At 37.3% G+C, this 72,089-nt stretch overlaps 4 protein-coding genes across 4 annotated transcripts in view; 3 read left to right on the top strand and 1 right to left on the bottom strand.

Annotated features, from left to right (window-relative positions):
• Positions 1-1,107, top strand: part of LOC114458796 (tubulin alpha chain-like) — a 2,514-nt gene extending 1,407 nt beyond the window's left edge. The window contains exons 3-4 of the mRNA XM_028441179.1: positions 1-27; positions 111-1,107. The exon at positions 1-27 is cut by the window's left edge and continues 122 nt beyond it. Of these exons, the coding sequence (XP_028296980.1) occupies positions 1-27; positions 111-1,088 (1,005 nt within the window). The 3' untranslated portion in view covers positions 1,089-1,107. The remainder of the gene's footprint in view (positions 28-110) is intronic.
• Positions 1,108-6,003: 4,896 nt separating this feature from the next.
• LOC114458810 (DNA repair and recombination protein RAD54-like) lies at positions 6,004-52,297 on the top strand. The gene is made up of 19 exons (XM_028441194.1): positions 6,004-6,139; positions 26,357-26,431; positions 27,031-27,141; positions 27,238-27,298; positions 28,815-28,950; positions 29,048-29,117; positions 32,792-33,171; positions 37,054-37,157; positions 40,028-40,152; positions 40,230-40,380; positions 40,454-40,580; positions 42,064-42,138; positions 42,228-42,352; positions 42,421-42,531; positions 44,150-44,273; positions 44,355-44,433; positions 45,109-45,288; positions 50,383-50,546; positions 52,015-52,297. Exons 1-19 carry the CDS (start codon positions 6,110-6,112, stop codon positions 52,214-52,216), a joined length of 2,430 nt encoding a protein of 809 aa, XP_028296995.1. The 5' UTR covers positions 6,004-6,109; the 3' UTR covers positions 52,217-52,297.
• A 5,059-nt stretch (positions 52,298-57,356) lies between these two features.
• Positions 57,357-59,971, top strand: LOC114458811 (homeodomain-interacting protein kinase 3-like). Its single transcript, XM_028441195.1, has 6 exons — positions 57,357-57,851; positions 58,307-58,498; positions 58,639-58,820; positions 58,934-59,171; positions 59,267-59,356; positions 59,507-59,971. Exons 1-6 carry the CDS (start codon positions 57,768-57,770, stop codon positions 59,969-59,971), a joined length of 1,251 nt encoding a protein of 416 aa, XP_028296996.1. The 5' UTR covers positions 57,357-57,767.
• Positions 59,972-71,513: 11,542 nt separating this feature from the next.
• The window catches only part of LOC114458812 (tubulin alpha chain-like), a 4,466-nt gene continuing 3,890 nt past the window's right edge, over positions 71,514-72,089 (bottom strand). The window contains exon 5 of the mRNA XM_028441196.1: positions 71,514-71,936. Within this exon, the coding sequence (XP_028296997.1) occupies positions 71,533-71,936 (404 nt within the window). The 3' untranslated portion in view covers positions 71,514-71,532. The remainder of the gene's footprint in view (positions 71,937-72,089) is intronic.

The raw sequence follows: 72,089 nt of genomic DNA on the forward strand, positions 1-72,089 counted from the left end.
CTTGTTATGGATAGGACTCGTAAAATGGTACATCTAAAAGAAATGAAAGTTGCAGGAAATAAAACCTAATCTTAAAACTAATAAGGATTTTATTGCTTTTTTTTTTACAGGCGGATCAGTGCACTGGCCTGCAGGGATTTCTCATCTACCACTCCTTTGGTGGAGGCACTGGCTCTGGTTTCACCTCCTTGCTGATGGAGAGGCTCTCTGTTGACTATGGTAAAAAGGCCAAGCTTGAGTTTTCTGTCTACCCATCACCCCAGATTTCCACTGCTGTAGTTGAGCCTTACAACTCCATCCTGACCACCCACACCACCTTGGAGCACTCAGACTGTGCCTTCATGGTGGACAACGAGGCCATCTACGACATCTGCCAGAGGAACCTTGATATTGTGCACCCTTCATACCCTAATCTTAACCGTCTCATGAGCCAGACCATCTCATCAATCACATCTTCTCTTCGTTTTGATGGAGCTCTGAATGTTGATCTGACAGAGTTTCAGACCAACTTGGTGCCTTACCCTCGTATCCACTTCCCAATGGCCACCTATGCCCCGGTCATCTCTGCTGAGAAAGCCTACCATGAGCAGCTGTCTGTGTCTGAAATCACAAACGCCTGCTTCGAGCCAGCCAATCAGATGGTGAAGTGTGATCCTCGCCATGGTAAATACATGGCCTGCTGTCTGCTGTATCGAGGTGATGTGGCGCCAAAAGACGTCAACGCTGCCATTGCAGCCATTAAGACCAAACGCTCCATCCAGTTTGTGGACTGGTGCCCCACTGGCTTCAAGGTGGGCATCAACTACCAGCCTCCCTCTGTGGTTCCTGGAGGAGACCTGGCCAAAGTGCAGAGGGCCGTTTGCATGCTGAGCAACACCACTGCCATCTCTGAGGCCTGGGCCAGACTAAACCACAAGTTTGACCTCATGTACGCCAAGAGAGCCTTTGTCCACTGGTATGTTGGAGAGGGAATGGAGGAGGGAGAATTCTCAGAGGCCAGAGAGGACATGGCTGCCCTGGAGAAAGATTATGAAGAAGTTGGCGCTGATAGTGTGGAAGATGAGGGAGAGGAAGGAGAAGAATATTAAAGGGCTTGATGTAACTGCACACCCCAAAAGTTTGTCATCAGTCATTGTTCCACCAACTGTTTGCTCTGAAGTGATAAACTAATAAAATGAAAAATAAAAAAAGTAAAAAAAAGACATTTACAACACGGCCATAGTGTACATCCGGGCATTTTTTTGCTCATTATTGGAACGCAATGACGTACTTTGGTACAAAGTAATTTGGTACAATTACAAGTTACCTGTTAAAAAAATAGAATCAGTAACTTACTCTAAGTATCACTATATTAAAGTAATGTAACTGATTACTTTTGGATTACTTCAACACCAAACATGCAAATAAAGACAGAAAATGATAGAATACGTGTAACCTGCTCACTGTATTATTTTAGACAGACATAAAATCACCTTCTATAGTCACACTGTATTAAAGGGAATGTTTTAGTTTAACATAGACTGGGAGAAACCACAATAGTTTAAATAAATAAGGTTATCAATCAATTTACTCATTAATTATGAAAAACTCAGTTTATTCATTGACCTAGACCACAGTCCATACAATAACATGATTATTGTATTGTATAAAATAAATGTTATTGTTACAGCTTTGTAATATATGTAAAACAAAAAAGCACCACCTGAAAGTGGTGTCAGATAGTTCTATATTTATAGTTACAAAGATTATATACACAACATAGCAACAATTATTATTAACATGCTCCAATGTTAACTATAACTTATTTTGTCTACACTGGTGTCAGCATGTACAACAACTGTGTTTGTGTTTATTATTCAAATGGTAAATGTACTTGATTTATATAGAGCTTTATCCCTACAATGAAATTCTCAAAGCACTTTACATATCAGCTCATTCACCCATTCACACTCACATTCACACAAAAAAGGGACAAAACCGACTAAACCTCATCAAACCAACCAAGTCCCCATTATTCACAGAATGAACAAAGAGCTGTGCAAAAGGCTCAATATTTAACATTTAATAACTCAGCTTCATTTATTAATATAAGTGTTTTATATAACAAAAACAAATCTACAACAACACCTTTATTATTAACAAAAACACATGTCTGTTAATTGTAACATTTGAGCATCATGAGGTACATTTAACAAACACTAAAGAACTAATCAAATGTAATGGTAAGTGCTTCTTTTGTTTAGCTAAGCAGACATTAAATTGCTGTTTTCATGGTACAAATCCCTTTTTGTTCGTTCAAGTTCAAGTTCAAGTTCAAGGTTCTTTATTGTCAAATATGCACCATGTTAAACATACAGCACAGATGAAATTGCAATCCCCCCCCAACCCCCAGTGCAAACCTGCAGTGCATAAAAAGAGCACTTAAAACACAAAAACACACAACAAACACACAAAAAAACAACTAGCAATACTATACAACAAATAACAACTAAAGACATTCGGACAACAAATAACGAACAACAGACAATCGACAGACAAGGCACTTGTGAGTGTTCCACTATGAGGTAGAATGTTAGAGTTAGTAACAAGTATTTCAAATTGATTCAGTGAAAGGTATCAGGAGTTAAATGAAAACATTTTACAAACAACAAAAACATTTGGTGTTTCTGTATGTGAGACCATATAACAGTTTAAATGTACGTCTAAAGGAAGGTACAAACATGTTTCAGTTAAAAAAGAGCTTTAAAAACTAGTGTTGTGGTGGTCAAGACCGGTCTTGGTCTCGAGACCAAATTTTAAAGGTCTTGGTCTTGTCTCGGACTCTCAAGCATCTTGACTCAGTCCTGTCTCGGACTCGGGCTGCCCGGACTCGGGATTTTCCGTCAAGACCGTTTGAGACCAGCTCTAATTCCTGCTATTTTTCAACTTTTTTATAATGTGATAATAACACGGAGAAGAACGGAATAAAACAATCCTTTATTCATTATTTAATCCACACCGTATAATGACCACAACCTTCCTTAATGTGACTGAGTGACGTGTGTGACACACTCATACGTGTGTGTGGCTACGGTGTCAGTTTGGACCGCGGAGCGCAAGGGAGATATGAACTAATCACCGGTAAAAATCCCAGTAAAACTCCAGAAAACAATCACCATGAATAAATATTATCTCCCTGGTAAAGACAGTAGCTTTAATAACTGGTAAAATGATAAACTGATGATATTACAGCCTGTGAAGGCTGGATAGGGGACGCACTTACTCTGCTTCTGGGTCCTAGTGCCAGCCGACGGTGAAGCCTGTTTCGTTTACCGTGTGTACTGAGGTCCGTGTGTGTTTAATAAGTCCGTGTGTGTCTGTGTGAAAGTCTGCATGTTTATGCCTCTGTCCATCCACTCTTTTCATTATATCCATGTCTTTTAAGGCTTTATTACATAATGTCGGCTGTCGTCCGGGCCGCCGCCATCTTGGTTTATGTCGTCACCAGCGCGTCATCGTCGCAGAGTTGCACTAGCACAGAATGAGCCAAATAACTGTAAAGAGGTCTTATATTAGTCTATTTTCTTTTTAAAGTGGTGTTTTTTTGTGTCTTTAGACTCCAATTACATTTATGTATATAATATGTTCCCCACAATATAAACAGGTTCACAATATAATTATTTTTTCTAGTTTCTGTTTCCACTGTATCCAGAATAATAATAATTCTCAACAAGAACTATTGATTGATTTGTCACATGACTGTTCCAGGGTTTGAGTTTGTTTTATTTAGTTTCACATCTACCTGTAGCTCTTTGTTTTTTAGACTGATGACAACTTGTTTGTAGTTTTATTTCAGAAAGTTTCACTTTTACAGTTACAGTTGGAAACCTTTGTTAATTGAATATCCTAGTTACATTACAGCAACCAAATTAAACTATATCAACTAAGTGAATTAATAAAAATGGCCTGTGTAAAGGCTTTTTCAAACTAAAAAAATATCTTGTGAAATCTGTGACCTGTTGACCTGCACAACTCAAAGAATCAGAATCAAGAATCATTATTTCTTGGCAGAAATACTTTAAAACACTTGCTGTACATTCAGCTGACATAAAAATATTGTTTTCAAATATGTAGAATAATTGTGAATTTATCAGTAGCAGTAGTAGTTTTAATATTTTAGTTAATTTTTTGCAGGCACCTTTTTTGTCCGTCAAATGTATTTAAAATAAACTAAAATTAAAGAGAGAATGTTATTTAACTGTTGAACCTTGCCATCATTTTATTTATTTATAGATTTTTTTAAATTGCAGAAAAAAAATGTTTATGGTCTTGGTCTTGGTCTCGGTCTCGGCTCCCGAAAGTCTTGGTCTTGTCTTGGTCTCGGTGCATTCTGGTCTCGGGCAAGTCTTGGTCTTGGATAGTGTGGTCTTGAACACAACACTGGTCACATGATATGAATTTCAATAGAAATACGGTAACAGGTTAAGGCTATTTTTATTACGATGCACTACTGGATCTATTTCACAAATAAAAAAATATCTATACAAAAACCCAAAATGTATTCACTATTTTTGGAAAATGTTGGTTTTTATTTTATTGTCTGAAACCACAGCACATATCGGTTTTTCAATATCGGTGAGAAAAAAAAAAGATACTAATGTCAAACGTGATTATATTTTGTTGCTAATATCAGCCGATAATATCGGTGGGCTAATTATATTGGCCATCTATAGTTGACATGGATTGCTGACCATTTGGCACATGTGGATGAAAAACAGAGAGAGAGAATAAAGTATGGAAAACAGAGGCTACATTTACACACCAGAAATAAGAAAACTGAACTAGGATCATTTTGCATTTAAATTAAAGCTAAATTTGTTCAATGCAAAGTGTTCCTAAGACGTCCATATGCTCCTATCTGCAGGCCTCAACATCAAAACAGCTGTATCACCATGGATACGATGCATTAATTACCTGTGACTGATGTGAGGAGCAATGATTAGAGTTATCAACAATGAGCATCGTGACTGAGGATAAGCAGGTTGGAGAAGTGAAGCTAACCCTGAATCTCTGCTGCCATCTACAGGTCAGAACACAGCAGTGCTCATTCAATATGTACATTTAGGAGACCATCAACAAGTACAATATATACATATAAATGTTCACTACTTTAAACTACAACTTAGTCTTAGTTTCCTCCTTCTGACAACAGTAAAGTGCAAATAAATAAAGTGGATTAAAAGTATATTCTAGTCAACACATTTTTGTTGTTGTTTTAGTAGACTTATCCATCCATTATTTAGTTAAGTAATTTTTACTTTTTTCACAGGTTTTTTTTTTTTTTCCCGTCAAAATAATTTACATTTACAAAGTCATGGATTATGCAAGAGACTCATCGTGAAAACTTGATTTTGGATTTAAAGAAAAAGGAGAGTTTTTGTTTAGTGTCATTTAAAACATAACTACGCTATGATTTGTTTGTGGACTCAAATAGAGCAGATTGGTCTCGGAATCTGGTTTTTCTGTATTTCTGTTTTGGTTTTAAATCAGAAAAACAAAATAACCACACTGTTTATTTGTCATTTTGATTTGGTTTTAAAACAAAATAACCAAAGAATGAAGGGTGCACGGATTCTTCGGATAGAAAAAAGCGGTCGTAGATGGTGAACGGCTTAGGACAACTGTATTAGATATTAGATAATAAAGTGAAGCTAGTTTAGTGACTGTGTATTTTCATGACACACCATTTCACCATGTCATTTCAAACATTGAAAGTATTTAGTTATGAAGATTCATCAGCAGCCTGGATGTGATGGGTGTGTATGTGATGCCTTTCAAAACTGCTCAGCAATAATATGTTCATGATGTCACCGTGTCGCAGTTTGTTTGGGTTTACAAAAAAAAAAAAAGGGTCAATATTAAAAACGTTTTTGTACCGCTAAAAGTCATTTAAGTTAATATTGCATGGTTATTTAATATTATTCCCGTGATTCCAAACTTCCTTTAAATCTCGGGTCACAAACTCACTTCCTCCTTCGTCTCCACGACTGTGGACGGAGGCTGTGCTGAGAAAACATTCAGAGGAATGTAACGTTTTTGTGAGCGGAAGGGTCCACAACACGGCTCCACTATGATTATTGTTGCTGGACGTACTATTCTGGTAAGTAAACATCCATGTTTATCCGTGAACACAGCATTATAAATGCTCATATTTTCACCACATAAGCAAAACAAAAGCACGTGAGGCTTTTACTCCGGAGCAGAGCATCTCACTCTGGAGAAGTCAAGTCATTTATAGCAGAAAAACCTCCAAAGTCCGTGTTAACATGCACATAGTTCTAATGTCGGCAGTTAAGAAAGCTAAGCTAAGCTAAAACTTATCACATGGTGCTCGAGGTAATAAACCTAGACGCTGCATCCAAAGAAGGAGAGATGAATGATGTGACTACATATTAGTCTTTCTTATTATTGTTTTATATTATAGTTACTGGTATTCTCATTGTATTATTGCTATTACCTCATTTTCTTATATTGGTTTTATTATTATTGTATTATAGTTACTGGATTCTCATTATAGTATTTTGTTATTGCTATAATTATTTTATAATTGTACTACTACTGTATTATTGTTATTGCTAGTTTTATATTCTTAATTAATATTTTATCTTATAGTTACTATAATATTATCATTGCTATTACCTTATCTAATATTTCTTATTGTATTATAGTTACTGGATTCTCTCTATATTTTATTGCTATTATTATTATTATAACTATTACTATTATATCTCTATCTAATTGTACTACTACTTTATTATTGTTATTGCTATTCTTGTATTCTTATTTATAATTTTTTATAACCATTACTACTTTCACTATTAATATTATAGCTCTATCTAATTGTACTACTACTGTATTGTAGTATTGTTATTCTTATATTATTCTTTTTTTTGTATCCTTTTATCTTATAGTTACTGGTATTCTCATTGTATTATTAATATTGCTATTACCTTATTATTTTATGTTTATTATTCTTTTTATTATTGTATTACAGTTACTGGATTATCTTTGTTATTTTGTTATTGCCATTATTAGTGAGGATGCAGGAGGCATCTTCACTATTGTATTCGTTAAACTTTATTATTATAGTAGTTATTCTTCCGCCATCGCAAGTAACTCCAACAGTTTTCAACCGATTTTAACAAGTTTGGTGTCAAAACGTTCAGCTAATATTTCCCTCTTCTGCTATGTTTCAACTTTTTAGTAATTTTTTAAACTATTTAACTTTTTCCACTTTTCACTTTCCCATTCATTTTCCCATCCACTTTTGAGAAAATTCAACTTTCAACCCTCCAACTTTCCAAAGTTCCACTGTTCAGCCATTTTTTAACCGATTTAAACCATTCAACTTCTAAAATGTTCACAAATCTGTTGTCTTTTAACTTCTATCTTCACATTTTCTCCGTCTTTAACTGTTTTTGACCTATGAAGCTTCAAGCACACCCACCAACTCTTCACATTCCTGAAATGTAGCAGCCCTTATTTTAATCCTAAAAAATCTGCAAACAAATTGTCACAACTTCCAAAATATTGAACACAAAGACCTAATTTTCTCAAAAGTAGTAGAAATGTGTGTTGAGCCACTCACAATACCACATTTTTTGCCATAAGTTCAGCAGTTTTCGATTTATTAAGCCTGAAGTGGACATAATCCTACAAATCTACAGGCTTGTTTGCAGTGGAGAACAGTCAGGTCACTGCTTAAAATCCATGGTCTTTCTCTCGTCCTCCTGGCCTAATTTTTTGTCCTAAAAACATACAATTGAACTCATTTGTAGCCTAAAGCCTTGTGATTCTCACAAACTGCTCAGTTTTTCTGTAAATTATACAGTTTTTCAGTTGTGATGTGTTTTACACAGGTTCCCCCTGGCTGTAACAGGCCAGTTTCTGCCTCGTCATCCTGCACACACATTCTCCCCACAGGTGCATGTGATTAGTGCTGTTACCATGGTAACTAGGTAACTGACAGCCCTGATGATGAATCCACCTTTCTGTGTGATTTACATGTTCTCCCAGTGCCTTTTTATCAAACTTGTATCTTCCAGCCCATTATTTAACCTTTCACCTATGACTTAATCTTTTAAATCCACCTTTCTGTGTGATTTACATGTTCTCCCAGTGCCTTTTTATCAAACTTGTATCTTCCAGCCCATTATTTAACCTTTCACCTATGACTTAATCTTTTAAATCCACCTTTCTGTGTGATTTACATGTTCTCCCAGTGCTTTTCTCCCCTTATTGGAACTTTTAACCCCTTCAGCCATTTTGTAACTGATTTAAATGAACCTTTAACATGTTCAGCTACTACCTCCAACCCATTACAACTTTTTTCAACCTTTCCAACACATTTTAACACATTTCAACAATTTCAACTTTTTTCAACTTTTTCAACCTTTTTCAACTTTTTACTACTTAATACTGTATAAACTGGACTTCTAACTGGTTTGACTGGTTTTTCCTTTCCTACTGGGATTTTAACACATAATACTGTATAAACTGGACTTCTAACTGGTTTTCCTTTCATACTGGGATTTTTAAACTTCTTTCAACCTTTTTCCAACTTTTTTCTACTTTTTCAACCCCTTTTTTTTAACTTTTTCAGTCCATTTTCACTTTTTGCAACCCATTTCAACTTTATTAACCCATTTCAACTTTTTTTTTTCTTCTACTTTTCCAACCCATCTCTATTTTTTTCAAACAAATTGCTAATTCTTGGTTAGTGCAAATGTTAGAGGAATGCTAACACTAGACTAATGCAATCGCAAAGGCTGCAATTTTTTTTAATTATTATTATTTTCATGTCCTGTTAATTTCAGACAGTGTTTAAGAAGTACAGTCCAAATGTTTCCATGTTTCATGAAACGTGAAGTTAGTTCGATATGTTTAAGAGGTAAAGCCACAGATTTGTTTGCTTTACTGTTGTAATCTGTGCTTTAAAAATTACATTTTATATATATTTAAAGTTTAAATAAATCTGAAATTGTTTATTATGAAACAGATTGATTTATTGCTTGTGTTCATTAAAAAACACATGACAAGAGGCCCTTGAACAAATAACGGCATATTAAATCGCAATCGCAATATTGAGGAAAAAAATTAGATTATTTTCCAAAATCAATCATTGAGTTTGTAGTGTATAGTGCAAAGTTTGCCATTTTGAAGACAGCCCATGACCTATATGAATACAGACACCCTCCATTCAACCTATTTCTAGGTCACATGTAGTGTTGTGGTGGTCAAGACCGGTCTTGGTCTCGAGACCAAATTTTAAAGGTCTTGGTCTTGTCTCGGACTCTCAAGCATCTTGACTCAGTCCTGTCTCGGACTCGGGCTGCCCGCACTCGGGATTTTCCATCAAGACCGTTCGAGACCAGCACTAATTCCTGCTATTTTTAAACTTTCTTATAATGTGATAATAACACGGAGAAGAACGGAATAAAACAATCCTTTATTCATTATTTAATCCACCCCGTATAATGACCACAACCTTCCTTAATGTGACTGAGTGACGTGTGTGACACACTCATACGTGTGTGTGGCTACGGTGTCAGTTTGGACCGCGGAGCGCAAGGAAGACATGAACTAATCACCGGTAAAAATCCCAGTTAAAAATCACCAGCAATAAATATTATCTCCCTGGTAAAGACAGTAGCTCTAACAACTGGTAAAATGATAAACTGATGATATTACAGCCTGTGAAGGCTGGATAGGGGACGCACTTACTCTACTTCTGGGTCCTAGTGCCAGCCGAGCGGTGAAGCCTGTTCCGTTTACCGTGTGTACTGAGGTCCGTGTGTGTTTAATAAGTCCGTGTGTGTCTGTGTGAAAGTCTGCATGTTTATGCCTCTGTCCATCCACTCTTTTCATTATATCCATGTCTTTTAAGGCTTTATTACATAATGTCGGCTGTAGTCCGGGCCGCCGCCATCTTGGTTTATGTCGTCACCAGCGCGTCATCGCCGCAGAGTTGCACTAGCACAGAATGAGCCAAATAACTGTAAAGAGGTCTTATATTAGTCTATTTTCTTTTTAAAGTGGTGTTTTTTGTGTCTTTAGACTCCAATTACATTTATGTATATAATATGTTCCCCACAATATAAACAGGTTCACAATATAATTATTTTTTCTAGTTTCTGTTTCCACTGTATCCAGAATAATAATAATTCTCAACAAGAACTATTGATTGATTTGTCACATGACTGTTCCAGGGTTTGAGTTTGTTTTATTTAGTTTCACATCTACCTGTAGCTCTTTGTTTTTTAGACTGATGACAACTTGTTTGTAGTTTTATTTCAGAAAGTTTCACTTTTACAGTTACAGTTGGAAACCTTTGTTAATTTAATATCCTAGTTACATTACAGCAACCAAATTAAACTATATCAACTAAGTGAATTAATAAAAATGGCCTGTGTAAAGGCTTTTTCAAACTAAAAAAATATCTTGTGAAATCTGTGACCTGTTGACCTGCACAGCTCAAAGAATCAGAATCAAGAATCATTATTTCTTGGCAGAAATACTTTAAAACACTTGCTGTACATTCAGCTGACATAAAAATATTGTTTTCAAATATGTAGAATAATTGTGAATTTATCAGTAGCAGTAGTAGTTTTAATATTTTAGTTAATTTTTTGCAGGCACCTTTTTTGTCCGTCAAATGTATTTAAAATAAACTAAAATTAAAGAGAGAATGTTATTTAACTGTTGAACCTTGCCATAATTTTATTTATTTATAGATTTTTTTAAATTGGAAAAAAAAAATGTTCATGGTCTTGGTCTTGACTCGGTCTCGGCTCCCGAAAGTCTTGGTCTTGTCTTGGTCTCGGTGCATTCTGGTCTCGGGCAAGTCTTGGTCTCGGATAGTGTGGTCTTGAACACAACACTAGTTGACAATGGCGTCAGGCGGGATATAGACAGCCGTGATGATGACAACAGTTAGCTCTCTTGGTAATGTTAATGTTAATCTTCTGCTCATATTTCTATTTATTTTATTCTAATTCTTGTTCTATTCTATATACAGTAATTATATTATGTTGTTTGCACATTGTGTTCTTTGATTTGATTAGTCAGTAACACAAAACCTAAAATCAAACAGGAAAGTAGAAATGTCCTTGTACTGAAACTGTATATACTGTATTTTAACTTTTGATTGCACTGTTTTACATTGTTTTTGGATTTTTGCACCATTGTTGTTATTGTTTCTTGAGACATTTGCACTATACCTGTAAGTGTTATGTTGTATTATAGTGTATTATTGTAATTTTAAATTTTAAAATAGGTTGTATATTTTTTCAATGGGTTTGTTGTATCACAGAATTGCATTGTTTTGTCTTGATATTTAAAAGAAATGATAATGTGTTCACAGTGATTCCAGTATAAAGAAGTATTCTGTGTATAGTTATAAGTTTGTTAGTCATAGTTCTGATATAATCATATAATAATGAGTAATGATATGATTACAAACCGATGACAGTAGGCTCCAGGTCTACATAAAGCGCTCTGGGGACACGTTTCCCTGTCCCAGTTTCACTGAAGAAGGTGTTGAAGGAGTCGTCTCCTCCTCCAGATTCCTGGTTAGAAAGCACCTGTCCGTTTGGCTGAATCCCATGCTCCAGACAGAAAAGTTCCCAGCAGGAATTACCGATCTGGACTCCAGCTTGGCCCACATGAATAGAAATAATCTCACGCTACAGAGAGAAAACAATATATCAGGATCCTGGCATCACTTAATCATGACATCAGTTGGTCATATGCTAATTTGTTTATTGCAAAATCTAATCATTTGTTCAATTATGAATATAAAGCAGATGAAGACAATGAAATCCTGTCTTACCATTGTTTATCTTTCTTTTTAAATGCTCAGGCTTTGGAGAGAAGTTGTAGTGTCAGAGAGAACTTTCACTCTGCGTTTCGACACCGTGTAGAACCAGTCTCTCAAAGCATTTCATCACTATAGGTGTTAGGGCCACTGGACGTAATCATTGTGGCTGACAGGAGGCGACTTCTTTGGCACGGGAATGATTGTGGCAGATTTTAGGCAGGGGGGGATGACTGCTTGGTTCAGGGAGAGATTGAAAATGCTATTGAAGATGGGCGTGAGCTGGTGGGCACATGCTCTGAGCACCTTGCCAGGTACTCCATCTGGACCAGCAGCCTTCCTGGGGTTCACTGCCAGGAGCACCCTTCTGACGTCACGCTCCTCAATAGTGAGTGAAGAGGTGCTGGAACCTGGTGGGGGCAGGGCTGAGGCTGGTGAGTGCTGTGGGGTCTCAAAACGAGCAAAGAAGTAGTTGAGCTCCTCTGCCAGTGAAGCACTTCCATCCACTGTTGGTACATCACAGCCCATGTAGTTTGTGATGTTCTGTAGCCCCTGCCCCACCTGCCGTGGGTTGTTGCTGGACAGATGGGACTCAATCCTCCTCTTGTAGTCCGCTTTGGCTTCCTTGATTCCCCTTCTCAGGTTGGCTCGGGCAATGCTGTATAGGGCCCTGTCACCAGACCTGAAAGCAGCATCGCGGACTCTGATGAGTTTGCGGACCTGGCTGGTCATCCAGGGTTTCTGGTTAGGGAAAACCCGAATGATTTTGTCCACAGTCACGTTCTCGATGCAGAACTTGATGTAATCTAGTACAGTCACTGTGAATATTTCCAGATCCTGATGTTCAAATATGTCCCAGTCTGTGTGATCAAAGCAGTCCTGTAATTCTAGAAGTGCATTATCAGGCCAAGATGTAACAGTCTTAATGACAGGCCTGGTTCTCCGTCTGATGGGGGTGTATGCTGGAGTGAGCAGCAGGGAGAGATGGTCTGACTGGCCAAGGTGGGGGAGAGGTATAGCTCTGTAAGCACGCTTGATGTTAGAGTACACATGGTCCAGAGTGTTCTCCCCTCTCGTAGGACACTTGACATGCTGATGGAATTTTGGAAGTACAGTCTTTAGATTAGCCTTATTAAAATCTCCTGCAATAATGTGGACACCATCAGGGTGGACTCGCTGTTGTTCGTTTATGTGTTTAGCAGGAGAGAGAGCGCTGTGTTGACATTGGCGTCAGGCGGGATATAGACAGCCGTGATGATGACTACAGTTAGCTCTCTTGGTAGTGTTAATGTTAATCTTCTGCTCATATTTTTATTTATTTTATTCTAATTCTTGTTCTATTCTATATACAGTAATTATATTATGTTGTTTGCACATTGTGTTCTTTGATTTGATTAGTCAGTAACACAAAACCTAAAATCAAACAGGAAAGTAGAAATGTCCTTGTACTGAAACTGTATATACTGTATTTTAACTTTTGATTGCACTGTTTTACATTGTTTTTGGATTTTTGCACCATTGTTGTTATTGTTTCTTGAGACATTTGCACTATACCTGTAAGTGTTATGTTGTATTATAGTGTATTATTGTAATTTTAAATTTTAAAATAGGTTGTATATTTTTTCAATGGGTTTGTTGTATCACAGAAATACATTGTTTTGTCTTGATATTTAAAAGAAATGATAATGTGTTCACAGTGATTCCAGTATAAAGAAGTATTCTGTGTATAGTTATAAGTTTGTTAGTCATAGTTCTGATATAATCATATAATAATGAGTAATGATATGATTACAAACCGATGACAGTAGGCTCCAGGTCTACATAAAGCACTCTGGGGACACGTTTCCCTGTCCCAGTTTCACTGAAGAAGGTATTGAAGGAGTCGCCTCCGCCTCCAGATTCCTGGTTAGAAAGCACCTGTCCGTTTGGCTGAATCCCATGCTCCAGACAGAAAAGTTCCCAGCAGGAGTTACCGATCTGGACTCCAGCTTGGCCCACATGAATAGAAATAATCTCACGCTGCAGAGAGAAAACAATATATCAGGATCCTGGCACCACTTAATCATGACATCAGTTGGTCATATGCTAATTTGTTTATTGCAAAATCTAATCATTTGTTCAATTATGAATATAAAGCAGATGAAGACAATGAAATCCTGTCTTACCATTGTTTATCTTTCTTTTTAAATGCTCAGGCTTTGGAGAGAAGTTGTAGTGTCAGAGAGAACTTTCACTCTGCGTTTCGACACCGTGTACTGTGAACTACACGCACTAAGTCTGACGTCATAACCAGTACGTCATTGCGTTCCAATAATGTACACATTACACGCAATTACGTACTGGTTATTACGTCAGATTTAGTGCGTGTGTACACACACGCACACACACACACAGTACATACAAATAAAATTTAGAGAAGAGAGGAAAACAAAAAAAAGAATTAAATGAAAATAATAACAAGTTAAAAAAAGTTAAGTCTGTAGAGCATTCATCATCATACCTTTAAAGATGTATGCTCTACAGACTTAACTGTATAACAATATAAAACAACAATCAAGCCTTAAAAGTTGATTTATATAAATGATCATCTCCTCCTTTATATTATCCACAGGTTTTTATCCAGAGAACTTTGCTGATGAACTTTATCCAGAGAACTTTACTGATGTCAGTAAATGTTTTAATGCAGATCAACCTCTCAGTGACTTTCACTTAATGATCTACATCTACAATGTTAGAAAGAAAACTACCATTTGCACACAAAAAAAAGTCGTAAAGCAACACAACATTAGTAATTATGTGAACACGTCTGTGGTGTGTGATGTTACTCATGTGTTTCAGAGAAAAGTGTTAAGGTTCATTAAAGTGTTAAGAAACGGTGTTCAGGTGGGCGGAGCCAGGTAGAAACCCAGGGTTTCTTTGATAAAACCTGCCAGCGACCAGGTTTAGTTCACGGACAATGTTGCCATGGTAACATACTCAGAGAAGAACATACCTCGCTTTTTGGAATGGGATACTCTAGGGCTGGGCGATATGGCCTTTTATAAATACCGCGATATTTTTAGGCCATGTCACGATACACGATATATATCTCGATATTTTGCATTACCCTTGAATTAACACTTTGATGCACAAAATCACACCAGTATGATGATTCTATATGTCTACATTAAAACATTCTTGATCATACTGCATTAATATATGCCAATTTTAAACTTTCATGCAAAAAAGGGGATATCACAACTAAGTCAAAGTTGACATAACTGTATTTATTAAACAGTGAGTGGCTCAAACATAAAATTGTCAACAGAAAGTGCACGTTCTGTGCAAAATTGTCACAGAGACATTTCAAAACAAGACATTAGTGCAGGATGCAACTCACATGGCATTTCAAAACACAAAATTAAAGTGCACTTTTTGTACATAATGCCACTACAATATTTTAAAACAAATAGTGCCCTTTTGTGCATGTTGTCATTAAAATGACATTTCAAAAAAAATCAAAAAAAAAAAAAAAAAAAGTCAGCGAGTTTAACGGTATGGTCATTTTCAACACCGCACAGACTACAAGCTGCGATATATCGAGTATATTCGATATATCGCCCAGCCCTAGGATACTCAGAGTTTCCCTCATTTGAGCCTGAACATAGTCAGAGTTTGAACATAACCCGCTTTATGGAATACCCCTCAGCTCTCCTTGTCTGCAACAGAAAGGAAGTCATTAAAAAGCAAATCATGTAAAAAAAAAAAACCCATTAAAACATCAAGTGATTTTTGATTGAATGAATGTCTTAGCAGCAGATTCAAGGTCCATAGAAAAACACTATTACATACAAAAGTAATCATAAAAACAGTTCAAATGAACATTAGATTAGACAAGGCATTTGTTTCATTTACTATGTATTTATGCTGACATAACCTACAAGTGCAATTCAGCTACTACCAGTGTTCATAACACTGGTAGTAGCTGAATAAGAGTTTTAAATAATGTAAGTTAATGTCTAGCACAAACACACACACAAACACTTACTTAAAATCATCGACCCTAATGAAAAAAAGAATAAAAGATCATTTAAGACAAGGTAATTTTCAAATATTTTTTTTAAATTGTATGTAAGCAATTTATCAAACTGGTTCCAAGTACAACTAACATCAAACAAAAGGGCTGACATGTTCTTATAGTCACACACAGTCTTTTTTCTTTGTTTAACTTAAGTAGTGTAGCATTAGCAACACTTGCTACATAACAAGGCAGCATATCTGTCTAGTGATTTCTATTTGTTATTGAGGTAACACTCATATTAATAAAATCCTAATTTAAACAGTATTTGAACGCCTCATTTCACACAGTTCAGACAATCATATCCTTTACAAAATAAAACGTTACTGCTTTGGTTGCATTAGGCCTGGGTGATATGGACCAATATTCATATCTCTATATTTTTCTTCAAAATGGAAATAGGCAACATAAACCATTTATTTTTTTCAATAGTTTTACATGAAAAACAATAATGGGTCAAAGTCAGTGGAGCCACAAAGACCCTTTTATTAATCACTAGCAGCACAATAACAACATTTTGTGTCACTTTTGACTTTTTCCTTCATTAAGGCTGAAATGTGATTAAATTATGTAGTGTTGCTTCATTCAGGGCAGCTCTGAGTTGCAGAAAGTCGTTTTTAAAGTAAATCACATTCAGGACACTGTCTCTTTAAGAATGTGTAAACAGCAACAGAGAGTTAGAGAAGAAAAACACATGCAGTGTTTCCTCAAACATCTCTCAGTGTTTAACACTCAGAACTGAGGACAGACAGACATCTGCACTGAGCTTCTGACAGACAGTCGCTAACACAGCTGACTGTGTGTTCGTGCACTGGGGGGGAGGGGGGTCAGTTTTTTAGACAAGTAAACTAACACTGTAACACACACACACACACACACAGCAATATACAGTGAACAAAATTGGGTAGTTAAATTCCATCTCAAACGGCGTCTGACTTCTAGAAACTCTTTCTGAAAGCATGCCGACGAGTCGGTACGCTCTGTGTCGAGAGAGGGCTCGTCAAGACCCGCCTTACATTGCTTCTGATTGGTTGATTATTGTGTGATGCATGCCATGGTTGGTTAGATTTAGGCACAAGGAGACATGGATTAGCTATCTCGGTCAGTCAATCAGAATTACTCGAGCTACGGCATGCCACGAAGATCAAAGTTTATTATCATAAAAAAATGGGGAATGGGGAAATATAAGCGTGAGAAATGTCAAGTGTGGCGTGAGAATGCGTCAAATTGCGTGACTGTCACGCTCAAAGCATGAGGCTTGGCAGCTCTGCAAATGTAAATGTCTAACTTAAATACAAGCAACATGAAATTAACAGCAAATATGCAATGTGTTGACTTGTATATGAACTGTAAGTATAATAGATAAACACATGTGCTTCATATACCCATTTATGTTTTAATTTAGGCTGTATTATAATTTAGGAATTAGGACTGGGCGATATATCGAGATTCAAGATGTATTGAGTTTTCTATTTTGGCAATATAGAAAACTACAAAGTCGCATATACAGATATATCTCGTATTTTGTATAAAAATACTTGTTTGACCTAACCCATAACAAGCCACACTATAGAACTCACTCACACATACTGTCCCTTACAGGAGATGTTGTATTGTGCAGCTGTTTGTTAATAAATGAGCCTGTGTGGCATTTTGCATCAGCAATTTTTTTTTTTTTTTTACCAAGAATTGTCTTTCTGGTCAGACTTGATATGAAATAAAAATTATTGAGATTCACCATTTTGAGAAAATGTATTGAGATATGAGTTTTGGTGCATATCGGCCAGCCCTAGTAGGAATGTTCACAGCATTTTAATGTCAACAAATGTCGGCCTACCAGATTCTAATCACATTTGTATTTAAGTTTTAAGTTGTTGACATTGACAAGTGGCTATTTTAGATTTCCTGTACACTTGTATTAAAATATAAGGGATACTGGAGCTTGGTTGGGTTGGTGGGTTAGTCATATGTTAATGACCTGTTTGCCTTAAAATCACTACATGCTGTAAAATCATTATACTGCTGTAATTATTTTACTGTTGCAACTTAAGGGTTCAAGTTAAAGATTACTATATGATTATGGTCCAAAGCAACATCAAATGCAGTTTTTTTTAATCAAGGGACATGAAACTTATGTTGCCGACTGGCTGGCTGGCTCCTCACACCTCGTATGAAGTGAGTCGGTCTGTCAATGACTCTCGGGACACGTTCGTCCCCCAGTCTGCCCCTGGTCTAATGACAGAAACAAGGAGGAAATATATCATTGATCCAAGACGAGGGAGCCGACTTGTATGGATCTGCATCAGGTTGTCACCTTTCAGAAAAGAAAATAAAGGACACCCACGTCACCGTGAACACAATCCTCATAAATAGAAACATTTTGACATAGAACAGTGTTTACCAAATGTTATTGCCCCATGTACCTTGACTCTGAGCTCATGGTATATATTATTTATTGTGTCTGCAGGCGCGTCTAAACTCTTTCCTTTGTCTCGTCCATTATTAGCCTTGAATTTAGGCCTTTTTATTGATTTATTTCTGATTTTCTTGTTCATTGTCTGTGTGCATGTAAAAAAAATCTATAATGTTGAAAAATAACCTGAAATGTTTTTGTGAACCTCCTGAAAGGTGTTCATGTGCCCCTATGGCAGCGGTCTATAACCATTATTCTCAAAGGAGCCATTTTGCTTCCTCTCACCTGGATTAAAATGTTTCTGGAGCCAAAAAAATACCATCTCAACCATCTAAACTTCTGTTTAGCCTTTATATGCTTCCTTTAGGACAAATTTTACAGAACTGTAAGGTTGATTATCAGAGCTATGCAGATGGCACACAACTATATCTATCACTGAACCCAGATGACTATGGTCCCATTGAGGTGTTGTATGACTGCTTAGAAAAAGTAAACTGCTGGATGAGTGAAAACTTCCTTCAACTAAACCATGACAAGATGGAGGTGATTGTCTTTGGTAACAAGGAAAAGAGGACTGCTATCAGCGAGCATCTTGAGTCTCGAGCGTTAAAAGCTAAAGACTAGGGATGTAACGATTCACTCAACTCCCGATACGATTCGATTCACGATACTGGGTTCACGATACGATTCTCTCACGATTTTTTCATTTACAAAATGGGACTGTAGACAAATTTGTTTTTTGGGAAAAAAACTAGAAAATACTGTATTATTTTCCTTATATTTTTCATTGTCAAAAGAATTCCTTGATAAACTATTCAAAACAATGCAATTTAACTAAAAATAAATCTTGAATGAAATAAATAAAGGAATAATACAAATGAAAATGAAGCCTATTAATTTAAAATCTGGTTCTATAATAAACAATGCAAAACTGCATAATAGTTATTTTTCTTTTAAAAGTGCAACTGAAAATGTATTTTTTGCCTTAACAATTGGACTTTAAAAAAAAAAAAACCGATTGCACTGATTTACGTCATATTTGTTTGGACCAGCAGAGGGCGCTGGTAACACAGTGGTCGGTTGGCATGCAGATATCTTGCAGTGAAGAAGAGAAGCAATGCTAGCAGACAGAGCTAATAAAAAAACGTGACTTTTACAGATATTCAAGTAATAATACAGATATTCTTTCAATGCTAAAGGGGTAATGAATCATTTATTAACATATTTAAGAGTAGAAGGCAGCCAGAAAGAATGTATTAGCAGACTCCGCCCGCCGCCAACACTTCCGGATACCGTGATACCTATGAATCGATTTTTAACTGCCTTACGATTAATCGTTACATCCCTACTAAAGACCAAGTCAAAAACCTTGGTGTTCTGATTGACTCAGATCTTACATTGAGCAGTCAGATCAAATCTATCACAAAAACAGCTTCTACCACCTTAAGAACATCTCCAGAGTGAAAGGTTTAATGACTCAGAAAGATCAGGAGAAAGTTCCATGCTTTTATCTCCATCAGACTGGACTATGTAATGGTCTTCTGACAGGAATCCCCCAAAAGAGCATCAAACATCTACAGCTGGTTCAGAACGCTGCAGCTCGGGTCGTAACCAGAACAAAGAGATCAGAACACATTACTCCAGTTTTAAAGTCTTTACACTGGCTACCAGTCAGCCTCAGAATAGACTTTAAAGTTCTGCTGCTGGTGTATAAATCTGTGAATGAGTTTGGTCCAGAATACATCAGTGAGATTTTAGTCAGGTATGAACCCAGCAGGTCTCCCAGGTCTATGAACACAGGTCAGATAGTGGAGCCCAGAGCTCACAGTAAACATGGTGACAAGCATCACATGTGAACATTTTTAAATCAAAGTTAAAGGCACTTTTTTTCTCTACTGCATATGATTGAGAGAAAGATTTTTGGTCATGTTGTTGATGTAATGTGTTTGTTGATGATTTTAAATGATTTTACTGATGATTTTAAATGTTCTTATTGATTTTAAACAGATGAATGTTTTATCATGTAAAGCACATTGAGTTGCATTGTGTATGAAATGCGCTATACAAATACATTTGCCTTGCCCTCAATGAAGTCAATATAGTGCATAAAATTCTAGTTACAATTATATCGAACAATGTTATTAATAATAATTTTTAAAAAATGTTGATGTATTTGTAGTGCTACAAAAAATAACCTGAATTTGATAACACATGATCATGTCGGTCAACACACACACACACACACACACACACACATAAATGTATATATATATAATACTAATTGATAGATGCAACATATCAAGTATGCTTATTAATCTGGTATGTTGGCAGTTAATTAAATATTTCCCAACACAAATAAAATCTTTATTTTCTTCCAGAATAGTCTTATTGTTGGTTGTTATCTTACCAGGGATATAAAACTTAAAGTTAGCCACAGGTGTAAGGAAAGTTTATGGTTGATGACAGTTATTACACAATACAATTAATTTTTAGGTTGACAAATTGTTTTATCATGATTTTATTTGGTGTCAATGTCATTTATCATTAATACCCTCTGTAAGAAATAACAATTCATTATTTTCTTATAGCTATAGAAAGCCATTGCAAAAGAGTCAAAGAGCCACAGGTTACAGACCCCTGTCCTCGGGGTACACATACCCCAGTTTGGGAACCACTAGAATATACAGAAATCTCTACAAACATTTTTAACCAAGGGAATATATATAATGTAAAATCAAAAATTAATGTATTTATTTAATGTTAACCTATTTTTTTAAAAGGTCATACATAACATGCCTGTTTATATTACCTAATGCTACTGTGATAATAAATAAATATTTCATTCGACTTTAAAACCTCCACATCCTAAACATTAAATCAAATCACAGTAGTCTTTCAAATTAATCAAGCTTACAATCCAATCATGATGTGTCTACTGTATCAGCCTCAGGAGATGATGGATGTATGAAGAACTTCTCAGATTGTTCATATCTACAGTGTTTTTCTCCTGAGGCTGTTTGATGTCAGACAGATCACCATGAGTCACTGAAAACTCTCTAGAGTTGGACATTTTTTCACACACACACACAGAGAGAGAGAGAACACAATCACTGCTACGCACACACACACACACACACACACTTGTGCAAATACAGAACAGCTTTCCATTTTTCCTCAGTACGTAACGCCCCATTTAAGGGCCAAATAAGGTACAATTCCATTATTTTTTTTATCAGTCATTAGCATCAGATGGATAATGATTTACAAGAGGTCTCCAAATAATTTCAAATTACTTTAGTGAGCCATTAAGGGAACATCTTAGCTTCTCCAGTCTAACTGACATTAAGAGCTCTTTAATCCACCTCTGGTGGGATGGAGGGTGAGGGAGCAAAATGAGACGCCTGGCCAGCAGGATGGAGAAGGCAAGGACGGTCTGCACGGTTTTGGAGGTTGTATGCTGGGGGGTACCAAACAGGGCTAAGAGAGGATCAGGCGTAATGACTGTATTATATGCTGCGCTGAGACGTAAAAATATCAGACCAAAATGTGTCAAGCCTGGGACAGAAAAAATCATGTGGGAGTGGTCAGCTGGAGATTGCTTGCACCTATTACAAGAGTCGGTTACATTGGGGTAGATCCGAGACAGTTTCAGGTTAGTGTAATGGACTCTATGTACAACTTTACATTGTAAGAAGCCATGCCTCACGCAGATTGAGGAGGAGTGCACCAACTTCAAGACCCATTGCTAATAATCCTCAGATAATGGGGTCCCTAGATCCTTATCCCAAGACTCCCTGGGGCCCAAAACTAAACTGTCACCGATAGAGCTGTTCAGACTGCAAATGTTGGAGATCAGACGTTTCTTTTCAGGGTCAAGAGCCAGTAGTGAATATACAATGGTTTCAGGGGGGCGACTGTGGGGAGGTCTTTTATGTCTTGTAACCTTGTCTATAATCTGTATTCATGTGAATACGTGCCTTTTTATTTGTATCTACACTTGTTAAAAAAAAAAAAAAAAAGGTATACCAATAAGGCGGCGAATGCGCGGTCTTGTGTGTTTTAGCCTCTGGTGTTTGCCGTAGTGTTGTGAAAGTATGCGTGTATCTGATTATGTATCTGTGTTCACGACTGAGTTGTTAGCCATTAGGTGGGCTTTAGATTGGATTGAACGAAATAAACCTGAGATGTCGTACATATATTCGGATTCCATGGCTGCCTTACAGGCAATTTCTGACCATCCCTCTGGGGCTAGGATAGATACTGTGGTAGAGATTTTGTGTTGCCTTCACCGGATAGAGTTGATGGGGTCTAGTATTGTTTTTTCCTGGATCCCATCTCATTCAGGTATTGTGGGGAATGAAGCTGCTGATAGGCTAGCAAAGAAGGCTCTTCTCGAGACGGAAATTGAATATGTGGTCCGATTGGGGAAGGCTGAGTGTGTCAGTGTTTTCAAAGCTACTGTGTATCAGCATTGGCAAAGGGAGTGGGAGAATGAGTCTAGAGGGAGGCATTATTTTAAGTGTCAATCTTGTGTGCAGGGCACTAGACTCCTGTGGGCAATTTGCCGATCAAATCAAGTTAAGATAACCAGATTAAGACTGGGGCATTGTGGACTAGCTGCATATTTAAATCGAATAGGCAAACATCTGGATGGATTATGTCAGTGTGGTTAACTTGAGACTATTTCCCATGTTCTATTGGCCTGTGGATGTTATTCTGTTGAAAGGGGAATGTTATATAAAGAACTTTCAACTCTTGGGCTGACAGTGTTTTCAATAAAGTCAATATTTGTACCAAGAACAGAGTGGATTTTAATAGTTAAGGCAGTCGTGAGGTATCTCCAATCTTCCAACCTCTATTTGAGAATCTAAAATGGAGTGAATCTAAGTGAACAGAAGAGGGCAGCATTACGCTTCTTTTAGTGTACAGCCTGCCGGAAACCATTAGAAGAAGAAGAAGAAGAAGAAGTAGTGTTGTGAAAGTTTTAGCGCGAACATGCTTGTGTGTGCACTGAGCTTTTCTACATGGAGACAGAGTCTCCAGTGTTTTACTGAGGACAGTGTGAGACATGAGGCGGACTGATAGTCATGGTAAGGTCATTTATGAACTCCTTCATACTGTGTTCACTGCTAACAGGACCCGGGCCCTGTTCCAAGAAGCTGGATCAACATATCTTGAATTATCCAGCTTCACCGAGCCTGTAGTACATGGAGCTGGACTTAACTTTCCAACCAAGCTCATAATTATTAATCAGTCAGTCAAAGCTACGTTGCTTCTCACAGCAAGTTCTTAGTCGTTATAGTCAACTAAATGTCTACTAAAAGAGTTTATGCATTTTTTTTAAAGTGTCAATTAGCATTGATCAACCAGAGGGGTATTCCATAAAGCGTGTTATGTTCAAACTCTGAGTATGTTCAGGCTCAAATGAGGGAAACTCTGAGTATCCCAGTCCTAAACGCGAGGTATGTTCTTCTGAGTATGTTACCATGGAAACATTGTCCGTGAACTAAACCTGGTCGCTGGCAGGTTTTATCTACCTGGCTCCGCCCACCTGAACACTTTAATGAACTTTAACACTTTTCTCTGAAACACATTAGTAACATCACACACACATCACATCATTACTAATGTGTTGCTTTACGTTTTTTTTTTTTTGTGCAAACGGTAGTTTTCTTTATAACATTGTGGATGTAGATCATTAAGTGAAAGTCACTGAGGTTGATCTGCATTAAAACATCTACTGACGTCTGTAGTAAAGTTCCCTGAATACAAACCTGTGGATAATATAAAGGAGGAGATGATAATTTAAATGAATCCACTTTTAAGGCTCGATTGTTGTTTTATATTGTTATACAGTTAAATCTGTAGATCACGGCTCTTTGAAGGTATGATGGCACAGTGAATTGTGACGCTGCTCTTGGAAGTGATGGTTCGCGTCCCGCTTCAGTGTTTTTTTGTGACATTTTTTAGGACGTCTAGAGGACTCTGGCGACAATATTACATTAAAAATCAATATAAATGATGCGATATCAAGCGGCATTTACTGTCTTTATATCCAGTGTAACAGGAGGACTCTCTATGCAGTCATCCTATGCTGCTGACACGTCTCCTCAGACACACTTTATTCATATTATTCACCGCTCGTCACGTCACTGAAGCAATAAAGTGATGAAGCGACCAAAAAGTGTGACTAATTACAGGTGATTTAAGCCACTATAGTTACTAAAGACTGAACGCACCTTTAGAACAGGCTCATAGTCCTCAAACACCGGCTTATTTCACCCATTACGGTGAATAAATCACTATTTTCCTGGTGGTTGCCATGGCAGCTCGAGTCATCTTCGATCCATTGATGATGGCTTTTTATGGCGCGCGTGCACGTAAGTAACCCAAGGTTTACATACTCAGGGTTGATTGACCCACTTCATACCAGCTGTAATGGAATCAGATACCCAGAGTTTCCCATCGCGGGGTATGTTGACCCAGAGTTTATGGATAGACTCAGAGTTTGTTAACCCTCCTTTATGGAACACCCCTCTGATATTGGATGGAATTAATGTTTATAAACACACAGAGAAATATTTGATGCGAATAATGAGTAAGACCACTGGAGCTGGGCAATATATCGATATTCAAGCTGTATCGAGTTTTCTATTTTGACGATACAGAAAATTACAATATCACCAACATTGGATTTTGTATTAAATAATTATTTTCAGGAGTCGCTGCTTTCTCTACTTCTCAGAACAGCATGAAAAGCGCAGTTAGATGGATTACTAAAGAACTCACTCACACGTGCTGTCCCTTATAGTCGAAAAATACAAATTTGTCACATCTTGTGCCGATGTTTATTAATAAATGTGCCTGTGTGGCATTTTACATCAGCAAATTTAACCCAGAATTGTTTTTCTGGTAAGAATTCATTTGAATTAAAATTATCTAGATTTATATTGTATTAGAGCTGCACAATTAATTGAATTTTAATTGTGATCACAATTTTGTATGGAGGTAGATTTGAGTCTTTATTATTGAATTAAAAAAAAAAAAAACTTCAATTAAAAAACCTTTTTTTTATTTAATTTACTTCAATCAAACATAAATATTGTCAATCAACGTAAAAAAGTGTTCAAATGCAAAAAAAATATTTTAAAATTAAATTTTTTTTCTTTGATTGAAGTCATCTTTTTTGTATTTGGGCCATATTACAGGTTGTACACTTGTGTTTATTATTCAACCAAACACTAAAACATTTCAATCAATGAAAAAAAAGTGTCAAATGTAATTATTTGTGTCTCACATATTTTTTTTCTTGATTTGAAATATTTATTTTGATTGAAAATATTTAAATTTTATGAATGATAATGATAAAAACACAAATCTACCTCCATCACTTTTACTGCCACGTTAGATTAACCTGATTGTTGGCAATATTTACATTTAAACAGGCTCTGCACTCTGTAATAGTGTATTTATTCAGTTAGCCTTTGGTACATTTTAAATTCTTGGGGTAATTGTTTTTTAATTATTATTTTTTAATTATAATTCATTTTTAAAGCTTACTTTTGCACTGTAAACTCCACACATATTATTTGTTTAAAAGTAGTGCTATAATAACTAAACTAAAAAATATTTTTACCAAATATGATAAATAATTGTGATTCTAATCATGATTACAGTATGAACAAAGTCATGTTGATTTTTATTGTGGCCATAATCGTGCAGCTCTATATCATATATATGACCATTTTTAAGAAAAAAATATTGAGATATCAGTTTTGGTCTATATCGCACAGCCCTAAAGACCACATGATCGTATGAGTTCTGAATGAATTATTGAAAGTTATACCGTAGTTTGATTTTTATTTGTTGATGACAATATCAATATATTTTGATACACTTTTCATTCACGTGTATTTTTTTAAATTACTCATAGTCTTGTTATCGTCACTCGAAAAAATGTAGTTGATGAAAACTGTGACGTATAAATCAAGACCTGATAAAGATTGTGATGTCATCACTTGTCCACACACAGAGGAGGAGCCAAGCACCGAGTCAGCGGGCCAAACGCAGCCAGGACGAGGTGGACCAGGACTGGACACTCAGAAAAGTAGGAGTGTTACTCATGATGGTGACTGAGAAACTCTTTAATAAAACATGAACAACTTTTCCATCTGTGTTCTACGGTTTGAACACATTGAGCTCAGATTGATAGGCCATGTTGTAAATGTCATCCTAACGTACTACTCGTACGAATTCTGATGTCAAAATCAGTATGTAGTGTGTTTACATGAGTACAACAGTTTCTTCAGTGTTGTTGGGGCAACGTTTTGGGGAAATCTGTAGCAAATATGGTTGATTTATTGGGAATTTCCAAAGTTTAAAATTTTAGAGGCGTACTGTAGCGCCACCTTTAGGACGATTGGCCTGTTTTTGCAGCTGGGACAATCTGGAATGAGACTGGACCTTTGTGCAAAATTTGGGGATTTTTTGTGCAAGAATAAGTAGAATATCGTGATGTGATATTTTTGTCCATGTTGCCCAGCCCTAGTTGCAGTTATTGCTTTATCCAAATAATGATTATAAAGATAATGTTTGTAATGTGTGTGTATGTGGAAGATTGTACAGATGTGGTAGTTTGTACTCAGATCTGTGTTTAATGCACTACTTTCCTGTTCAATCGTGATCTAACACTGCTTGGTTTCTCAGGAGAAAAGAAGAAAAAGTGAGAATGAGCTGCAAGAAAGCCACATTTCTCAGTTCAGAAAGCCTCTGACTCCCACTAACAACCGACCGGCCTGTAGTGATGGAGATAAACACGTAAGCATTGGAAACAAGCAACGAACCACGTTTCATTGGCATTCTTTACTAAATGCAGATGTTGATCACGTAACATCTGTTCAAATCTGTCTACAGGAGGCATTTATCCGAGCTATCCTCTCCAAGCCTTTCAAAATCCCCATTCCAAACTACTCAGGTAACACTTTTCCTCTTATGTTGTTGTTTTTTCCTTCTGTCATCACCAGAGGGGTATTCCAGAAAGCGGGTTGTGTTAAAACTTTGAGTATGTTTGTGCTCAAATAAAGGAAACTCTGAATTTCCGGTTGTATAAAGCAAGGTAAGTTATACTCTGAGGGCCGGATTCACAAAGATCTGAAATAAAGGGTAGTAAATTAGTTGCCTACTTAAATGAGCGTTTTGCTCGTTTATTGTGGAGACGTCAGTGCGCACAAGCACTGACATTTGAGGCAGATGGAGTTCTCTGTCTGCTGTTCAAACATTTATTAACGTAGAAAAATAAATACACAATAAAAATCTTTTTTTTTTTTTTTTTTTTAAACAACAACTTTAAAACCTAGTAATATTGATATTGATCTGAGTTAATACAACTACACAGTCTGTCAACCAGTCTGCATTCTTTGAAGATGATCTACTGACCATCATCCAGCGCAGGTCTGAGCAGCGCTGTGTCACACACACTCTCATATGTAACCATTGTGCCATCAGTGATCATGCGTAAATTACACATCTGATCTGTTGATTCTGGCCTGACATCAACACGACACAATACTTTGACGGTCAAAACATGGAGAGAAAGGAGATCAGTGGAGCAGTTAGCCCAAAGCGATATTGATCCATGCTCATTTTTGTATATCCATCTCTGCGCACAGCAACCCTCTTTTTCTTTCTCTCTCTCTCTCTCACACACACACACACACACACACACACACACACACACACACACACACACACACACACACACACACACAACTGGAGCCTTTTTTCTATCTCCACTGTGTTTTCTGTCAACTGTGTGTGTCTGCACTTGCTCCTCACTTGTACTATTCTTCCGTACTAAAACAATCACCGCAAACAGTTCAAGATTTCATGAATGGCATTTCATCCCCTGCATCAATTTACTTGCATTTCTTCCTCCCATATTTTTGCTCCCCCTGGGAGATCCGCCTACAATGCATATTCATTAGAGGAAAATGCGCTAAATGGAATGAAAAACACCCCTGCCACCAATTCCGGAGACCACCACAATAATTTTCATACTTCTTATATATCACACTTAAAAAAAAAAATACAGTTGTGTTTTGTTTTACCATGGGGAGGGACGTGTCCCCAAATAAGGTCCTTTTTGAGATTTGGCCGTTAACCTATTTAGAACAGGCTGATATTCCTCTATAAACACCTGCAGGAGAACTTCTAGCTCCATCAGGGAGAAATAAGTTGTTCTCTTCCGTCTCGTTGCCATGGTAGCTCGTTGTATTTTGGCTCCATTGATGATGGCTTTTTATCGTGCTCATGCACGTAAGTAAGAGTTGATTGACCCACTTCATACCAGCTGTAATGAAACCGGATACCCAGAGTTTCCCATGGTGGGGTATGTTAACTCAGAGTTTATGGATGGACTCAGAGTTTATTGAACCTCCTGTCTGAAATACCCCCTGCAGCTTTCAGTTGTTGTCTTATTGATTGACCTGCAGGTTCACTGGGAATCAGGGCACTGGGTCTGAAACGTGCTGGAGTGAGGAAATCACTTCATGACCCTTTTGCAGAAGATGCTTTAGTTCTTTATGAGCCTCCAGCTCTGAGTGCTCACGAGCAGATAAAGGCTGAAAAGTAAGTTTAAAACATCCTCACATCAACACTAAAGCTGTGCACATTGTAGATGTTTGCAGTCAGTGAAATGTAACACAACTTCTCATCCTCCGTCCAGAGAAAAACTACCAGTACATGTTGTTGTGGATCCAGTTTTAGGAAAAGTCCTCAGACCTCATCAGAGAGAGGTAAACCTGCAACTCTTTTTCTTACACTTCAGATCAAATCCAAATATCGAACATTATGACAACTTTCATCACAGCAGGGCCACAAAACTGTGTTTGTCTGATGTGAGGGTCACATTATCAACATACATGTCTGCGTTAGAATAATGACCAATCAGAATCATGTGTTTTTGGAGCCATCATTGTTGTTGTTTTATATGTTTTTTCTTCTGTATTTTAGGACTCCTTTGGCATATTTCTGTTCTCCCTTATTGTATTTTATTTAATTTTTTTTTTGCAGTCGTTTTGTGAACTTATTTTTTTGATTGTCATTTCTTATATTGTTCTGTATTTTTTTTAGCCTCCTTATGTGTTTTTAGAGTCATTTTGTGTATTTTTGTTGCCCTGTTCTGTAATTTTGTTGTGTTGTGTTTTCAGTCATTCTGTGTATTTCTTTTGTCATTTTGTGTTTTGGTATTCATTTTTTTTTGGCATTTTTTATTGTCATTTTCTGTATTTAATTTCTTTTGTGTTTTTTAAGTCATTTGGTGTAGTTTTGTGGTCCTGTTTTTTTTCTGTATTTTTTTTTGTGTGTTATGCCACATTTTATGTTTTTGGAGTCTGTTTTGTGTATATATGTTGTCATTTTGAATTATTTTGTCATCGTATTCTGTGTTTTTGGAGTATTTTTGTGTATTTTTTGATTTGTTTTGTGTGTTTACTTTTATGTTTGTGATGCCTGAGACTGCCTGTGTTTTTTAGACACCATTCTTATATATACTGCAGCAGTAAGTCAGATTAGCTCATAAAAAAACTACAACAAAATAATTCTCAATGTACATCTTTAAAGCAATAAATAGGATTATAATAAGAGCAAGAAAAAGTCATTGCCATGTGACGAAGAATACAGTGACGAGTGTGAGGTTTACACTCGTGAATACTTTAATGAGGGTACGTGATGGCACTACAGGGGTACTTGAGCGAGAGAGAAAAAAAATTTAACAAATGAAAGCATAAAAAACATGGGGCTTTATAATGTTTATTTTTAATTAAAAATGATAATCATAATCATAAATATTACCAGCAACTCACAAAACGACACCAAAAACATGCACTAAGAGAGAAAAATACTTATTATATCCAGCAACACACAAAACGACAACAAAGACACTAAATGAGAGAAAAATACACAATATCACTACAAAAAAACACAAAAATAACAGAGAAACATACAAAATCAAATAAGAAACAACCAATCGACACCAAAAACACACACACTGAGAGAGAATGATTTAGATAATAACAACAACATACAAAATTAGAGAAAAATATACTGAATAATGAAAAGAACCAAATTAGAGAAAAATATAATGAATAATGAAAAGAACAGACAAACAACAACAAAAAACCAAAAAATGATGATGAAAATAATCTGGATTAGAACATGAACTGAAAATACAAGGGTCAGTCTTGGTCCCACTACAGGAGGGTAATGACATAAATGATAAAAACTATAGAAATAGATCTATTCAGGGGCACTAAATTTACAAAATGGCATAATTTAATGTGTGTTATCACTCCATCATTCCATCACTGTGCTCTAAAGTGATTTTTCCACACAATTCTAAGCAAATTCTTCTAGTCGGACAAAGGGGGTACTTGAATTCAAAAGTTAGAGGAGGGGGTTTCTTGAGCCAAAAAAGTTTGACAACCTGCTTTAAAGCATCCAATGTGGCCCACAGAAGAAAGTAAAAAAGTATAGAGAAAACGTGAATGACATAATTCAGTTGTACATATCTCAGTCTCTCCAGTGAAACTCCACAATATTTACAGGGCTCAGTTTTTTCATGCTTATATCACATGATGGCAGTCATTTTTAATCTCACATTGTTGAAAGAACTCCCAGTTTCTTTAAAATCCTGTAATTTCATAGTAAATGGTAAATGGACTAGATTTATATAGCGCCTTATAACCACAGTGAAGCAGTCTCAAAGCGCTTTACATATCAGCTCATTCACCCAATCACTCTCACATTCACACACCAATGGAACAGGACTGCCATGCAAGGCGTTAGTCGACCATTGGGAGCAACTTAGGGTTCAGTGTCTTGCCCAAGGACACTTTGACACATAGTCAGGTACTGGGATCAAACCCCCAACCTCTCGATTAGAAGACGACCCTCCACCACCTGAGCCATGGTCGCCCGTATCATGCAAACAATAGCACAAAATTCCCCTAAATTAAACAAAAATCTGTCCCAAAAATAAGTACTTTTGAAGGCAAGATCCTGCTGGATTGATGTGTCATTCATTGCTTGAATATCGTTGATTCTTCACATATCTTACATATCAGTTAATACGTGGAAGTGCAAACTAGGGCATATTATTGTTAAATCTGCTCTTTGTCCTTCCTAAAATCTGTGGCCCACTACAGATCAAACTGCTCCATCTTTGGCGCCTGAACTAAAAACAGTTTGACAGCAGTAAAACACTTCCTTTTCCTGTACTGACACACTTTAAATATAAAAGATGAAACCAATGAGGGACTTGTTTGAGTTCTGGAAGATGCACGGGTAGCAGGTTAGGGTTAGAAGCATCAGAACCTTGGTTACAAATGTACGATTTGCCGCAGTCACTTATTGCATTATATTGTATTGTATGCAGGGTTGGGGTCAATTACATTTTTTAATAACATTTTCTTAATTGTCTATGTTCAATTACAATTACAGTGTCAATTACCAGTACAATTTCGTTCTCAATTACTGAAGTTCAACTACAATTAATCACAATAACTAAGCCTTTAATAAACAATCTCATGATATGTAACCTTCATCTTGTGTTAGCTTCCTGTTAGCATCTCTAATGATAACAGGTCAGTTTTGAATCATGTCTTAAATCAGCTGTAAAATACACTAAAAAATATTACCTTTGATTTCATTTGTTTCTCATCTGTTGGTTACCTTGTTAGACTTCCTAATCAATGAAAATATTGGTTTTAATATCTTTGGTGTGGACGTCTGTTCCTTTTTTTTTGTTGGCATACCTCTAGATTTCATTATCTTGGTGGGAAAAGTAAATATGAGACATATTTTAATGATTGCTAACTATGAAGATGTGTTCAAGATGGCTGACAGTGCAGTAGGGCTGGCGTGAGCTCTCCATTTATCTCAGTCTGTCGCTGTTAATGCTGATAATGCAGTGACCCACTCAACCCACTCAACCTAAATATATCTTGCCACTTCCTTTGCCATTTTTTAGTACTTTTTTCTGTTTTTGGGCCCAGTTTGAGAGTCAAACAACGTGCTCTACTTACCTGTGCCCTGTGACTCTTATAACATCGGCTCGTTCAGGCATGGATGCGGTCACTAACAAAACTTTGATCGATACCCTACAGCAATTAAAAAATGACTTGTTGTCTCACTTTGACTCTAAACTGGACTGCATTCAAAGCAGCATGGATTCTATGAAAGAGTCGCTCGTGTCGATGGGTGCTAAAGTCGGTGAGCTGGAAGCCAGGGTTAGCACTAATCAAGACACCCTGTCTACTCTGGAGGAACGGGTTAAGGCCCTGGAAAAACAAAATGCTTACCTGGCTGAAAAAGCGGATGACGCCGAGAACCGTAGCAGGTCCTCAAATCTACGTCTTGTCCGTGTTCCAGAGGGTTCCGAAGGCCGGGACATGATCGCTTTGTCGGGCAGTTCCTCACTCAACTCTTCGGTAAAGAAAACCTCCCTTCTCCTTTGGTCATCGAGAGGGCACATCGATCTCCAGGAATGATCGGACGTGATTCCAAAGCAGGTCCTCGGCCAATCATTGTAAAGTTCCTCTACTTTCAGCAGAAGCTCAGAGTTCTCCATCTCTCCCGCGACAAAAAGGAGCTTGTGTACAATGGAGCCAGAGTGCATATTTATCCTGACATCAGTGTGGCACTGATGGAGAAGCGCCGCTCTTTTAATGCCGCAAAGAAGAAGCTCCGTGACCTGGAGATACAGTACAACTGGGTCTATCCCTCTACTCTTCGAATCCATGCAGATAACGGCAAATTCCTACTGCTCCGTTCTCCTGATGAGGTGGTCGTGTACATCCGTAACGTTTCCAAATGATCCACACGACTCTGATCTGTAAACCTTCTTTCTGCGTGTCACTTATATTTAAGTTTCTGATCTGATGCGGCTGACTGCTGACTATTGTGCACGCTGTTCTCTGTTTGCCGTAAACGGTGGCTGTCGTGATTTAATCACCTGATGCATATCCCGTCTATTTGACTGTTTGGAGCAGCAGATTCGACTGTTATAAAGTCAATAATATTAATGGTTGAGTGGTTTCTGTTTTGTTACATTAATTAGGGTTTATTTAATTTTTCTCTAACAAATCCTATGTCTTTGATTGATATACATTTTGGTATGCTATCTAGTCTAAGAAGATCTCCCTAATTTAATATTGCAGACTGAGATTTCTGTTCTGAGATTTCTGTTTTGTTTTTGTTGCTGTTTGCTGTTTCTTGTATTATGTATGTATGTGTGATTGTGTGGTGGTGTGGAAGTGTATGTATGATTATATTTGCTCTTGACTGGTTGTTCTCACTCTTATTTGTTGTAAATTGCTTTATATTTTTTCTCTATATTTTCTTTTTTATTAAGTATGGTTAATGGTCTTAAAATGATTCATGTGAACATCAGAAGCTTACTTCCTAAAATCGACCAATTGAGAGCCTGGATAACTTACAATAAACCTTGCATTATTACAATATCTGAAACATGGCTTTCTTCTAGCATCTCTGACAATGATATTCATCTGGAGAATTATATTTTGTACAGAGCAGACCGAGGCTCTAGAGGCGGCGGCGTAGCCACCTTTATAGCATCTAATCTTCAATCTCTGCTTATTCACCCAAAAGAAAAACAAGTGCACTTTGAAGGTCTGTTTGTAAAAGTTATTTTGCATGAAAATAAACAATAAATCATTGGTAATATTTACAGATCTCCTAACTCCCCTTCTGATTCCGTGAAAAATATATTGTCTACAGTTTCATCCTTAGGCCGTAATAATGAGATGATATTACTGGGTGACTTTAACATAAACTGGTTGGCTCCTTCCTCTGCATCTGAGCGAAACATTTTTAATAGCTCAAACTTTTCCCAGTTGATTAATGACTGTACAAGAATTAGTCCCACATCACAATCTCTTCTTGATCTGATCTTAGTAACTCACCCTGAGCGCTTTTTAGACTCTGGTGTGTTATCTGATTGTTTTAGCGATCACTGTATTGTGTATTGTATATGGAAAATTAAACCTCCATGTCTCCCCCCAAAAATGATTAAAGTTCGTAGAACAAAATGGTTAAACAGTGAAAACTTTATTAACGATATTTTAAATATTAACTGGGACAGATTTTATTTAATACCTTCCATAAATGAAGCCTGGGACTATTTCTCCTCTGAACTGCTAAATGTTATTAATCTTCATGCTCCATTTACAGAAATCAGAGTTAAAGGAAGCCATCTTCCCTGGGTGAATGGAGAACTCCTCAGTCTGTTTAGACAACGGGATAAGGCCTGGTCAACATTTAATCAAACTAAGCTTGCTGCTGACTGGGATGTATATCGACACCTGCGAAATATATGTACCACGCAAACTAGAAATGCTAGATCAAATTATTACAAAAACAGTCTTACAAATAACTTTAAACATCCTAAACAGTTTTGGAAGCAAATAAACAAATTATCAGGTAAATCTAACTCTGCAACACATAATATGCTTATTAATGATGTAATTACTAATGACTCTGGTGCGATTGCTTCTGCCTTTAGCCAACATTTTTCACAACTTCCACAGGTCCATTCTCCTCCTTCACTTTCTTCCTCTGATGCTCCATCTTGCAGCAGTTTCTCATTCAGTAGGGTAAGCCCAGCTGTAGTAGAGCAGATCATAAATGAACTTTCTCATAGCAGTGCTGGTCCAGACGGCATTGAGACCAAGTTTATCAAGCTTGCCGCTCATGTTCTATGTTTTCCTTTAGCCGATTTGTTTAACTTATCATTTAGTACATGTGAAGTTCCCTCTGCCTGGAAATGTGCAAAGGTCATCCCCCTGCATAAAGGGGGTGACACTAGTAATGTAAATAACTACAGACCAATCTCTATGATTAATAGTATTGTTAAAGTCTATGAGAAAATAGTCTTTAATCAACTATCAGAACACCTCTCAACCAATAACCTCTTATCTCCATTTCAATCTGGCTTTAGAATATACTTCTCTACTACATCTGCTTTATTAAAATTTACCAATGGTATTTTTTCTGGCTTTGACAATAATCTGCTTACTGGTGCTTTATTTATAGATCTCTCCAAAGCGTTTGATATGGTCGATCACTATTTGCTTTTAGACAAGCTTCATTCTATAGGCCTGGATAGGTCTTCGCTCCTCTGGTTCAATTCTTACCTTCATCATCGGCAACAGTGTGTGTTTTACAATGGCAGCTACTCTGAATTTTTATTTATTGAGAAAGGTGTTCCGCAGGGTTCTTCTCTTGGCCCACTTTTATTTTCAATATTTATTAATGATCTCCCTCTTGCATGCAATGACTGTAACATCCAACTTTATGCTGATGACACCGTGATTTATTCTGCAAAATCTAATATCTCAGATATTAATTACTCTATTCAGCATGACTTCAATGCAGTTCAATCCTGGCTACAATCTAATAAACTATTACTCAATAACTCGAAATCAAATTTGATGTTGTTCCAGAAGCGGGTTCGCCCAGTCTCAGCCAATGAGATTAAACTTACTTTTTCTGATTTGTCACCAGTCCCAGTTGTTGATCAGTTTAAATATCTTGGTCTATGGCTAGACTCCTCACTGTCATTTAAAACTCATATACAAACTATTACAAACAAAATTTCTTATCGCTTAAAATTGCTTTATCATTCAGTTAATTGTTTTAGTTACTCAGTTTGAAAAAGGATAATTTTACAATTGATTCTTCCCATTATTGATTACAGTGATATTATTTATCAAAACACCACTGCCACGATTCTCCAACCACTTAATGTCATGTACAATAGTCTGTGTAGATGTATTCTCCGCTGTCCCTTCAGAACTCACCACTGCCAAATGTATGAACATTTGTCATGGCTCTCTCTGGCATCTAGACGACAGCTTCACCGGCTATTATTTATATTTAAATGTATTAATTTAAGTTTTCCTGATTATTTAAAACAATATATAATTCCTTTCAGATCGTCATACAGTTTGCGTCATGCTAATCAACCATATCTTGTAGTCCCTAGAGTCAAAAAAGTAGTCGGTAAATTTTCATTCAAATATAAAGCTCCATTTGACTGGAACATTCTCCCATTATCGATCCGCTCTCTAACCTCTGTGTCTCTGTTTAAAAATGCTCTTATCCTCCATCTCCAGAATATCTGTCAGTGTTTTTGATTATAGGCTATGTAACCGAAACCTTTTTTATTCATTTAATCTAATGAAAGTTTTTACTATCATTAGATAGCTACTATTAATGACATTATTATTACTTATTTATTTTTGTATAAAATATTTACTGTTTTGAGCAACTGTTAAATGTATACTGTGTGTGTGTGGGTGTGTATGTGTGTGTGTCTATCTATATTTTGTTGTATTTATTATTTTTGAAATATTGAATTTTTGTATTGTCTGCTCTGCTGTATCTGTCATTTTATGTAAGTTGAGGACCCCCTCGAAAACGAGATGTTCCATCTCAAGGGGCATATCCTCCAATAAATAAATAAATAAATAAAATGTGTAAACCATAGAACTGCAACACACTTCCCCAGTTTTGCATTTAGTTAAATTGTAATTAACAGTTTTTGTAGAATTTCCATGAAATTCCCTAGACATTTCCATAAAATTACAATTACAAAGTCAATTATCTGAATTAAACTACATTTCATTAATGATTGAATGTCTCGCCTTCCAGTCTTGTTCGTAACTGGTATAACGAAGTAGGGAAGTGGCTTGGAGCTCGCCTCTCACCAGTGGCCATCGATGGAGGCTCAAAGGATGAGATAGACCGGCAACTAGGTGGGAGAAGTTCAACTATTAAGGTTCCTGCATACTTTTATCAATCTCCAAATAATAGAAAACAGAAATTATTATTATTTATTTATTTTATTATAGGGACAGTAGATATTCATTGATGTTGATAGGTTTTAAATGTAGTGAGTCCCCAGGACCCACAGGTGGTGATTTGAGTGGGTCTCTGGGAAATTCAATGGGTCCCCAGTAAAAAACTTTATTTCTTTCTTTTTCTTATATTCTTCTATTTCTTAAATTGTAGTGTTAAACTCTTTTAATGGTGGTATGATATGTCTATAATTAGCGTGTATATTTATGTATGTTCAAAATGTATCTGAAATTAAACAAATACATTTCAAATGAAAACAAAATGGTGTCTGTTGTACAAATAAATTATCAATAAAAGTGCTGATTTTAATACAAACAAAACATTCTCATCATCATGACAGAGTCAAAAAATAAAATGTCACCAAAATCTTCTTGTCTGAACATCAACTAAATCAAATGAACTGAGTCAATCACTACGAAACTTTTAGCACAAAATGTAACTTAACTAACAGTGCCAAGTCTGTAAAAATGAAATGATGCAGATATGTTTGTGGTGTATTGTAAGCAGCTAGTTAACTGGCTAGTTGTTGTTGTAGCGGCTAAACTAACATGTACTCAAGGCGATCATGTTTGTGCAGATTTAATGCGTAAAGGGGTCCGCTGACGGTTAGGTTTATTTTGGTAGTTACTGTGATTTTAAACATAAGTTGATGTTTACAGTGTATCGTACCTAGCAACATCACTGCTTACTACTAAGAACTTTGTATCTTTGACTTAGGGCCCTATAAAATTAATTTTACTTTTTTTTTTTTTTACAAATGAGGTTTTATTTTTTCTCAAATTCTGTTTTCCACTTTATTTTATTAAATTCCGTTTTTTTTTTTTTTTTTCAAATATTTATCATTTTTTAAAGAAAATGTTAGTTTTTAACAAAATAAATACTAATACATAAAGAAACTCATAATCAAACAAAAATGTATGTCAAAAATAAAGTAGATATAAATTGTAGTGACATGGATTATTCTGACTCCTTTTTAATTATTTATGTCATATAAAGATGTATGAGAACAGCATTAATGTCACCATATTTCCTCTCGGGGATCAATGGTTTACTGAATCTGATCAGATTTATTGATTAGGTTTTTATCAACTTAGATTAAATTAACTCAGATTTTGGTCTCCCATCTTTTAAAAGCTGTCGTTTTTCCTCAAAAAAAGTTTCTTTATTGTCTCTAGCGCTGTCATCCTGACTGTAGTGTTATCCCGCCCACTAGCTAGAGAACATAGCAGCAGCGGTCACGTGGTATCTATTCACTAATGTACTGTGAACTTACATATAGCATTTAGCATAGTGCGGTTACGTCCAAAGGCAGATCTCTACGCTGCCTTTGGACGTAAATGGTTGTCATCTTGGGGACCTGACTGCGCATGCGCAAACACATAAAACCACGCAATGGGAGCAGAGGCAGAGGAGCAACGTGCCTTTGGGAGGGGGCGTGGCCTCCCTCTGCCTTACAGCGGAGTGAGACTGCAGCTATTCCAGGAAATAGCACTGTTTAGTAATTTGGGCTATGAAAATCACAAAATGCTGACACTTTTACACTTAGGTACTGTTGGCTATTGGAAATGGAAAATTAAATAATTTATAATTATATTATAATTAAAACAAATAATAAAAATATCAATTCACCCTTGGGTTGGCACTGCCTACCTTACCTACCCTGACGGCACGTCACTGTCTGTAGCTCTGATGAGATGTTGTTCGAATGTAACATTCTAATAACGTTGCTCCAACGGACTTTTATTTTGTAAACCGGAAGTTCCCATTGAAACGTTTGTACTTGAGGTAGCTTGCTGACTGTGAATGTTTACCTATGAAGCACGGACAAAAAGCTGGAATTAAAAGACCAAAATTACAGAACGGACTGAGTTATTCTTAGTTAGCCAGGCATAACAGTTCCAACACTGAGCAGGGGAAGATGATTAAAGCTGATCACGTTTTCACGGAGCACCGCTGCGATACACGAAGCTTTCAGGGGGGAGGGCGGTGCACTCAATAAGCGGTCCCAGGAAACATTTTGAAATGAATTCCACGTTAACTGGCTAGTTGGCTAAACTAGCATGTACTCAATGGGACCATGTTTGCGCTAAGTTAATGCGTAAAGGGGTCCGCTGACGGCTAGGTTTCTTTTGCTAGTTACTGTGATTTTAAACATAAGTTGTTGTTCACAATGTGTCGTTTTTCATGGGAAAAAATTAGGTGCGTCCCTGGGACACATGGATAGTGGATTTAATGCGTCCTTTTAGAGTTTTACAAAGTAGTAAAGTATATTATATACATTTCTGTAAATATGCCAGAAGTAGCCTAAGGGCTATTTTTCATCTGTAGTCCCTGGAGTAGTGTTAAAGTTCGGTGCCATGCTCAGGGGTACCTCGGCAGTACTCGAGAAGTGCCCTGTCACCTCTCCAGCTACCAGAACAACTTCTGTATTTTGGTCCGCACCAGGACTTGAACCGGCGACCCTCCGGTTCCCAACTCATGTCCTTACAGACTGATATAATTGTACAAATATAATACAGATATATACAAAAATCAAAGCTGTCGGGTTACAGTGCTGAATTGCAAAGTTCGATCGCCACAGGCAGGAATGAGTTCCTGTAACGTTAGATTTTACTTGTATTACTGGTACCAGTGAGACATTTTAAGTGTACTAGTTTTATTCCGTGTCATTCAGTCAGTGAAGGCTTTAAAGAGCTTATGATGTGCTCACACTCTGGTGTTTATTAGAAAGTACGGACAGAATTTGACATTTATTCATGTTTTCCAGAGAATTTCATTGCTCAGCATGGTTTGCGAGTACCAACCCCAATCCTCATCATCTCATACGAGACTTTCCGCCTGCACGCTGAGGTGCTGCACCGCTGCAAAGTGGGACTCGTCATCTGTGATGAGGTACGTGTGGTTTGAACTCATTCAGTCATCGGAGCGATCAGGGAATGATGAACTGCTGTAATGGCCATGTGTCGCAGGGCCACCGTCTGAAAAACTCTGACAACCAGACGTACCAGGCTCTGAACGCCATGAGCGCTCAGAGGAGAGTGCTGATATCAGGGACTCCGATCCAGAACGACCTGCTGGAGTACTTCAGCTTAGTCCACTTTGTGAATGCTGGCATACTTGGTGAGGAGTACTCGCTCTCTTTGTCCACCTCGTGCACACATACAGTACCTGTGATTTCTTCTCCCTCTACCAGGCACAGCCCACGAGTTTAAAAAGCGCGTTGAACATCCCATCCTGAAGGGTCGGGATGCTGATGCCAGTGATGGAGACAGACAGCGAGGAGAGGAGAAACTCAAGGAGCTGATCAGCGTTGTCAACAGGTTTGCCACCAGCTCACAAGTAGGACTTTCCTTACTGCTTTAGGAATGACTTGGGAAAATGTGAACGATGCAAGATTTTCCATAATTTCTGTGTTTCGATTGTAATTGAGAAATGACGTGGAAAAATGACATTTTCAGATATTTTCAGTTTATAAATTGTTAACTTAAACACTCACTGCTTTCTACCCGTTAACTCTTCAAAGTCAATGCCACCATGCAGTGGTTCCATATTTGGGGGGCGTCATAACAGGGGGGTGGGGGCTACTAGAATGGCCTTAGCATGATCATTAATAATAAAGCTTTATTATTGTTCTAAAATATGTGATTACAAATAGGGCTGGGCGATATGGGTGAAATGTCATATCTCAATATTTTTCTCAAAATGGCGATGTATAAATATACAATATAAATCTTGATATTTTTAACTCAAAGAAATTTTACCAGAAAGACAATTCTAGTTCAAATTTGCTGATGAAAAATGCCACACAGGCACTTTTATTAACAAACCGCTGCACAATATACTGCCATATTTGGCTTTTTCTCCTCTAAGGGGCAGCATGTGTGAGTGAGTTCTGGAGTATGGCCTGTATAGGAAAAGGTCTGGGTTAGGACGCACTCATAAATCCATCTAACTGTGCTTTTCATGCTGTTCTGAGAAGTAGTGAAGGCACTGACCCCTAAAACAAGTCTTAATCCAAAATGAGCTATAAACTAAAAATATATTGATATAAGTGATATTGTACATTTCTATATCGCCAAAATGGAAAACTTGATATATCTTGAATATCGATATATTGCCCATGTTTTTTTATATTATTATTATTATTTGAAGAAGAAGTTTAAAAACTCAACACTTTTAAACCAATTGCAGAGCTACTGATATGTGCGCATATGCAGTGTTCAAACAAGAGTGTGGAGAAAATGTAAGAAGCCATATGATTGGCTGAAAGCAAACACACCTGATTGGCTGATGAATCTGTCAATCAGTTTTATCAGCCAATGGTGACGTTTGTTGACCCGCTACGTGAAGGCAGTCTCATAATTGACCACACACATTTCTCTCACAAATGCACAGAGGTTTCACAGCACAGAAGCAGTTTGTAAACGCATATTCAGAAATTTTCATTACCTTTGGATTTATATTACAAGTGTGCCTCAAAATGTGAAGTAGAGCTTGTGCATTTCAGAATTTATATTACAATTTTGCATAAAATATATATTTGTGAAACAGATCGTGTGCATTTGTGAATCTGAAATACAACTGCAAGAGTTCATTCATTATGGTACTGTTCTGATTCCATAACAAACTCTTCACCATTTACTTGAACCTAGCTGAGAATCCATTCTTTCTCTAATGTTTGTCGAAGCAGAGGATTTTCTACACTTGCGTACGAGGACGGCTGATTTTCTGCCTTGTCTTAATTATTTCAGCTGTTTCACTTTGTATGTTTTTTGTCTGGATTTCTTTGACCTGCATCCACAGGTGTTTGATCAGGAGAACATCTGATATCCTCTCCAAGTATCTTCCTGTGAAGATCGAGCAGGTTGTGTGCTGCAGGTAAGGAGCCTTTGAGTGTAAAAAGAAGCTGCAGGAACACACGTGTATGTCTGTGTTATGTAAGACTCTGAGTACATGATGCCCTGCAGGCTGACTCCTCTACAGGCACAGCTCTACAAATGCTTCCTGAAGCAGGCCATGCAGTCCTTACAGGAGGACAGAATCAGTGTTTCCTCTCTGTCCTCCATCACTTCACTGAAGAAACTCTGCAATCGTGAGTTCTGCATCACCAGCTGTTCAAATCATGGTCGTATCTCCACACCTGACTGTGCTCTCCACCAGACCCTGCTCTCATCTATGACAAATGTGTGGAAGGGAACGAAGGCTTCGAGGGAGCACTGGACCTGTTTCCTTCAGGCTACTGCCCTAAAGCTGTGGAACCGCAGCTTTCAGGTGAGAACCTGTAAACATCAACATCAGCTTCCTTGAATTAAACAAATATAATAGAACGTCCTCATCGGAAGCACATTCAACAAGTAATGCAGCTTATTATCTAATAGCTAGCTCTAATAGCTCGGGGCTAAATCTCCAGTTTTATGACAACAATCTACCAAGTCCTATTGCATATGATAAAGATTCTTAGAGTGTTTAATTCAATTCAACTTTATTTGTATAGCACAAATTACAGCAGTCATCTAAATACGTTTATCAAAATATAAAATTCATAATAAGAAAGAAAAAACTCAACAAGATCCACATGAACAAGCATTTAGCAACAGTGAGAAGAAACAACTCCCTTTTAACAGGAAGAAATCTCCAGCATTTATAACTCTCTGAGGGCCAATGTTTGTGAAGAGACGCTCAAGTTATAGTTTTTTTTGTCTTTGTTACGTCATAACTTTAAAGCCAAAAGTGAATTGTTGAATTGATGAAGTTGATGATGAATGTAGTTATAGAGTTACTCATGCTTGTTATAGGCCCTCAATAATAAATACTCACACACACTGTAGAGACAAAAAATAACACTTGATTCAAAACTCTGATTTGAAGACGCTCTTTTCAAATTTGAATGAGGCATTATGTGGGATCCGCAGTAATATTGGGACTATTATGGACACGCCCTCCCAACTCATTCATTTTATTTTTTTCTATTGTTTTAATTAGTTGATTGTTTTTGTTTAGATTGTGAAGCACACTGTTTATATGTGGCATTGAGTGCCACATATAAACAGTTGAAGTGTTGAAGTATTCGACTGCTTCATGTCCACAACACTATTAACTTTTCCTTGGAAATCTTCCCTAGGAAAGATGTGTCCATGTATCCGTACGTAGAGATCGATATCTATCAATCTTTTTCCCTGACTGTGATGCCTTTCAGTGATGAGTCAGCACTACTAGCCAGGGTTGGGTTCAATTACATATTTCAATTACAATAACATCTTTAATTATCTCTGCTCAATTCCAACAAAATTATGATTATAGTGACCAGCATTTTTTACACTTAAAATTATAATGATTATTTTTCCACTAAAAGTCAATTACAATTACGTTTACAATTACTAAAGTTCAAATTTAATTAATCACAATTACTGAGCCTTTAATAAATAACCCCATGAAACACAACATTCTTCTTGTGATAGCTTTCTGTTAGCATCTCCCTTGATAACGGGTCAGTTTTGACACGTGTCTTAAATCATCTGTAAAATACACTAAAAATATTATGTATCATCTAATTTGTTTTTCATCTTATGGTTACCTTGTCAGGCTTCCTAATCAATGAAGATATTGGTGTTAATGTCTTTGGCGTGGGCGTCTGAGCCTTATTCCTGTCCGTATACCCCTCAATTTCAATTTATTTAAAAAGAAGATAAAATGATCCTCAACAGAACTGAAATGGGAAAACTTGAAATGAAACATATTTTAATCATTTTTAACTACATAAGTGTAAGCCACAGAACTCGAACATGGTTCCCCAGCTTTGTGTTTAATAAAATTGTAGTTTTTATAAAATTTCTGTTTAGTGGTTTGTAAGCGGCACACACATTTTTAATCATAACTTGTTCTGTTTTAGGAAAAATGCTGGTTCTGGACTACTTACTGGCCATGACGAGGACCACTACGAGTGACAAGGTGGTTCTTGTCTCCAACTACACGCAAACACTGGACCTGTTTGAGAAGCTGTGCAGATCTAGAAGGTGCTTTGGAAACGCTGCCCATGTCCGACCTTGGTCATTAGTTTTCTCTGACGTGTGAACCTTTGTGTCGGTCTGTTCCAGATACCAGTATGTTCGCCTGGACGGAACCATGTCCATCAAGAAAAGGGCCAAGATTGTTGAAAGGTTCAACGTTCAGTCTGTGAGTGTGACTTTGTGGAACAAGAATGAAAGATATGAGAAATGAGGGCTGTGTTCGAAATGTCCCACTAACATTCTACAATCACAACGAGTATATGCGGTCGACTGTATATTAATAGTATGATTAGGATGATGGACCGTTCCCATTGAAGTATAATTCCAAGTTTTTCAAAATGCTTTTGGAACCTATAACGACAAAAATCTGAAAACATTTTAAGTGAGAAAGTGACCAGGTAGAATATCAACATGTGCTCATTTGATCCATAAAACTTGCGGAAAACACATTTAATTCCCACATTTCAGAGATTTTGGGAGAACCTCCATGCTATTGACAAAACTTCCAGTTAACTTCAAAACAAGAGCCCTATTTACAAAAGGGGTTTTGAAATGGGGATGTTAATTTTTTAGCTTGAAGCCGGTTCCATGACCATTTTACGTTCCGCTTGCAATGCATCATGCGGCGGTTCTGTGTGATTAGTGTGCCCACCGTGCAATACTTAGGAAATGTCTCGATATAGCACACATCTGGGTATTTCTCACGTACTCAATCTTTTCATACTATCTAGTGTGAGCGCACTACATACTCATTTTGACGTCTGACTTAATGTGAGTAGTACGCTAGTATGGGATTTTGAACACACCCAAGGAACTGCACCTGAATGCATTTGTTTTTCAGAACCCAGAGTTCATCTTCATGCTGAGCAGTAAGGCTGGGGGGTGTGGCCTCAACCTGATTGGTGCAAATCGTCTGGTCATGTTTGATCCTGACTGGAACCCGGCCAACGACGAGCAGGCGATGCCTCGGGTATGGAGAGACGGTCAGAAGAAAACCTGCTACATCTACAGGCTCCTCTCTGTGAGTGCACACAGTTAACAGAATGAAAATACTACCACATTAAATCAGCAACAAAAAACTTAAACACAACACTCCCTCCTGAAAGAATAACTAAACCCCAAAACCACTTTTTCTACTGAATACAAATGTATTTGGGTATGAAGTAATGCTGTTGATTGATCTTGGTCCAACTCTCAACATTTTAGTCAAAGTATTTCAATTTGGCATATTTTATTGTAAAATGTGAGTGACTGCCTTCTATGTGTTGAAACCCAGCTATTACAATTGATTTTTGCTATTGGCTGAGAACAAGATCATGTGACATTTTGGGACCATCTTGTGTCACAAACAAGCATTGTTAGCCCCCCGGTCCTTTGATAAATCAACTGTGGTCTCGACAATCTGTGGTGAGTAGGTTGGATTGAGAGAAGAGTGAATAGAGAGGTATATTGAGTATTGAGTAGCTAGTTAGCATAGCATAGATTGTTACCGTAATTGGAGATTTAATAGTGTGGACTGGGCATGTCTTAACTGCTCCAGGATTCCCGCCCATAATCAAGGCATTTTTTTAAATTCCAATTCCAATTTTTTAATAAAGCATGTTTAAACACAAACAAGGTTTGACCAAAACGCTGTACAATAAAACATATAACATATAAGAGAAATACAACATTGAACAATTAAAAATGACATAGACTCACACGGTGTTAAAAGCCACAGCAAACAACTGTTTTCTAGAAGAGATTTAAAAATGGGAACAGAAGGAGCCTCTCTTATATTTATCTCGTTTCATAGCCTTAGAGCTGCCGCAGAGAAGGCCCGATCCCCTCTGGACTTCCTTTTCGTCCTCGGCACGGCCAAGAGCTGCTGGCCAGCTGAGCGTAGAGCCCGAGATGGAGTGTATGGCTGAAGAAGTTCAGACTTGTCGGATGGATGGAGGCCATTTAGACATTTGTATGTCAATAAAATAATTTTAAAATCAATTCTTTGGCGTACAGGGAGCCAGTGAAAGGAGGAGAGAAGAGGTGTTTTATGCTCCTGCCTTCTTTTACCAGTCAATAACAGGGCAGCAGTGTTTTGTACCAGCTGGAGGTGAGCCTAACATAGAGAGAGTTACAATAGTCCAGTTGTGTTGTGATAAAAGCATGGATAACGGTCTCCAGTTCTTTCTTACCTAAAACAGGTTTAAACTTAGCAATGCACCACAGCTGAAAGAAGCTCTTTTTTAAAACGTAAAGTTGACATCTTATTAAAAGTAAATCCAGAGTCCACGATGACTGGTCACAGACTTTTTTGAATATTTGTTCATAGAGTCCAGACTGAACAAGACTTTGGATTTGCTTGAACCAAACAGAATAGGCTCTGTTTTGGATTCATTCAAACTAAAAACATTAAAAGATATCCATGCCTTAACCTCATTTAAACAGTTCAAAAGGACCAGGAATCATTGGGTATCAGGGGCAACTAAATCTGACAATCATCAGCATAACAATGAAACGAGATGCCATATTTTCTCATTATAGACCCCAGAGGTAGATGGTACAGAGCAAAAAGAAGGGGACCAAGAATAGACCCTTGAGGAACACCACAAGATGGATGCGCAGAGTCAGATGTAAAACAGTCAATTTTTACATTAAGAGTTCTGTCACATATGAGTAAAACCAGTTAAGATCTGCCCCATTGAGCCCAATTCAATGCTCTAATCGAGAGTGTGCGATATGATGATATTAGATCGTTAAGGATTTCAACATGACGATGATCTCCCAAATCACGGAGATTGTAGAATCGTCTGTAGTTCACATTTTAACCCTTGTGGTGCCGTGTCTGCGTCATATGTCTGTGGTCCATACACAGTCATATGATGCAGACACGGCTCCCCCCCCAGTGTACGGACACAGAGTTAGCTTAGAGTGCTGTTTCCTCCGTGTTAACGCCTGTCTGTCAGAGGCTCAGTGCAGATGTCTGTCTGTCTGTTAAACTCCATCAGTTCTGAGTGTTGAAACACTGAAATATGTTTGAGAAAACACTGCATGTGTTTCTCTTCTATAACTAACTCTCTGTCGCTGCGCTGTAGCAGAGATCTGCTGCTGTAGCTAACGGGGCTGTTTCCATATTCTTAAAGAGACAGTGTCCTGAATGTGATTTACTTTAAAAACTACTTTCATCAACTCAGAGCTGCCCTGAAAAAAGCAACACTACATAATTTAATCACATTTCAGCCTTAATGAAGGAAAAAGTCAAAAGTGACACAAAATGTTGTTATTGTGTTGCTAGTCATTAGTAAAAGGGTCTTTGTGGCTCTACTGACTTTGACCCAATATTGTTTTTCTTGTAAAACTATTGAAAAAAATTATAATAAATGGAGTTTATATCACCTTGTGCCATTTTGATATAGAGATATGAGTATTGGTCCATATCACCCAGGCCTAATGTAACCAAAGCAGTAACGTTTTATTTTGTAAAGGATATGATTGTTTGAACTGTGTGAAATGAGGGATTCAAACACTGCTTAAAGTAGGATTTTATTGATATGAGTGTGTTACCTCAATAACAAATAGAAATCACTAGACTGATATGATGCCTTGTTATGTAGCAAGTGTTGCTAATGCTAATGCTACACCACTTTAGTTAAACAAAGTAAAAAGACTGTCAGCTTTTTTGTTTGATGTTAATTGTACTAGAAACCAGTTTGATGAATTTCTTACATACAATTTAAAAAAAAGAAAGAAAGATAATTTCCTTGTCCTAAATGATCTTTTATTCCTTTTTTCCATTTAGGGCAATGTTTTAAGAAGGTGATTTGGTTTTTTTTATTGGTAAAGAACGTTAAAATAGTCTAAATGATTTGAATGAAAAAAATCGTGATAAAATCGTGATTGTGATTTCACAAAGTAAAAATCGTGATATGATATTTTTCCCATATCGCCCACCCCTAGTACACCGTATCAAAAGCAGCAGTGAGATCTAAAAACAAAAGGATCACTGTGTTCCCTGAATCCGTTTCCAAGAAGATATCATTAAAAACCTTCAACAGTGCAGTTTCTGGACTGTGAATTTGTTTAAAACCTCATTGAAAATCCTCATAAATGTTATTTGCGGAGAGGAAATCATTTATCTGGTTAAAAACAATTTTCTCTAAAACTTTAGACAAGAATGGGAGCTTAGAGATGGGTCTAAAGTTAGAGTAGACTGAGGGATGAAGGGCAGGTTTCTTAATAAGTGGGTTTACTACAGCATGTTTAAAAGCAACAGGGACAACACCAGAAGTCAAGCTGCTATTTATGATCGCAAGAACTGATGGTCCGAGCGTGAGAAAAATGTCTTTAAAAAGGCGTGGCAGAATATCATCAGTAGGGGAGCCTGAAGGATTCATATGATCCACAATTTCCTTTAATTTCTGTAAGGATGTCGGCTCAAACTGAATAAAGGTAGCTGAGCAGGGGACAAAGATAGAAGGGTCATGAGCAACCTTATTAATAAAAAACTGCAAAAATGTGTTACAGAGCTCAGTGGAGGCATCGAAGCTGATTGGCTGAGGCCCATCAATGAGAGGATCCGGGTAACATCGTTAAACCAAGGCTGAGGTTTAGGTTTTAAACGCTTCATTTTTAGCAGCACCGCAAAGTCCAGAGTTTTTAGACATTCAGCTTGTGTGAGCAGATGCTCTGTATCTAAGCTCACAGATTACCCAGAGTCACCAAAGAGTTCTCAGTGAAGTCAGAAGTAAAGTATTGTGGTGGAGGAGTTAACCACATTGGAGAGCAAGGCTGGAGCTCGCGCTTTAAATTTGTGTGCAAAGGAAAAGTAAAAAACAACAGGTTTATGATCAGATAAAATTGCATCACCCACATTCAAATTTAAAATAGACATCATTACACAAGAACAAATACAGAATATGACCTAACTGGTGTGTGTGACCCACTACGCATTGCACCAAGATTGGATGAGATCCACAAAGTCATGTGTGTTGTCAGGACAACACACATGAATGTTGAAATGCCGAACAATTAAAAAACAATCAATCATACTTTGGCATTAGTTCGGCCAACCAGTCTGAAAAGTCATTTATAAAATCCTTGTTGTATTTGGTCTGTAAATCACAGCACACAGTACCAGCTGGGATCAGCCCAGCACAAATACTGTAGAAACAGTTCAAAGCTGGACGGAGGAGATGGCGCTGAGAGCTGTTTACAAACAAAGCTCTTCTTAAAAATAGTCACTAGACCTCCTCCTTTACCAGACTTTCTCGGACTATTAAAAAATAAACAGTCAGTAGGCAACTGATCCGAGAGAGCAGTGGACTCGCCAACGCGTAGCCAGGCCTCAGTTACGAAGAGAAAATCCAATCCACTGGAACCTGTTTGCCAGGGATCTTGCAATGACCAGCGCCATCCTGATAGGAACCGAGAGGCCATCCTGAGTAGAGGCAAGGCACGGAGCCCAAGTCAGATGCCACAGATTCTCCACGTTTCTTCCGTGCGTCCTGAGATTTGAAAGACAGCACCGGACTGGGGGTCGACTCCAGAGCCCACCACGGGAACCAAGTAGGAGATCGCAGGATCACAAAGTTGCCAGGGTATGCAGTGGATCAATCCAAGATCTGATGAGAGCACAAGGGAAGCCTTGAGTTTAACAGCCGACCGCCTCGTTTGCCTCTGTGTCTCCTGCGGTGTCTCCAGGCAGGTGAGGATGTGGTACGGAGCATTTAAGGTGGCACATCCACAAGAGTTGAAAGGATCGCAGTTTTTTGCTCTTTTTGCCTCAAATTAACGGCAGAAAAATGAAGATCCAAAAGTGTCTGACGGTGATGCACCAGGAGGGAGTCGATGTCATTAATAAGAAGCGTCAAAAACAATAAAATCACAAAAATAGTGGACAGAGGTAGACGACAGGCCACATACACCAGCGCCATCTTACTGATCATCATTTCCCTCCTCGTGGCAGGTCAGGAGAAAGCAGAGGTTTAGTTACTTTTTGAGAGTTATGGGAAATTTCCTTTATTGTGATAAACTAACATATATTTAAAATCAATTCTGTGCACTTGGCTGTGAGCAGAACCAGTCACCAGTCCTTTAATTTGTGTGTGTGTGTGTGTGTGTGTGTGCGTGCTGACAGACTGGGACCATTGAGGAGAAGATCCTGCAGAGACAGGCCCATAAGAAAGCGCTGAGCAGCTGTGTAGTGGATGAGGAACAGGACGTGGAGCGCCACTTCTCTCTGGGCGAGCTCCGAGAACTCTTCACTCTCAACGAAGACACTGCCAGCGACACACACGACAAGTAAACGCTTCCTCTGACAACTCATTAGTGAGGATGCAGCAGGCACTTGTTATCCTATAGCCTATAGCTCGGCTAATGCTAGGTTGGGAATGCTAGATTAATGCTAATGCTAGGTTAATGATAATGCTTGGTTCATGCTAATATTAGGTTTATGCTAGGTTAATGCTAATGTTTGGTTAGTGCTAATGTCAGGTTAATGCAAATGCTAAGTTTGTGTTAAGGTTAGATTAATGCTATTGTTAGGCTAATGTTAATGCTAGGATAGTGCTAATGCTAGGCTAATGCAAGGTTAGTGTTATTGTTAGGTTAATGATAATGCTAGACTAATGCTAGCTAACGTTAAGCTAATGCAGTGTGACGTGGACCAGCACCTGCATCCTCACTTGTATTTTATTCAGGAAATGCAAATATTGTAGTTTACAATGTTATTATTGTTTGCATCATATGTAGTTAAACGATTCTACTAATTACTGTGTAATGATAATGATAGATATTTTTCTCAAATTTAGAAATGATAAGAAAGTCACTTCTTGCACCAGGAATTAATAACAATTGTTCATTATCTTATTATTAATAATAATAATACATTTTATTTAAAATCTCCTTTCATAACAATCAGGCACACTTTACAAAAAAAGATAAAAACAATAACATGAATCAATGAGGTAAGTAAAATTAAAAAGCGAAAGCACAAAATGAAATTTAGATTATTTGTTAATTTGTAGTTTCATGTATAAGGCTGACCTTACGCTATCATTAATGTCATTCTTATGACATTAGCATGAATGAGATGTCATGAAGACTGTCATTAAGTGTCATTTACTGAATTCTGACACATTTGGTATATGTTGGTATTTCTTGGGTTAAGGCAGGGGTCTGTAACCTGTGGCTCTAGAGCTTCATGTGTCTTTTTGACTCTTTTGGAATGTCTCCCTGTAGCTTTAAAAATTATATTTAAAAAATGAATTGTTATGTTTTACAGAGGGTTTTAAGGATTAATGACATTAACTTCAAATACAATTCTGATAAAACAATTTGTTAACTTACTTAAACATAAATCACATTGTGCAATAACTCTGCCACCTTCCTACTTCACCTCCTACAACATCTACTGACCATCAACTTTCCCTACACCTGTGGCTAACCTTAAGGTTTAAATCCCTGGTAATATAACTAACAAAAATAGTATTCTGGAAGACTTTGTGGGGAAAGGTTTATTTAATTCCCAACATGGCAGCTTAACATGCATGCTTGACATGTTGCAAGAAATTAGCAATTAGTATGTGACATCACATGATCATGAGTTATCAAATTCAAGTAATTTTTTTCACCTTCAAATCCATTAACTCGTAATATTGTTCAATACTATTTTAACTGTATGGAATTTAATATATTGTTAATGTTAAACAAAGTGTAGGGTCTCATCTTTTGATCATGCTGGTCTTTTTCTCTCCTGTGTCGCTGTAAGGTTTCGCTGTTGTCGGTGTGTGAATGGCAGACAGGTCCAGCCTCCTGCTGATGGTTCAGACTGTACCAGTAACTATTCCCAGTGGAACCACTGCTTTGACAGGAGAGGCCTGAGGGACCAGGTGCTGAAGGCCTCCTGGGATGCAGCGGTCTCTTTTGTCTTCCACCAGCGTTCCCACGAAGACCAGAAAGGCCTAGTATAACACGGTCACACTCTACATGCATGTACTATTTATTTGTTGTATCGACTGTTTTATTTTTAATAAAATACATGTGAACCATAAGGTGTGATATCTACTCTTTAAAACTATAGGTTATTTACATAACCCTGGTTCTCTGAGTAATAGAAGTGAGATGTCTCACTATGGCAGTGGTTCCCGTACAAGAAAGCGCTCAATTTTCCATTTTGCTGTTTCTGTTTTGTTGTCCTATAGCTTTTGTAATTTTTTTTGAGAATAGTTTGTTTTGTTTTTTTTAAGAACTGTTTTTAGGTATAGAGTTCACATCTGTATTATGAAATGAGTGCATACAAAGTAGTAAATTAAAATATAATTACCGATCATACTGAACACATTGGGAGAATTTGGCAAAATATCAGGGTTCAAAGTTAATTTACAAAAAAGTGAAATCATGCCACTTAATACTACTGCCAAATTGATTAATTTTGACCTTTTTTCCCTGAAAGCTAACACATGAAAATTTAAATATCTAGGAATCTGGATCACACATGATTTTAATGACTTTTTCAAAGCTAATTTCCTCCCATTATTGTGTCATTTAAAACAAGACTTGGAACGGTGGGGTCTGCTGCCTTTATCATTAGGAGGTAGAATCAATGTAATTAAAATGAATGTGCTGCCTACATTTTTGTATGTTTTTCAGAGCATTCCTCTGTTCCTGTCAAGATCTTTTTTCACATCAATTGATAAACTAATATCGGAGTTCATTTGGAATAAGAAAACACCTAGAATACATAAAAATATGTTACAACGCCATTGTCAAAATGGTGGATTTTCCCACAATAACTTTCAATATTACTACTGGGCTGCCAACATATGAAATATACTCTACTGGAAATGATCCCAAAACTCTGATTCAACCCCTAAATGGCTTCAATTGGAACATTTGTCCTGTCATTCTATCTCTTTAGATGCATTACTTAATACAGATCTTCCTTTACTTAAACGTATATCTGAATATTCTTCAAATCCAATAATTAAACACTCTTTTAAGATATGGACGCAATTTCTAAGAGTTTTTTCATTAAAAGATATTTCAATCCACGCCCCTATAACAAAAAACCATGTTTTGGTCCTGCCCAAAACTGGATGGGTTTTGGAAACTGATATTTTCAACATTTACAGATGTCATAAAAACGTCATTAAAACCCACACCCATAGCGGCAATATTTGGGGTCATACCACCTGACTTGCATCTCAGTCGTCGGGCCAAAACTATGGTTGCTTTTGGTTCTCTTTTGGCACTGTCGAAGCAAATTATCTAATAATGTTTAATGATACATTTATATTTGTCATGTGTGTATGATTAAGGGGATAATTTGTTTTTTAACTCTGTGCCTGTTTTTCTCTTCTTCCTCTTGGGTAGCCATTACACAACACACACACACACCCCCCTGGTCTCTTCTTTGTTGTCGGTGGAAGGGGGGAGGTGGGACAGTGGGGTATAAATGTGTGTGGAAGGAACTTTTGGGTCCTTCTTCTTTTTTCGCGCCTCTCCCTTGGCCAAGGGAGACCACTGCTTTGTCTATCCCGCTTTGTACCTTTTTGTTTAGTTTAGATGAAATCATTTTTTATTACTTCATCATCTCTCCTGTCTGGTCTTCATCATTTATTACCACAGAGTGTGTTTTCAAGTCAAAGACGAGGTAACCGTAAATTTCACCGTAACAGCACGCCGACTGATAATGTTTAAATGGAAGGACAAACATCCTCCGAGTTTCAATCATGGCTGAATGATATTGTTCATTTCTTGAAATATGAGTAAATACGATACACCACAAGGGGCAGTGGCCAGAAATTTTATACTAGCTGGCAACCTTTTCTCACTTACATAAAGAAAATGGAAGCGAAGGATACTGTAAATTAGAGCTGATGATCCCACCACTTTTTGGGTAACTTATTAGGGGGCCAAGCCCGTGGGGCCTAGGACCAGCGGTGCTAGGAACCCTATTGTAATCGTAAGGATTTTTATTATTATCATTATTATATTTATTATGTTTCCTTGGGTAAAAGTAGTGCTGCAGGCTAAACCGTGCTAGGTAGGGCGGTGCCCTTTGGTGGTTGGGTCCAAAACCCCCAGAGGACCTTGGACGCAAAAATTCACATATATCCGCCAGCAGGTGGCGCTCTAACAAAGGTCAAAGCGTTTTGGCCAATAATTCCCACACCGTTTGTTGCAAATTTAAAACCTTCATATCCACAGATTCCTTAAATAGCACTGAATCACCTGGGCTAGGCCACGCCCATTTCCGCCTAAACTTTTCTCGGAGCAAAATCGCAAAAACTGAAAAACCTACTTTTTTGAACTCCTCCTTGGGGTTTTGTCCAATCAGCGTGAAACTTGGCACGTAGAGTCTTCAGTTGGACGTAATCTCCAGTTAACTCTATGAGTTTGTTCGGGTAACGTTTTCTAGCTGGCTATAAAAATGCAAACTGGCGCATATCTCAGTCAAAATAAATGCTAACAACACCAAATCTGAGTTCCTTAGTTGGCATGTGACTGTGAGGGTATGCGCCAAATTTGAATGATGTAGACCACTAGGGGGCGCTACAAATAACGAATATTTATATCTCTTAATTGGCACGACCAATTGTTACCAAATTTGGAGGGGATGATCTTGGGTCCTTCCTGAGGCGATATCTCAAAGTTATTCACGATTGGTCAAAGTGGGCGTGGCTAATGACATAATAACACATAAATAAACAAACATTTATTTCTGCTGAATTATTATGTTGAGGGCAGTGAATTTTACAGGGTTGATATAGACGACTACACAGACCACCCATACCAATTATAGCGTCACTAGGTGGCGCTATAATTGCAAAAACATTTTGGCCTTTAACTTTCACAATTTAATTCACATCTTTAAAAAAATTCATATCCACATGTTCCCTACATAGAGTCGCATCTTCTGACATAGGCCACGCCCACTCCCACAGCACATTGCTCTTTGCAAGTCACGACATATCAAAAACCTACTTTTTCAAATTCCTCCTTGGGGTTTTGTTTAATCCCCATGAAACTTGGCACGTAGAGTCTTCAGTTGGACCTGATCTAAAGTTGATAAAATCATTTTGTTGGATCAAAATATGCGCGAATAATTACTGAGTAAAATTTTCTAGCTCGCTATAAAAATATGCAAAGCTATAAAAACTGTTGCATATCTCGGTCAAAATAAATGCTAACAACACCAAATCTGAGATCCTTGGTTGTCATGTGACTGCAAGGGTACGAGCAAAGTTTTAATAAGTTATGCCACTAGGGGGCGCTGCAAATATGGGAAATGTATATCTCATAAATGGCAAGACCAATTTTTACCAAATTAGGTGGGTATGACCTTGGGACGCTCCTGGGGCCGTATCTCGAAGTTAATCGCAGTTGGTCAAAGTGGGCGTGGCTTATTACCAGTGCTGGGAACGTTACTTTAAAAAAGTAATTAGTTATAGTTACTCACTACTTGTTCCAAAAAGTAACTGCGTTAGTAACTGAATTACTCTGTAATAAAAGTAACTCATTACCAAGGAAAGTAACTATTTGCATTACTGTTAAAAAAAAAAAAAAAGTTGCTATACGTCAAATAATTCAGATTTTTTAGATGCATGTGTCGTGAGGTGCTTCATTAATTTTGAGTTGCTTACAACGGATGTTGACAAAGTCTTCACTCCTGGATATAAAGAACACTTCACATGCACGTTCTTGCCTTTGACCACAATTAATTTAAAGTAGTGTTTGTATCGTCACCTTAAAAATGACAACTTTTCATCAGACTGCTCCACGCTCACCATCTCTGCTGCTTCATCCAATCTGCAGTGTGTGTGTGTGTGTGTGTGTGTGTGTGTGTCGCAAGTGCTGGCACGTCGCCTTAGCCAATCATAATCGCTCACCTTGTTTTTAACCCACCTGCTCACTACATTGAGTAAGAAGCCAGGGATGCTTTCGGATCACAGTTCATTTAATCAATACATGTAATTCACCGCATTTAACGTTCAGTAACGATAACAGCGTTGTAACGGCATAAAAAGTAATTAGTTAGATTAGCCCGTTTCTGAAAAACAAACGCTGTTACCTAACGCCGTTATTTTAAACGCCGTTATTTCAAACACTGCTTATTACTACATAACATATAAATAAACAAACCTTTATTTCAGCTGAAGTATTATGTTGAGGGCTGTGAAATTTACAGGGTAACTATAGAAGAGCACACAGATCACCCATACCACAAAGTGTACCACGAGGTGGCGCTATAATAGGTGCAAATGCATTTTGGTCTGTAACTTTCACACTTTAAATCACATCTTCCAAAACTTCATATCCACCTGTTCACAGCAAATGGCACGTTGGCCTGTGTCCTGACGCTCGCCACGAGCCTGTCATCATTCGTGACGTACTTTCAGGGGCTCCGCAAAACCTGGGGTCCGAGTCGCGAGGGAAGGCCTGGCCCCCTTTCATAACTGCTTGCAGTTCTCGTTATTATTATTATTATTATTATTATTATTATTATTATTATTACTATTATTATTATTATTATTATTACTATTACTATTATTATTACTATTACTATTACTATTATTATTATTATTATCTTGTTACTGTTATCTTGTTATATTATTTTATTAAGTTTTGCACATGTTAGTCTAACTACTGTTTATATTTATGTTTAGATTTTTTCTAGTTGATTGTTATTATTTAATGTCAAGACAGTTTTTGTGACTTTTAAAGAAGTTGAGTGTAAAATGTCCACTTTTCTGTGTTCTGATGCTTCAGCTGCAGCAGGTAAAAAAGACTCAATGAGAAACAGGGTTTTTATACTGTAGATAGGGACTTTAGACTTGAAAGTGGCTTGTGTATAAAAAATCTACACGTGAAAAAATTTTAATGTCACAAATGACAAGAAAAAATGTATAGACTGATGTTTACACATAAAATTATAGCTGCAAACTTGTAATCCAACATTTATTCACATGTTTTTTTTAATTACTTGCACAAATGATTGTTTACCGTAATTAAAAAACATGTGAATAAATGTTGGATTACAAGTTTGAAGCTGTCATTTTATGTGTAAATATCAGTCTCTAAATGTTTTTCCATCATTTGTGTAAATTTATTTCACATGTGAGAATTTTTTATACACAAGCTCAAATCACATTCTACAAGCTCTCACATTTTGCAACATATCTACCTTTATATATTGCTTCTATACAACAGTATTGAAAGCACATTTTGTGAAACATTTCCTAACTGACAGTTGATTAATGTCTATATCAGCACTCATTGAATGTCTCTTGTCCAGTCAAATTACTAATTGTTGTATAAGTGTCATTAAGGCCCTTCCTCACAATACAATTATGTGGTCACCTTTGTTCACTACAGACACATACACAGACTGAACTACTCAATACTGACCCTCTGTTCTTTCTTTCCACACTCACAGCAGCTGAACTTCCGGTTCTCTGCAGCAGCACTGCAGATTACTCCATCCTGGAGTGTATTGGTTATGGCAACTTTGGGCAGGTGATGAAGTGCCAGAACCTTAAGAACAACGAGACGGTGGCTGTGAAAATCATCAAGGACGGCTTTGAAGACCATCTTGAGAATGAGGTACCTGTTTGCACCTTCTAACATTTGATGGCTCAGGTTTTGCTATTTCTAAATTCTATGAACAATATTTTTGTTATCAATGTGTAATTACTTCAACATGGTAATGTGCGTTTCATAACTTTTGTACTATATTCCCAAAATTGCATTGAACTGAACAGATCTATTTTTAAAAAATCTGTATATTTGTAACACAATATTCCATGTAGATATCATATCAATAAACGTGTAAATGTAAAGCTGATAGCCATTGTCCATTTACACGTGTTCATGTAGCTTTTGTACCTATTACTTTATATATTTATTAATATCAACAATGAAACCAAACTTTGTTCCCTTTTGCTTTTTTTGTGATATTCGCAAATTCACAAAATACAGATTTTCTAAGACCTGTTGGAATCAGCCAAAGTATTTAACATCTAATAGTCCCTTCTTTTTCTTTTTCTTCTTCTTCACAGATTTCAATGCTAAAGGTAATTAGTGTCCTTGATACTGACCGCACAAATTTGCTTACGTTTTACGAGCATTTTGTGTACATGGACTGCAATTGCCTGGCATTTGAACTTCTTGAGATCGACCTTCACACTCTGATGGAAAACCGAGAGTGGGAACCCCTGAGTGTGAATTATATCCATACAATTGCTGAGCAGGTATGGTTGGCACGTAGAATTTTAGACTTACTGTAACACCTAAACGTAGAATGAAAGAAATCCTGTTTTAAAACCTGAGCTCATACAGCAAATGTACAACGTTTATTCTAAACCTGTGTCTTCTGATCTCGTTTCTGCAGCTATTGGTGGCTTTAGATGCCCTAAAAGGCCTTGGAATCATCCACACAGACATAAAACCTGACAATGTCATGGTGGTCAATAGGAATATCCAGGAACTGAAGGTGAAATTAATCGACTTTGGTGTGGCTGTTAAAACTTCCAGCATGGAGCCTTGCCTTGAAATTCAGCCTCTAGGATACAGGTAGGAGGATTTCTCCTCACATGGCTTAGCTGTGGTTAGGACAAACCTGTAATGCATTGTAATGATATGTTGGTCATAGATTCTCACTCTTATCTCGCATCCTTGCTTCTCAGGGCTCCTGAAGTCTCCATTGGCCTTCCTTTCAGTGAGGCCATTGATGTGTGGGCCCTTGGTTGTGTGCTTGTATTCCTCTACATTGGAGAAAACCTCTTCTCTGTGTTCTGTGAATACCAAATGATGAAGCGTGTTTCAGAACTTCTTGGTTTACCGAAGGATGACCAGCTTCAGGCCGGGGCTTACACCAGTTGCTTCTTTTGTGAGGCTGAGGAGGGCTCAAAATGGCGACTGATGGTAAAACTGAAGTTTTTTTTTTTTTTCTGGCAAACTCAAGTTCACCAAAGTTTAACTTTACAATGAACTTCATAACACTCATCTTGTTTCCCCAGACACCAGAAGAATATGAAGCTGGTAACAGCATCTCAACTAAGGAGGAACACCATTTCGTTGAGTTCTCTTCTTTGGATGATCTGGTCAATGTAAGTTTTTCATAAATGTCAATAAATGTCACTGTCCTGATTAAATCTTGACTGTCAAGAAGTTATTGAGATATCTTGACCATAAACTACTTACCGATATGCCTGATGTGTGAGCTTATGTAATGACCAGTCTTTTGTATTGAAATGCAGGTTCATCCAGGAGAAGAAAGTGGTGAGGTTGAGGACAGAGAAGCCTTTGTGGACCTGCTGAAGCAGCTTCTCTGCTTGGATGGAAATGAAAGGATCTCTCCCTGTCAGGCTCAGTTCCACCCTTTCTTCAGCACATCCCACCTCAACCAGCAGGAGACCAGCAGACACCATCAACCCTCATTACAGGCTAATGAGACCTCCTGCCATGCATCAGATGAAAAGTGTGTTCTAGATGATGCCTCTGCATCCAAGTCATCAGATAGTGACACACTGAATTTGGCCACTGCAGAAGCTGATAGTCTCCCTCCTCTGACTGACTTGGACTTGGTGTCTGCTCCCACTCCTCATTTAAATGATGACGTTCTGGATCAGTCTTCAGATGGAGTTACCGGCTGTTTTGGTTCTTTGAAGAAGAGGATTCAAAAACATTTCAAAAGAATCAAGACTTTCTTTTTCAAACGCTAAATGCTTGTTCTTGTAAATACATATATTCAATAGTTTGTTTTAGATCATTTTTTTGGATTTTCACAATGATTTTTTGAAACAAATAAACATGTAAATATGTATTCATTTGTTCTTGTTCCAGGTTCTTCTTCCGTGTTATAGTTTAAGAGCCGCTACATCTCATTTTATATAATAATTGACTTAAACTGGTGGTGATCAAAGAACAGGTGGAAAAACGCTAGAACCTTGATTGTTCTGATTGACTCAGATTTGACATTCAGCAGTTAGATTAAATCAAAAACAAAAACAGCCTTCCACCACCTAAAGAACATCTCCATCTCCTTAAAGGTGCCGTGCACACCTCTGAGATCCCTCTCTCCCAATCCCTCCCCTCTGCTCTCTTGCCCTGCCTCCAAACTTCCAAAGTCCCTCCCTCAGAGGAGCTAACAAGCTAACTTTAGTCCAACAGCAACATCACAGTAATATAACATGCTCTGTTAATAGCATATTACTGCAGCGCTTCTTTCTCTCTATGTCAGGGGTGGACAATTGTTTTTTACATGGGGCCACGTGAGAATAAGAAAATATTATGGAGGGCCGGACCAAAACTGAACTGAAATCTGCATAACATTAATTGTGTTTCTTTATATAAAGCAGTAAATAACATTGTTTTGATAAGCTGGAAAGACTGGTAAGAATATATGTTACAATTGAGCAATAAAAGAGAGAAAAAAATGACATTTATTCACTAAAACTTCCCAAAACAATGGTTAACAAAATGTGAACATTTGTACAGTTTTTGAGTCACTATATTAGTGACCATTTTCAGCCACATTCAGTATGACATTGTATGACATATTGGAACAATTAGGTGCCTACATTTGTTGGTTAATCACATTCACACTCATTGTGTGTTTTTTTCCAGTTCTTTTTTCTTATTAAGTGAGAGAAATCTAGTCTCTGTTGGTCTTTAACAAGTGCATCAAAGTCAGCTTGAATGTCTGAGGTGGAGATGCAAAGCACAGCTGACAGATGATCATCAGTGAGAGAGGATCTGTACCTGGACTTGTTAAACTTCATCACTGAGAATGTTTGCTCACTTATGTAGCTAGAGCCAAAGAGCACAAAAATCTTCTGAGCATGTCTCCTCATGTTTGGAAACCTCTCTTGCTTAAGAGCAGAGTAGAAATCCAGCAGTGGTTGTGACTTGAAGTGCTCTGCATCAGACTGCAGGTCAATGAGTTCCAGCTGGACATCACTTGGTGCATCATCCACATTGCAGGTAAATGGTGAGGAAATCAAGTGCATCTCACTCTCCATTGTTCTGAGATCTTCAAATCGCCTCGAAAACTCGCCATGCGGTGCTCCTAACATAGATGAGTACCTGCGGAGGTGATCATCTGATGGTGTGACTTCCTTCAGGGTTTGCATGTGAGTGAGATTGTTGCTCTCCAGTTGCCTTGAAAGAAACTGTAACTTGGCCATGAAAGCCTTCACCAGGTTGTGCATTTCATGGACGAAAAGGCCCTTGCCTTGCAGTTTGGTGTTCAGTGCAGTCATCAGTGCAGTCACGTCAACAGCAAATGCAAAATTTGTCAGCCATTTCTAATCTGAGATGTCTTTGCCTTTCTTCTCACAAAACGCTCGGATCTCTGCTTTCAGATCCCAGACTCTTTTTAGCACTTTGCCCAGGCTGAGCCATCGGATAGTTGTGTGATAGCTGATGTCACCATGTTCAGTTTCGTGCTCCTCTTGTTGCTTTTGGAACGTCGCTACCAAATTTTCCGATATCCGCACCATTTCACCATCATTTAAGTTTTTATATTTCTCTGAATGTTTCGTCTTGTAATGTCGACTCAAATTGTAATCCTTGAACACAGCAATCTGGTCCCTGCAAACCAAACACACCGCTTTACGTCTGACTTTGGTAAATAAATACTTGGCAGTCCATATCTTGTTGAAAACCCTGCATTCAGCATCTACCTTTCTCTTTTTAGTCGACATTTTGGGGGTGAAATGCGTCATACTAAGTTAGGTGCATGCGTGTGCAGGCTCGGTGCAAAACAACCGGAGGACTGCTGAGGCAATGGTGCACGAGGAGTGGATGGAGCGGTATCTCAGTCTGGATCCAGTAAAAAGTGACCATGAAAAGCTGTAAATGGACTGATATGCAGTGGGCTTCTAGTACTTCATATTGAAATTGTGTTTGTGAACATGTGGGCCACTGTGCCAGTTTTACTAAACTTTATAGCTACTTATACAGGCTCTGAGTTGAAATAAATAAAGTGTGTCAAAATAAAGCGGTCACTCTCCGTGGTGCTGAAGCGCTGATTTGTTCCACTACTGCTTACGTACCATTGCGCAACGTAAAAAAACAAAAGCTACAAAATAAAAGCAATGCACACTCATGAGGTAAAATAAAAAAAATTGTTTGTTTTGTCATTTCTTATGAAACTTACGCGGGCCGGTCAGTCAGCCGCATGTGGCCCACTGGCCGTAAAATGCCCAGGTCTGTTCTATGTGCACACACCATTCTAGCAGCAGCAGCAACAACACAGTGTCACTTACAGTACCCAAACGGAGGCTGCTGCGTGCACATTAACAAACACAGGCTCTCAGTGACGTGCCGTGAGCACTAGGGTAGGGTAAGCAGGGCGTTCCAAATCGTGACCACCAATGTCAACACCAATGACAATTTCATATGTTTCTGCTGACAAGTGTTAATTCAATTTAATTCAATTCAACTTTATTTATAAAGCATAATTTACAACAAAGTCATCTCAATGCGCTCATCAAAACATAAAATTCAGATCCACATGAACAAGCTTTTAGCCATCTACCAAAATCAACGTCGTAAAGCACCATTAAAGAAACATAAACAATTATTTAATATAGCCTCCATACTCTCCCAACATTTATGAAACTGTGCGTAGGTAAGATCACTTCAGGTGGCGTACGCTGAAACACATGAAATGCATAAGCAAAAAAAAACAAAACAAACACTGGGTGTTGTTTTTTATTTATTGTTTGTAACTTTTACAAAAATATTTGCAAGATTACAAACTCAATAAGGATAATGAACTCAACTTCCAACTTCTTCAAAAGCACAGAACAAAAAAAGGGTACATTTAAGGAAAAAAAAATATTATTATATTATATATATTATAAAAAAATATTGCACAATAACAAATATGGTGTATCAGGGCTCCCATATATATATCCCAATATTGTCTTTTTCCTCCCACCTTGTTTGCACATGCTGTTGAAGGTAAAACTACATGTAGTGCAATTTTTTGATGACAGCTATGCATGTTAAATTATTGAAATTAAATAAATACCTCAGATTTCTCTCTACTTTTTTGACATTTTATTTAATTTTGACAAAAGAGTTTCACATCCAATTATAAAATAACACACAAGTAAATGAAAATCATTTTAAACATATTAGTAACACGGTCAAATTACAAATGATTAATATCATTAGAGGAAGGCATTGCAACAACAAAAAAAAATAAAATAGAATAGAATAGAAGTGTGAGGTCATGTCTGACAGATACCACAGCACACTTCTTGACCATTTGGTCAGGAAGAGTTTCCCACTTTTTCCCCTCACATACAGAGACAAAGAGCTAAGAACAGGAATTTACGACTGTTTGTCCTTCTCCCTGCTGTGAGCACATGGCAGAATCTTTGCTTTGTGCTATACTGTTCTCCAAGAATTAACAATGAAACATTCCAAAAACGGACACAAATTTCTGATAAAAGTTTGAAATGTATTTTTCTACACTGTCAATAACTGTTTTATTCACAGGAAGTCAAGGACAACCTTAGAATAAGATCATATAATTGTTTTACAGTAAAAGTGTTCCTAAGGAATATCTCTCATTAACGTTGCATAAAGTATATCATGTTTGGTGCCACAATAAACATGAAAATATGATCTCTGCTTTTGTCTAGTTTGGAAAGTTATAATCTAACTGGTTTCTGAGTTATATTCATATTTCTTGTTCCAAAGGATTTCTCATGCATTCATTCCTTATCACACTTACATGATTGCCACAACCCACAGAACATCCCAAGCAATCTAATTGGCTCCCGAAAACACGTCGACCAATAGAATCGCTTAGACCGCGATAAAACCGAAGCGCAAAATTCAAATCATTGGATTTTGGTGCTGGCCGCTAAGATACCCACTGCAGTGTTATGTACGTCTTCTTTAATCTTTTATTTTCTTTGTAACAAAGTGTTTTCTTTCATTAGACCTTTTAAACAAGCTTGCGCTTCCCAGAGATAAAACCTCCTGTTTCAACTGAAGATGCTGAACCAAGAACCAAGAACCAACAACCAAGAACCACGCCTGAAGGAGCTGAACCAACAACCAAGAACCACGCCTGAAGGAGCTGAACCAACAACCAAGAACCACGCCTGAAGGAGCTGAACACTGAACTACAAGAACAAAGCCTGCACACGCTGAACAAAGGCCAGACAGACCTAACACAGGTCAGAACCAGTGGAAACCTGCTGACTGAACGAGCTGTGAAACGTGCTAAACAAGGAACAGAACCGACCAGCCTAACACAGGCCAGAACCAGGTCCAGGAAAGGACCCTTTCGGACACACTCCAGCGGTCCAGAGCCACGCTTTGCTGCTTCAGACTCCTCTCACCAGACCACCACTCTGCCACCAGAGAAGGATCACCGACCACGGACCCATCAGAACCGAGGTCCTCTGGATCTCAAATTCTAATCTGGCCAAACATAATTGCAGCCACATTATTCTATACTGATCTTATTATAGCTCACACACACACACGCACGCGCACACGCACACGCACACGCACACACAAATCATGCAACTTTTCTCTCCTCCCTCCTTTCTTTCTCTACTAAGCTTTTACCTTTAAAGTGTGAATACATTTACCCTTAGTTTAGTGAGCGTAGTACTCTTTTAGCTTTATTGTGTTAGTAGGTTTTAACTTGTTATGATTAATAAATGTTTATACTTTGAGAAGTTGTCTGTGGTTTATGAAAATATTACAATCATAAGGTTTGTTATATGGAGAGTAGAAAGTCTTGACACGAGTTCACAACCCTGGATGACAAGGTATTAATAACTAAGTAAGTGATCTGAATCACTTGAACTCAATTTCAGGTGGCACCTCTTGGCAAATTGCTGTAATATTAATAACAATAATATTATAAATCTTATTACTCCTTGTCCAAGCTCATCCTCCTACACAGTCGAGCAGGGACCCACCCACAGCAGTCTGTCCTGGCCCACAACTTTCTGACTAGCCCTGCCACTTCTGTCCCATGTGTGAGGCTGTTCTCACTTTCAGGTCACATAGTGACAAAAAATATCTTCCTTGAGCTCTGATAATGTGAACTGGCTAGTTTGTCTGAGCTGAAGGAGAAGAAATAGGCCTGAAGGTGTTGTGAGGCTGATGGGTGTTATTTTTTGCACTACAATGTTTATCTAGTGCTGTTATTTAGTACTTGGAGTTCCAAAAAAATTTAGGCCAAATGACTGTTTATATTTCAAATTTTACTTGAATTAAAAAAAAAAACCCACTTTATGTTGATTTTTTTTTTTTCACCATTTCAAGCCAACACTGCTGTGAAAAGTACATAATGTAATTAAAATGGCACTTTTACTTAGATTTGTTACATTTTTCCACAATTGTGACATTAAAATTGTTTGAGTTTACTGTATTTCTGTCTGTGTTTATTATTTGATTCATTCATTCACTAAAATCCATTTAGATTGAGAAGTGTTGCTTTTTAGGACAAATATAGTTATGCATTTAAAATGTGATTAATTTAGATTATTAATTACAAAGCCCCAAGTTAATTAGATTAATTTTTTAGGGGTGGGACTTATACACAGTGATGGGAGGGTTACTTTTACAAAGTAATTTGGTACAATTACAAGTTACCTGTTAAAAAATAGAATCAGTAACTTACTCTAAGTATCACTATATTAAAGTAATGTAACTGATTACTTTTGGATTACTTCAACACCAAACATGCAAATAAAGACAGAAAATGATAGAATACGTGTAACCTGCTCACTGTATTATTTTAGACAGACATAAAATCACCTTCTATAGTCACACTGTATTAAAGGGAATGTTTTAGTTTAACATAGACTGGGAGAAACCACAGTAGTTTAAATAAATAAGGTTATCAATCAATTTACTCATTAATTATGAAAAACTCAGTTTATTCATTGACCTAGACCACAGTCCATACAATAACATGATTATTGTATTGTATAAAATAAATGTTATTGTTACAGCTTTGTAATATATGTAAAAAATAAAAGCACCACCTGAAAGTGGTGTCAGATAGTTCTATATTTATAGTTACAAAGATTATATACACAACATAGCAACAATTATTATTAACATGCTCCAATGTTAACTATATCTTATTTTGTCTACACTGGTGTCAGCATGTACAACAACTGTGTTTGTGTTTATTATTCAAATGGTAAATGTACTTGATTTATATAGAGCTTTATCCCTACAATGAAATTCTCAAAGCACTTTACATATCAGCTCATTCACCCATTCACACTCACATTCACACAAAAAAGGGACAAAACCGACTAAACCTCATCAAACCAACCAAGTCCCCATTATTCACAGAATGAACAAAGAGCTGTGCAAAAGGCTCAATATTTAACATTTAATAACTCAGCTTCATTTATTAATATAAGTGTTTTATATAACAAAAACAAATCTACAACAACACCTTTATTATTAACAAAAACACATGTCTGTTAATTGTAACATTTGAGCATCATGAGGTACATTTAACAAACACTAAAGAACTAATCAAATGTAATGGTAAGTGCTTCTTTTGTTTAGCTAAGCAGACATTAAATTGCTGTTTTCATGGTACAAATCCCTTTTTGTGAGAGTTAGTAACAAGTTGTGCCATCTCAGACATTTTTATATTGAATTTTATTATTATTATTATTATTATAACCATATTTATATTTGACATAGTGAAAGTATAGAATAAAGTTGTATAAGATTTTAATTTGTAATTTTTTTATTATTATTTATTGTTTTATTTTATTTATTTATTTTATCAATTACTAGACATTTCAGGCAACTCCATTTAAACTCCAAGCGAGCACAACTAAGGTCACGACCCCAATGTTGAAAAATGCGGGGGAACAAACCTGCCGAAGTTAAAATTAAATGAATAAATAAATACACGTTTAAAAACAATTACAAAGGAAAATTTTAAATGAAATACAAATAAATAAATATAAGTGGGGAAAAAAACAAAAGTAAAAATATGATTTAAAATATAAATACATCATTGAATAAATGCATGCAAAAAATATTGTTAAAAAAATGAAATGAAATAGATAAAAAACAAATATAATTTAGATACTTTTTTTTTTTAACTTGTATTCATTTAATCATGTATTTTATACCTATAAAACATTTAAAAATGTTTTACCTTTATTCTTTTATTTTTTTAATTATGGCAGGTTTGGTCCTCCATAGAAAAACACTGGCCGAACGTGATCTCAGTGGTGCGTTCAGGGTCTGTGGGAAATCGGTCAATTGCTATGAATTTTACGCAACAGACAGAACGTGAAAAGTGGTCACGTGCGTTGTAAAACTGAACGTTTCACCTTACGTAAATTATTTTATTTTTATAGTTCATATAAAACGTTAAGATAGCCATTATTTATGTATTGCTCACAAATAAACACAAAAATAGACTGTGTATCTTGAAAAGTGTTTTTTTTTTTTTAAAGTATTTAAGTCAAGTTGCGTGCCGTCGTAGCCATGGAAACGAGTTGGATGCGGCATTTAAATTCACCTGCTGAACTTCAACGTTCTTAGCGAGCAGCGAGAGACGTTGAGAGGAGAGCTGTGAGCATCTGTGAGCATCTTTGAGCTGAGAAAGGAGAGAAAAACTCTACAAAACACTGAGAAAAGTCATCAGAAGACCTCTACACGACCAGAAGAAGAACTTCAGACCAGGACCAGAACTTCAGAAAAAGGACTTATAAGACGACGAGACCAGAAAAGTGAACCATGGCCCTGCGCATGGCTCAAGGTAAGACACGTTTGAATTATTCTCACCTGATAGGCCTTATTTCATCATTTTAGCACTGAAAAGTTAAACATATATTATGATTTATAATCTATAGGTCTGTCTAAATCAGGTTCGGGGCCTGAGACGTTTATATTTTATATTATAGGCCGACAGAAAATGGTTTTAACATAACGAAAATCAAGAAATGCTGATTTGTCATGTGTTACTTTGACTTTTGTAATAATTTTACTCTGATGTGACACTTTTAGTGATTATTTGGGCTGTTCCGACTGTTTTGCTGAGGTGTAATTATTTAAAAAAAAAAAAAAAAAAAAAAAGTAGATTTATTTAAGTCCTGTACTGACTGAGGTAGATTTAATGTAAATTTGTACTTTAGTTCATAAATAATTTAAAGTCGAGTTTCACTTCATATTTTTCTAGATAAAATTGATACTGAACTATTTGTTTTGGTTTGTTTTGGAAGCAGCCAATGAGGTGGGTGAAATGTAGTTACCATGGATACTGTTTGCATTGTTTGTGCTTGAATATTTACTTCATTTATTTACAGATACAAACTTTATTTCCTACATTGATTACTTTCTTAAAATGTCTCCTTATTTAAATTTAAATAGCTTATTTTTTCCCTCTTATTTAATTTGTTTTTCAAAATCCTCCTGTGGACAAGTGTTACAAATTAGAACACGTTAAAACAATTAAAAATTGTCCAATGTCATTGTGCTGTCCATATCAAAATAGAAAATAAATAATCAATAAATAAATTCCTTTAAAAAAATAATAAATAGCAGTGCTAAACATCCATCACTGCACAAATTAAATGTTTATTTATGTTTTATCTGTATATGTTGTCAAAGTTTATCACTACATAGTGCAATCTTTTTGCACAGCTATGAATGTTTTAATCTTCCAAGAAATAAACAAATACATTTATTATTTTTGCTTTATTGTGACCATCATTAGCCCTCCTGAAGGAAGGATAAACTAAAGTTTATAAGGGGAATTAAATTGAATTGTTTATTTTTGAATATGCAAACAAAATAATTAAAATAGGGGAAAAAGAGCATAAATTTGAACATAAAACATCAAATACAGAAGTGTAACTTATAAACTACTGCTCCTTCTTCTAATCTAAACTAATGAATTACAGTGGCAATCTTCATTGTACTAAGACAGTATGTAATATATATACAGTATGTATATAAGTGCATAGCATGTATATCACAAAATATCGTCCCAGGTTGCCCGTTAAGCCCTTGAAAAACAAATGAAGAAAAATAATAGTATAAAATATAAGATAATAATAATACAACAATATACCAAATACAAAACAATTGAACAATAGTATATTATATATATATATACTGTATATACATGAAACAGTGTCCTCTTAACACTCAATGCTATCCAACACCTCCCTCATGTCTGTACCTTTTAAAAATTGTTGTTGTGCCTTCTTTTGAAATGTTTAATATTTGGACTCTGCTTTAACTTAATGGTGAACCTGTTCCATAGTGTCAACACACTACCTGAAACAAAAACTTTGCCTAGTTTTACGAATTGGAGTTAAATTAAGGTACATTTTACCCTCAATAATGCTATATATCTCCTGCATTTTCATCGATAATTGTTTTTTTTAGTCTAGCTGTCTGTTGTATGTCTGAATTGGACAAATTTTGTCATATAATGAGTAAAATGTTCCTAAGACTCATTATATACTTTTTCTCGACATATTATATCCCAATTATACTGCAGTAATTTGCTTATTAGTGTGTAATGCTCTCATAAACTGTCAACACTGGCAAATCGTGGTTTTTAACATTGATTAACAATCTGCTTATTGTGTTTTTATCAATTCCATTGGTAAAAATATTGTAAGGGACGGCCGCACCAGCAGGTATGTAAGAGCAAGGCCAAAGCCTAGTCTCCTGCAAAATCCACCTGCCTGTGGCTCCCGACCAGGCACCAGGGAGAAAACCCACACAACGCCCCACCAACAGCCACCCCCACGAGAAGGAGACACACTGAACGGCGCACGTGTCAATGCAATGTAGCGGCCCCCAGCCAGGGGGCACACCCACCCACTGGCCTGTAGACAGAAAGACCCCACCAGGCAGCCCACAGTACCCCCACCTGCTGAAACAGTGAGCACCACCCGACAGACAGCACCATCCTAAGGGGCTACGCAACCCTACATCAACCCCGGTGCAGACAGCCACAACTCCCACCCCCCATGACAGCCAGACATGACACCCCAGGCCAACCCACCACAGAGACCACTTCCAAGACCATCAAAGTATTTCAAATTGATTCAGTGAAAGGTATCAGGAGTTAAATGAAAACATTCTACAAACAACAACAAAAACATTTGGTGTTTCTGTATGTGAGACCATATAACAGTTTAAATGTACGTCTAAAGGAAGGTACAAACATGTTTCAGTTAAAAAAAAGCTTTAAAAACTTCATATTTTCAATGTAATTAAATAAATATGTTTAAATATCACTGTTCGTTAAACATTTATTTTTTTTGTTTATTTCAGGTATGGGTCAGCCCGAGGGTTGGGTCGCTGGCTGGGCCGAACCCGAGGGTTCCCCACTTTGGAGGGATGTGGGAGAGGGAGATCAGATCAGTGAAGGCTTCTCTAAGAGTCATCTTGAAAGAGGAAGTTGTCCCGGAGCCAGTCCTACGCACCCTGTTCACCGAAGTAGAAGGCATCCTGAATGCCAAGCCACTTGGGTACGTCTCGGCAGATATAGCAGATCCTGATCCCGTGACACCAAGCATGCTACTCATGGGTCGCAGAGATTCTTCTCTTCCACAAGCCCTCTACGACAGCGAAGACCTGTTGGGGAGGCGCCGATGGAGACACAGTCAGGTGCTTGCCGATAACTTCTGGTCTTCCTTCACTCGCCAATACCTTCCGGGCCTACAAGATCGTCAGAAGTGGACGACTGAGGCGAAGGGGCTCTGTGTTGGACAGGTGGTCCTCATTGTTGACCCACGGTTCCCAAGAGCATCCTGGCCAGTGGGTATTGTGACTGAGACTTTTCCTGCTCCAGATGGTCGGGTACGTACAGCTTCTGTTAAGGTGAAATCGAAGATTTACACCCGTCCGGTTGATCCCTCTTCCTCAGTTGGCTGAGGAAGAAGATAGTACTCCAGGCAGTCTTCCCGGGGATGGACAATTATCCTGACTGACAATTGGGGGCGGCTGTGTTGGGAAGACTGGGGGGAACTAATGTTTGTTCCGTGTTTCTACACGTGCCTCTTTCAGTGTTGCACATTGTTCCATGTCCTGTTCTGACAGAGCTACCATGTGTGCATCATCTGTTCTAAAGTAAGTTAATTTACTGTTTAAATGTTCTTAATTTATTAATATATATATATATATATATTTATTTATATATTATTATTAGTTTGAATTCATCACTGCAGCGCAAACAGTTGGTGGAACAATGACTGATGACAAACTTTTGGGGTGTGCAGTTACATCAAGCCCTTTAATATTCTTCTCCTTCCTCTCCTTCATATTCCACACTATCAGCGCCAACTTCTTCATAATCTTTCTCCAGGGCAGCCATGTCCTCTCTGGCCTCTGAGAATTCTCCCTCCTCCATTCCCTCTCCAACATACCAGTGGACAAAGGCTCTCTTGGCGTACATGAGGTCAAACTTGTGGTTTAGTCTGGCCCAGGCCTCAGAGATGGCAGTGGTGTTGCTCAGCATGCAAACGGCCCTCTGCACTTTGGCCAGGTCTCCTCCAGGAACCACAGAGGGAGGCTGGTAGTTGATGCCCACCTTGAAGCCAGTGGGGCACCAGTCCACAAACTGGATGGAGCGTTTGGTCTTAATGGCTGCAATGGCAGCGTTGATATGGCAAGCCCTTTTAACATTTAATAAGTTATCTGAAATTCAATTGCTGATATCTGCAATTCAATTGTTACATGTAAAAATGTAATTGCAGATATCTGTAATTCAGTTTCTACATGTCGAAATGACATTTTGACATGTTGAAATATCTGTAAAATGGCTTTACAGATATCTTGAATTAACATTTC

This window comes from Gouania willdenowi, unplaced genomic scaffold (genome assembly GCF_900634775.1).
Source record: "Gouania willdenowi unplaced genomic scaffold, fGouWil2.1 scaffold_188_arrow_ctg1, whole genome shotgun sequence".
NCBI classification, from domain to species: Eukaryota; Metazoa; Chordata; class Actinopteri; order Blenniiformes; family Gobiesocidae; genus Gouania; species Gouania willdenowi.

What these genes read in the sequence shown, in the direction of transcription:
- LOC114458810 (XM_028441194.1), top strand. Translation starts at nt 6,110, where the DNA reads ATGATTATTGTTGCTGGACGTACTATTCTG. An exon ending in TCAGACCTCATCAGAGAGAG is followed by an intron (nt 29,118 to 32,791) that starts GTAAACCTGCAA and finishes TTTGTCGGGCAG; the next exon opens with TTCCTCACTCAACTCTTCGG. An exon ending in GAGCAGGTTGTGTGCTGCAG is followed by an intron (nt 42,139 to 42,227) that starts GTAAGGAGCCTT and finishes GATGCCCTGCAG; the next exon opens with GCTGACTCCTCTACAGGCAC.
- LOC114458811 (XM_028441195.1), top strand. Translation starts at nt 57,768, where the DNA reads ATGAAGTGCCAGAACCTTAAGAACAACGAGACGGTGGCTGTGAAAATC. An exon ending in ATTCAGCCTCTAGGATACAG is followed by an intron (nt 58,821 to 58,933) that starts GTAGGAGGATTT and finishes CTTGCTTCTCAG; the next exon opens with GGCTCCTGAAGTCTCCATTG. An exon ending in GCTCAAAATGGCGACTGATG is followed by an intron (nt 59,172 to 59,266) that starts GTAAAACTGAAG and finishes TTGTTTCCCCAG; the next exon opens with ACACCAGAAGAATATGAAGC.